This window comes from Moschus berezovskii, chromosome 1 (assembly GCF_049115385.1).
Source record: "Moschus berezovskii isolate FMDL1 chromosome 1, NW_MosBer_1.0, whole genome shotgun sequence".
Lineage (NCBI taxonomy): Eukaryota > Metazoa > Chordata > Mammalia > Artiodactyla > Moschidae > Moschus > Moschus berezovskii.
The window spans coordinates 6,857,686-6,929,774 of record NC_142460.1 but is presented as its reverse complement, the minus strand read 5'-3'; the positions used below and the strand labels follow the sequence as shown (position 1 = coordinate 6,929,774).

Sequence of the window (72,089 nt, the reverse complement as noted above, 5' to 3'; positions counted from 1 at the left end):
GAAGAACCGGCAGCCCTGGGGTTCCGGATGACCACTTTCCAAAAGAATCAGGGAGAGTCTGGCGACCCCATGCCTGTCCTCACAAGAGGCGGGCAGAGAGACCAAACGCGGCCCGCCTGCTCTCTCAAATCCATCCTTACCTGCTTTTATGCACATGCTGGGCAACGGCAAGCCACTCCAGTGTTCTTGCCTGGAGAATCCCAGGGACAGGGGAGCCTGGTGGGCTGCCATCTATGGGGTCACACGACTGAAGCGACTTAGCAGCAGCAGCAGCAGCAGGGCATCGCCAGCCGCTGCTCTGAACCTCTGTTCCCACTTGCCACAGTTCTGAGAACAACAAAATTAGTTCTTTTGTAATTTTTGTCAACTAGAGGAAAGCATCGAGGCAACTGTGTTCACTTGCTATTGCTACTGTAGCAATTTACCAGAAAGTGGCTTAAAATGAGACACAATTTGTTATGGTTCTGGAGGTCAGAGATGAGTCTGGTTGGGCTAAAATCCAGGTATCAGCAGGCCTGTTCTCCTTTCCGAAGGCTCTAAGGGAGTATCCATTTCCTTGCCTTTTCCAGCCTCTGCCTTTCCTTCTGTCTGCATTCTTAGCTCATGGTCCCTTCTTGCAACATCAAAGCGGGCAATGGCTAGTAGAGTCTCTGACATGTCACATCCTTCTGACACTGACCCTCTGCCTCTGTCTTCTACATTTAAGGACCCTTGTGATTTACATGGTGTCCACCCAGATAATCCACACAAATCTTGTTATAAATTCAGCTTGTTAGCAGCCTTAACTGACCCTTGCATGTGATATAACATATTCACAGATCCTGAAAACTAGGACAAGGGCATGTTTGGTAGGAAATAATTTTGCCTGTTATAGCAACATATGCCACCCAAGTCTTCAGTGAAACAGTGACTGGAAGTGACTTAGAATTACATCTTTGGGGAGAAGGACCTAAACCAAAGTCACTCCACCCCAGCCTGTCACCTCAGTGATGGCCAAGGAAATTCAGAATGAAACTACATCAGTCCTAGAGACTGGGGATGGATTTTTCTGGAAGTCCTGTAGTCTTAGGGACCAAAATCAGAGGTGCTAGTATTCTCCTTCTCCAAATAATTACTCTGGCCAAACTCCTTTAAACCATGTCTCTAGTTTCTAGCTGTGCTTGGCAGGGGTACAACTGAAGGTCTCTGACTCCTCCACCCTTGCTCAAATGTTAAAGCCCCACACAGAGCAAGTACTGCTAACCTGGAGAATCAAGCATCCTTCTTGACATAGCATGAACTGCATCGTGGACGATTCATATATGAATGCAGGAATGAACTGTGCTGACCTCAGGGGACTTGAACATGGACCTGGACTCTCACGGAGGCAGTTTCCAGCCTGCATAGTGTTCAGCATTTCCAACCAGGGATCCCAAAGAACAGGGTGGAGCTGGCTGGGTAGGAGGGAGGCCAAATTTAAGAAACAGTTTTCAGTTCATCAAGCATGATCTCCCACTGGGAAAAGGGACATGTCCTTGGAGTTTAGGGAATCCAAGCCGAGTCAATGTCTGTCTCTGGATAAAACAACTCAAGTGTGGTATATTAGCACAGGGGAGGGGGCGTGGATTTGAGGGTGCGTGGTGTCACTTCTGGGCTTCCCAAGTGGCACTAGAGGTAAAGAGACTAAGAGATGCAGGTTCGATCCTGGGGTCGGGAAGATCCTCAGGAAGGTCGGAGGAGGGCATGGCACCCCACTCCAGTATTCTTGCCTGGAGAATCCCATGGACAGAGGAGCCTGGCGGGCTACAGTGCATGGGGTCGCAAAGAGTCAGACACGACTGAAGTCACTTAGCACAAATGCACAGAGTATCACTGCTCTGAAAGAGGTCCCCAAGGAGACTCGGCCCAACAAATTGCTGACCCTCTTTGGGGTCACAGAGCCTCGTCAACAGTACATGTGTGTCACCCAGGTCTCCTCCCTCCGCAACATGAGGCCTCCTCCCCGGGCCCCCAAGCCACCCTGTGAGCCAACATTTTTTTAAATAATCATTTCCTACATAAAATCAACAAGGGGAAAAATTCCTCTTCAAGCACACGTCTAGATGATTCCATTTCTCTTTGACAGAGAATTATCAGTGACGGCCCCATGGCTCCTGAGCCTGCAGAGATTGTGAACCTCTGATTAATGGGGTAAGACAGATTGTTGATATTCATGGAATTCAATATTCTAACCTCAGACCCGTGTTTACAGCACATTGGCTAGCAACTTTGAAAAAACCACTGCCTTTTTTTTTTCTGTTTGGTTATTAGGAGAGAGCTCTAGAGCAAGGAAACCAGGCCAAGATGTCTGGTTGGGTAGTCTAAACCAGACCATATATTTTGTGTAGTGATTTAGAATTTAAAATCCACATAGACGTAGAAAACAAACTTACGGTCACCAAAGGGGCAGGGAAAAAATTAGGAATTTGGGATTAACAGATACATATTACTATATATAAATAGATTAAATAACAAGGTCCTACTGTTTAGCACAGGGAACTATATTCAATATTCAATATCTTGTAATAACCTATAATGGAAAAGAACATGAAAACTTAAATGTAAACAGAATCACTTTGCTGTACACCTGTAACATAAACCAGCTATGCTTCAATTTAAAAATAAATTTAAAATAAATACAAAAAATTAAAATGCAAATAATGCCTGAAGACACACAATATTTTTCCTGTTGTATGTGCAACCAGGCCTGATAAAACCCTTCAAACGTGCCCTGTGATTAACTTTTCAAATCAGTGTGGCCTTTTACTGGCTCTAACAAGCAAGAGAGAATGTAACCCATGTATCCCAGGCTGCAATCATTTTTTCCCCCTTACTTCTCTTATTAAAATAAAAAAAAAGGGGGAGTAAAATACAGAGCTCTTCATGAAATCCAGCTCCCCTGAAGAATGATAACATTTCATTCTGCATTTGTGCAGCCCTCAAGTTCATGGCTAGATGGAGGTGACCACTTTGATTCCCATCATCTTGTTATGGCTTCCAGACCATGCAGTGTTATTATTTGTCCCATTTTGCAGAGGAGCTAAATGAAGAACAGAATGAATACCTCACCCCAAATTACCCGTGAAGCCAGGGTTATTAGCGTTCCCAGGCCAGTGGGCTCGCCACAAAACTACACTGCTTGAGGGATGGGCACGGCAGGGGGACCAGCCAGCTCGCCAGCCTGCACGATTCCTGTTTGCTTACCAGGTGGAGAGGAGCCAGGTGTAATTTGTTCATGCTAGAAGAATGGGCAGTCCATCATTTGAATATCTTGAGATAAGAGAGAAAACATTTCTTTAGAGGTTACTGAAAATTACTTTTTTAAAACCAAAACTGATGAATAAATTTAAAACACAAGGTGACACGTGGGTTGGAAGCTATCCACTATGGAGAACTGGTGAGGTTTATGATAGGGAGGAAAAATGGGTCATTTTCCACAGGAATGCTTCCAGAAGAAGTTTTGTTATGTGTTTAGACCAGAGAGTGGAAATAGGTTTAGAATTCAGCTGAAGGACGCGTATGTGCGTGCTAAATTGCTTCAGTCATGTCCGATTCTTTGTGACCCTACGGACTCCTCTGACCCGCCAGGCTCCTCTGTCCATGGGATTCTCCAGGCAAGAATACTGGAGTGGGTTGCCATTTCTTTCTCCAGGAGATCTTCCCAACCAAGGGATCGAACTATGTCTTCTGCATTGCAGGAGCATTCTTTACCACTGAGCTTCCTGGGAGGGGGCAGCAGGTGAGGATGAAATCAAACAAGTCAAATTATATCTTCGGACATTGCTTAAATTAGTGCCACTCAGAGTGGGCCTTCTGACTGGGGTGGATTCTCAAAACTGTTGACTGCCAGCATAGGATGATAAAAGTGTTGAAACGGAGGGTAGACGTTCAGAAGTTTCTGGTAGCCACTTGAGAGGATAATTTCATGTTTACAGAAATCAATCACAAAAAAAAATTTGGCTTGTACTATGTATGTCTTCTTAAACTTTATTTTCCAGTCATCCATTTCTATTAGATGTTATGAAAGGATCTGCAACTTGTTAGAAGTTAAAAACAAACCATAAAAGCATCCCCTTACCACAGATAGTTAGAGAAGCACTGAATAATGGATGGGACTAGTTTGGAAATCAGACGAACAGTATTTTTTCCCTTCAGTCCCATGAATAGAGACGTGTAGAGGAAGATCGGATTCATTCCGGAAAAAAAATAAAGAAGCGTCACGGCAAAGTTTCCTCCTCGTCTGAATTGTAATGAGAATGAATATCTTCCCACTTTTACCCCCACTGCATTTCTCGGGGCTTCCTTTTGGCCCCAGGACACGTGGCGCCTTCACGGAACACAGCTGCAGAGGGGCTCAGGGGGACGTCCTGGCCTCTTTGTCCTCCTGGAGAGCACTCCCTACCCCCAGGGTTCGTGAACCCCCCAAGGGGTACCTCCTAAGAAGTAACGAGTGTGAGGCTCTGAGACAGACAGGCTGCCAAGTTTGGCTTTGATGACGTGAGAGCCAGCCCAGTTGGAGAAGAATGTTCGAGTACAATCTGGTATCCCAGCAAAGTACAGTTTCACAGATCAAACCAAGTTCTGGGTTCAGGAAGCTTATGTCCCAGGGTGCCATGATCGTGGTGTTGGACTTATCAATGGGGATCACCTTAAAGACAAATGTCGGAAAGATAGGGCTCTTACAGAGAACTCCACATTTTACCAGAGCTGTCCGCTCCAGAGCAGTATTCTTGAATGTCAAGAATGCTCCACTTTCAGATAGATCTACCCACCTTAAAATTCCCTTAAAGTGTGACCTCCCCAAACACTTACAAGTGGTACCGTTGCTGTGGTTTAGTCACTAAAGTCATGTTTGACTCTTTGCGACCCCATGAACTATATAGCCCAACAGATTTCTCTGTGTGTGGGATTTCCTAGGCAAGAATACTGGAGTGGGTTGCCATTTCCTTCTCCAGGGGATCTTCCTGACCCAGGGATCAAACCCATGTCTCCTGCATTGCCAGGTGGATCCTTTACCACTGAGCCACCAGGGAGGGCCATACAAATAGTACATGGGGGATAATTAACTTCATTATCCCAGAGGTGAGGGACAGATTGCACATAAACACAGAGGAAGAGCCTCTTCAACTGAAAATCACCTGGAAACAAAATGCAAAAATCTGTGTAAGCCAAAGGGCCTACATTTACTGAGCCTTTTTTTTCAGGAGGATGCTGGGTAAAGAGGATTCTTCGTAACTGGTATCTCTCATCACATGATGTGGTTCTAAGTGCTTTTCTTTAGTCATTTACATGCTAAGTCGCTTCAATCATGTCCAACTCTTTGCCACCCCATGGACTGTAGCCCACCAGGCTCCTCTGTCCATGGGATTCTCCAGGCAAGAATATTGGAGTGGGTTGCCATGCCTTCCTCCATGGGATCTTCCCGACCCAGGGATCAAACCTGTGTCTCTTATGTCTCCTGCATTGGCAGGCGGTTTCCTTACCACTAACGCCAGCTGGGGACTGGTCATTTGGAACATCTCTCCACATGGAAGAAAAAGCCCACAGAGACTGGAGTTGGAATTTGCCAAACATCTCACACCTGGCAAGGACAGAGCTAGACTTCCAACCCAGACAGCTGGACTCAAAAGCTAATTGCCCCGTCGTCTGATGACCATGAGACCTCAAGCAAAGGGATTGGATGGAGCAGACTGCCAAGCCCACGGTTTGCCCAGGACTGCAAGCACCCTTCGGAGAAGGCAATGGCAAGCCACTCCAGTACTCTTGCCTAGAAAATCCCATGGATGGAGGAGCCTGGTAGGCTGTAGTCTGTGGGGTCGCTAAGGGTCAGACGCGACTGACTGACCTCACTTTTACTTTTCACTTTCACACATTGGAGAAGGAAATGGCAACCCACTCCAGTGTTCTTGCCTGGAGAATCCCAGAGACGGGGGAGCCTGTTGGGCTTCCGTCTATGGGGTCACACAGAGTCGGACACGACTGAAGTGACTTAGCAGCAGCAGCAGCAGCAGCAAGCACCCTTGCTGCTCCTCTGTAGCTATGTAGACCTCGCCTCTGATGACCTGGGAGGTGAGTCTGATTCAAAGGGAAGATTTTCTTACCTAGAAAGTAGGCTGTTTTAATTAGAATGTCCTGGAGAACACACCTTGCCAATTGAGGACTCCAGAGAAGCAATCACTGAGCCCCTTTGCTCTGAGAGCTGCAAAGTAGAGGATGAGAGGGTTCCCCGAGGTAAGCCGCCCACACCTGCCAGCTGATAAACCAGGCGGCCGCACAGCATCAGGAAGCAAAGTAATCAAATTACTCTCCATTGATTGGGCAGCTCAGAGCCCTGCAACATGCCCCCGGAGGAGCTTGGCGACGTGAGGCTGACATTTGCGGAATAACTTCTCTGGGGGATGAACCTAGAGATGAGGGGTAGGACATGATCAGAGAAATCTCTTTGAATTCCTTATCCTAGGGCAGGGCCGCCAACCTCAGATCTGCTGTGCAAAGTGACCAGTGAGTGTGCATGCACACGTGTACACACACACACCCCAACCTGCAGAAAAGCAAGGGAAACCTGGCTGCGTGTGTCCACACTGGCAGCCTCAGAAGCTTCTGTTAGAGCTGAAAATGCCAGGAGGGCCCTAGAGGTCTTTGGAGATCGTCACACACACCAGTGGAGCTGCCTTCGCTCGGGGACTAAGAGAAACCTCCTGGAGCCCGTGGAACAGTAATGAGCTGGCTTTGAAGGCGGCTGGAAAAGTTCCTCACAAACTGCACATATATCCATCACCCCAGCCAGCCCCAGCGGGCTCCCGCCCTGCTCTGGTTTTACAAAACATTGGAAACGTTTGAACGCTGGAGAAAACTTACGACCTTGGAACACGTTGCCTGTTTTCTTACAACTTAATGAGACTAAATCGTTGATAAGTTCTGTTTGGAAGCCCAAGAGTGCAACCCCACCCCCATCCTGGGCTGGGCTGGGGGAGCCCCGAGCCCGCTCTCCTCAACAGAATCCTGCGAGCGGGGCTCTTGAGGGTCATTGGCCCCATCCCCCTCCTCTAGCTTGAATTCTCCAGTGATTTCTGGCAAAGCCGCAGTGGTTTGAGCCCGTTGTGTCTTGGCAATTTATTTGAACCCCCTCCTAATATATTCGAAACGCTAGGAAAGCAGCCTTCTCTCTGTTAGGCAGAGTTGGGGTGGGTGTTCTAGAAAAGCGATCCTGTTAGAATCGCAGAGTCGGGCAAAGCTGGAGAGGTTCCTTCATTCACTTGACCAACGTCCGCTGATTGTTCATGGCCTGCCAGGCTCCTGGCTGGCTCGGGGAACCCCAGGGGAGGTAAGAGAGGGTGACCTTTGCTCTCAAGGCACTCACAGTGAGCTGCGATGCCCAATAAACACAGACACAATCCTATACACATCGAGGAGCTTGGGGAAGGTATTTGTGTCTGTGCCTTGGGGGAGGCTCCCAATCAGAGAAGGCTATGGGGGGCCAGGAGGTGGTGAAGGACAGGGAGGTCTGGCGTGCTACAGTCCCTGGGGTCCCAGAGAGTCGGACATGACTGAGCGACTGAACGACAACAACGTTATGGGCAGACAGGTATCTCCCAGGCTGCCGCAGGCCCCTCAGTCCTATGAAGGCCAGGGCAGAGTATAATCAGGATTTATTAAGTGCTTCCTCGATGAAAAGAGATCTGAGAGGGAAAACGGCTCTGCTGCCCTCAAGGAACTTAATAGATAATTGAGGTAGCCAGACATCATTGGCCTGTCCTGCTGGAAATTCCGGAATTCGGCGAGTGAAAGCCCGGAAGGCCAGTTCTTACTTCAGGTCTCAGCTGTGTGACTCTGGGCAAGTTTCTTGACCTCTCTGTGCTACACTTGCGCCGTGTGTGGAATAGCAAGAAGGCCCAAATCTCTTTCCCGTGAATGCTGTGAGAAATAACTGGTGGAACACTCAGCACCGGGCAGGCCCAGGCCACACCAAGCACTTACTCTGCGCAGCCGCTTCTCCTAATATTATCACGGTGGCCTTTTATCCACACCCCTATTTGCCCCAGTGTTAGTCCCTCCATCAGGTCCGACTCTGTGACCCCATGGACTGCAGCCCGCCAGGCTCTTCTGCCCATGGGAATCTCCAGGCAAGAACCCTGGAGGGGGTAGCCATGCCCTCCTCCAGGGGAATCTTCCCGACCCAGGGATCCAACCCAGGTCTTTGGCACTGCAGGCAGATTCTTTACTGTCTGAGCCACCAGGGGAGCCCAAGGCACCTCTAACCCTGCATCGCCATTCTGCAGGCCCGCTTCGGCCTGGGAGGCAGGGTCTGTGGGGCAGGAGTGCAGGGCCCAGGCCTGCCCCAGAAGCAATCAGTCTTCGCAGAAGGGAGGTTGGTCTCTACTGGAGGAGGTAGAGGACAGGTGGTTTCAGTTTTGGAGCCAGGAGGGCTTTGGCAGGAAAGGTGTGTCTGGCCACGTTTCCTCGCTGCTTTCAGACGCAATAGCCTCAACAGGACGGGGGTAAGAATACATTCCGCCAAGTGCTATTGGCTGTAGCTGGGCCCTGCAGGGGTTGGCCAATGAGACCAGTGTGTCCCCATGCCCTATGGTGGGGGGAGGTTGACTGACCACAAGGGAAGGGGTGCCATCACTCACAGTTGTCCCAAGCCTGCCTTCTCCTAAGGTGTCACAAGGATTCTGGGGAAGGTGGTACTGGAATAAGAAGAAGAGGCTCTGGGATGCTGGGCTAGGCTTTCGGGGTTCTCCCAGTGTTGGCCCTGGGGGTGCTTCCAAGCAGAAAAGCACTGGAAGGTGCCCCCTGCATGTGCCCAGGAGCAAGGGCTGAGCCACAGACCCACGGGGCATCTATCCCACTAGAGGGGACCCCACCTCGCAGGAGCTGCCAACCCACATCACGTTGGAACGCAGCCACTTGGCATTTTCACCCTCGGCTTCCTGTCACCCCTGAGCGTCTTCAAGAAAGCAGGAGGCCGGGGAAGGAAGACGTGAGACCACAGTGGGTTCTGCCAGTCCCCCACAGGTCAGCTGGAAGGGGGCCCTCTCGGCCACACGAACTTGAGACGATGCAACGCCTCCCTCTCAACACAGCAGAGCATGTGCCCATCCAGCCGATGAGGGAAGCGCTCCCGCTGGTCCATGGGCCCTGGGCCAGGCTTGGCGTATCTCATGTCAACTGGCCCTGGGGCAGCGAGACAACTGAGTGATTCTTCTTAAAGCTGACACAGGACAGGTGGGCCTCTGTGCCCCCAAATCCCAGGAGGTAAAAAGGACATGCCTTGGGAACAGCATCAGTCCCAGAATCAGTCAGAAGCCCCCGTAGCAGGAGGCGGTCCAGCTGAGAGTGGAGAAGGGGAGCAAGAAGACTGCCTTCCAGGGGGAAGACCATGGCTCCAGGATGGCGGGCACCCCGGTACAGGCATTTCAAGAGACGCAGGGGGCCTTTCCTGGTCAGGAAGGAGCTTTGTTTGCCTCCTTCTGTGATTCGAATTTACTCTCTAAGTCAATAAAGACTAGTTCAGCCAGAAGTAGGGTTGATTTTTTTTTGACTCAGGCATGAGTCTTTGTCCAGTTCGATCATGGCCACTTCTAGAAGGTCAGAGCAAGGGCCGCTGGGGCATCGATTTCCGGCAGATGTCATTTGTGACCCTTTCCGGTGGCTGGATTCTGCAGCAGGTCAACTGGGTGTGGCCACGGACGTGACCCAGAGCCCCGGGTGCCCACAAGACCAGGTTGACATACCGTCAGTTCGCTTTCCCCGTGGGACCTCTCTCAATGATAACAGCAATTCAGAAACTCCATCTGAGGCTGCTAGCATGCTTTCATCTTTACACTTGCCAGTTCAGTTCAGTTCAGTTGCTCAAAGTGTCTGACTCTTTGTGACCTCATGGACTGCAGCACGCCAGACCTCCCTGTCCATCACCAACTCCTGGAACTTGCTCAAACTCATGTCCATTGAGTCGGTGATGCCATCCAGACATCTCACCCTCTGTCATCCCCTTCTGCTCCTGCCTTCAATCTTTCCCAGCATCAAGGTCTTTTCAATGAGACCCTTGCCAAAGTCATTCCAATTTTTATTATTATTAAGGTAACACTGGATGCTTTGGTGCTCAGAAAGGCAACTACTAGTCTCCATATCTTTTTTATGACTTGGGATGATTTTCCTTCTGAGCGTGTTTCAGAGGTACCTTCTCGTTTTCCCGTATTTTGGCTCATGCCAGCAGTCCGCTTCCCAGAATCCCTCATGACTCAGTGCCAACTTCCAGGAACGTAATCAGTTGCAAATGTTTCAGGGTGGGTGACTGATGCGTGCGGTAACTTTATCACTTCTCCTGTTTTTCACTGTGAGCGAACTGTAGAAATCTCACAGGAGGCAACCTCCTTCCCTTCTCCCCCACCCGCCCGCCCCGTCCCGCCACCCCCAACAGTCCTCTAAAAATGCTGCAAGTAGCAGCCAAGAAGGACGACTTGTCTGCAGCCAGGAAGGCGGGACGGATGGGGTCAGGCTCAACGCTCATCTAGGTCAACAGCACAGGCCTGGTGGTTGGTGCAAGCCGCCGTCTGTTTCAGCGATCTCCAACAGCACGGGGGAGTCTGCTCTTCCATGAGAATGCGTGTCCCCACCCCCCGGTGTGTGGTCCCACCTGGCTCATCCCGGGTTTCCAGAGAGCTGGTTATGACAAAGTTGGCTCAGGAGTACCCCCCACCCCGCAGCCTAGGTTGTGTCACAGACCCAGAGCAGAAGAGTGGCTTTCTCGACGGCTCTGACCATCTCCACCCTGTAACGCGTCCCTCTAGTCCAAGAGCCATTTGTAGTGTCCTGCCCTGTGCCAGGCACCCTGCCCGGAGCCCGGAGCCAGCCTGGGGGCTACAGAGAGAAATCAGATGAGAAAAGTGGACCCTTAGAAGGAGTGCTAAGAGCAAAGGTGGGCTGGGAACGGAGCTCCAGGGGTCAGCTCTCGTGAGGATGAGGTTCAGGGACAAAACCTGTCTGAGGGTAAACAGCGTGTCTGCCTGGACATCTCCCTGAGGCCCAGACCCCCACCCTCCTCCCGGCAGGAAAGTCCACGGGGAGGTCGGCCAGGCCATCGGCTCTCTGTGTCCATTTCCGGGGGCCGCTGCAAACAAGTACGACAGACCAGACGGCTTAAACCGCACGAAGTTACTATCTGACGGATCTGGAGGCCAGAGATCTGAGATCACAGTGTCAGCAGTGTTGGTTGCTTCTGGAGGCTGTGATGGGGAATCCAGCCTCTCCAGGAGCTCCTGGGGGCTGCCGTGACCCTCGGCTTCGGCCTGCAGTCGCATCGCTCCCATCTCTGCCCCCGTCTTCCCGTGGCCTTCTCCCCTCCGTGTGCCTGTGTCTCCCTGCATCTCTATACAGCCCCCTCCTAAAGACATCAGTCCCATGGGATTAGGGGCCCATCCGAATCCAGTATGACCTCGTCTTAATGAAGTGTATCCGCAAAGATACTAATTTTCAAAGAAGGTCACATTCTGGGGCTCTGGGTGGACGTGAACGTTGGGGACTGGAGCTGGGAGGCCAGAGCTGAAGTATTAAGTTGAGAACATGCAGATGACATCCTGCTGACCGAGGACACCCAAGCCACCCGCCCAGTGTCCACAGGCCACTTCGTCAGCATCTGAGCTCCAGCCCTGGGGAAGTGAAGATACAGGGTCATTTAGACTCAAGGTGCAGTTGCAGTGCACTCACACAGAGGAAGTAAAGTTACAAGATTTGTCACTTACAGATCCCAGCAAAGGAGGCACACAGAGAGCCGCAGGAAGGGCCATCGTCCCTCCCAGGTCATGGCGGGCGGGGGATGGAGAGCAGGACAGCAGGTGCCGATGACCTCTCAGGTGCTTGGGGTGGAGTTTGTCTAGTTTTCTCAGGCTGAGCCTTGAGTGGTTACTTTATTTGCTTATTTTTCTTGCTGTTGTTCACTGGCTAAGTCATGTCCAACTCTTTGCGACCCCATGGACTACAGCATGCCAGGCTTCCCTGTCCATCACCAACTCCCGGAGCTTGTTCAAAATCATGTCCATCGAGTTGGTGATGCCATCCAACCATCTCATCCTCTGTCATCCCCTTCTCTTCCCGTCTTCAATCTTTCCCAGCATCAGGGTCTTTTCCAGTGAGTCAGTTCTTCGCATCAGGTGGCCAAAGTATTGGAGCTTTAGCATCAGTCCTTCCAATGAATATTCAGGGCTTATTTCCTTTAGGATGGGCTGGTTGGATCTCCTTGCTGTCCAAGAGACTCTTGAGAGTCTTCTCCAGCACCACAATTCAAAAAGTATAAATTCTTTGGCGCTAAGCCTTTTGTGTGGTCCAACTCTCACATCCATACATGACTACTGGAAAAACCACAGCTTTGGCTATACGGACCTTTGTCGGCAAAGTGATGTCTTTGCTTTTTAAGATGTTGTCTAGGTTCGTCATAACTTTCCTTCCAAGAAGTAAGCATCTTACATACAATTTTATGGCTACAGTCACTGTCCACAGTGATTTTGGAGCCCAGGAAAAGAAAATCTGTCACTGCTTTTACTTTTTCCCCTATTTTCCGTGAAGTGATGGGACCAGATGCCATGATCTTAACTTTTTAATGTTGATTATTTTTGTTGATTATGCATTTTGATTGGAGTATAATTGCTTTACAATGCTGTGTTAGTCTCTGCTGTACAATAAAGTGAGTCAGCTGTAAGTACACATATATCCTCTCCCTTTTGAGCCTCCCTCCCACCTCCCCTCTTCCATCCCACCCCATAAGTCATCACAGAGCATCAGGCTGAGCTCTGTGCTCTGTACAGCAGTTTCCCTAAGTGGTTATTTTAAAAGGTGTCCTGGGAAAAGCAATGTGAGAGGGAACTGGGGGTGAGACTCCTAACCTCAGGTCCTGATCTAAATGTCCAGTCTTGGGGTGAGCTGGCATGCTGTAAAACATGCAGGGAGCAACTCAGAGAAGCTGTTTTCTCATCACAGTGGTCCCTGCCCAGCCCTCCATGGTCTCCATACGGAGTGATGCTGGGGGCACGCCCATCTCACTTAGCAGGAGCCACTGCTGGCGTAAGGAAGATGCAGAGAGAGAGCAGACAGGTCACTAAGGACCAGGGAAGGCCGGCGGCGAGGACCAAGGCCAGTAGGATGGGGTCAGGAAGGACCAGGGAAGTGGTGGCCGATGGCCTGGAGCCCTAGCTGGAGACGAGATGGGGAGGTGGGGCCAGCTGTGTGTAAAAGGTGGAAATGGATGAGGAATGGGCACCAAATGCCAAGAACCCAACTCCTCAGACACCATGTGAGAAACCCCAGCCGAGAGAAAATCTGGCCACACACCTAGATCTCTCTTGACAGGATGACTGTCAGCACACCACTCACTTTCAGTTCAGTTCAGTTCAGTGCAGTCGCTCAGTCATGTCCGACTCTCTGTGACCCCATGAATCACAGCACACCAGGCCTCCCTGTCCATCACCAACCCCCAGAGTTCACTCAAACTCATGTCCACAGAGTCGGTGATGCCATCCAGCCATCTCATTCTCTGTCGTCCCCTTCTCCTCCCGCCCCCAACCTTTCCCAGCATCAGAGTCTTTTCCAGTGAGTCAACTCGTCACGGGCACCTCAAAATTTCCCTCAACTTGTAATTGCTAAAAGTCCGCCCTGAAGGGATTTGACATAGACTGGCTAGAAAATGAAGTTTACGGAGGATCTAAATCCCAGACCACCTGACCTGCCTCTTGAGAAACCTGTGTGCAGGTCAGGAAGCAACAGTCAGAAGTGGACATGGAACAACCGACTGGTTCCAAATAGGAAAAGGAGTGCGTCAAGGCTGTATATTGTCACCTTGCTTATTTAACTTATATGCAGAGTACATCATGAGAAACGCTGGGCTGGAAGAAGCACAGGCTGGAATCAAGATTGCTGGGAGAAATATCAATAATCTCACATATGCAGATGACACTACCCTTATGGCAGAAAGTGAAAAGGAACTCAAAAGCCTCTTGATGAAGGTGAAAGAGGAGAGTGAAAAGGTTGGCTTGAAGCTCAACATTCGGAAAACAAAGATCATGGCATCTGGTCCCATCACTTCATGGGAAATAGATGGAAAAACAGTGGAAACAGTGTCAGACTTTGTTTTTTTGGGCTCCAAAATCACTGCAGATGCTGATTGCAGCCATGAAATTAAAAGACGCTTACTACTTGGAAGGAAAGTTATGGCCAACCTTGATAATATATTAAAAAGCAGAGACATTACTTTGCCAACAAAGTTCCGTCTAGTCAAGGCTATGGTTTTTCCCATGGTCATGTATGGATGTGAGAGTTGGACTGTGAAGAAAGCTGATCGCCGAAGAATTGATGCTTTTGAACTGTGGTGTTGGAGAAGACTCTTGAGAGTCCCTTGGACTGCAAGAAGATCCAATAAGTCCATTCTAAGGGAGATCGATCCTGGGTGTTCATTGGAAGGACTGATGCTAAAGCTGAAACTCCAATACTTTGGCCACCTCATGTGACGAGTTGACTCACTGGAAAAGACTCTGATGCTGGGAGGGATTGGGTGTGGGAGGAGACGGGGACGACAGAGAATGAGATGGTTGGATGGCATCACCGACTCTGTGGACATGAGTTTGAGTGAACTCCGGGAGTTGGTGATGGACAGGGAGGCCTGGCGTGCTGTGATTCATGGGGTCGCGGAGAGTCGGACACGACTGAGCGACTGAACTGAACTGAACTGAACACCAGTGAAGAGGTTATTCAACATTTTGGGTCTCAGTTCAGTTCAGTCTCTCAGTCATGTCTGATTCTTTGCGACCCCATGAATCACGGCATGCCAGGCCTCCCTGTCCATCACCAACTCCCGGAGTTCACCCAAACTCATGTCTATCGAGTCGGTGATGCCATCCAGCCATCTCATTCTCTGTCATCCCCTTCTCCTCCTGTCCCCAATCCATCCCAGCATCAGAGTCTTCCAGTGAGTCAACTCTTCATATGAGGTGGCCAAAGTATTGGAGTTTCAGCTTTAGCATCAGTCCTTCCAATGAACACCCAGGACTGATCTCCTTTAGGATGGACTGGTTGGATCTCCTTGCAGTCCAAGGGACTCTCAAGAGTCTTCTCCAGCACCACAGTTCAAAAGCATCAATTTTTCGGCGATCAGCTTTCTTCACAGTCCAACTCTCACATCCATACATAACCACAGGTAAAAACCATAGCCTTGACTAGATGGACCTTTGTTGGCAAAGTAATGTCTCTGTTTTTTAATATGCTATCTAGGTTGGTCATAACTTTCCTTCCAAGGAGCAAGCGTCTTTTAATTTCATGGCTGCAGTCACCATCTGCAGTGGTATTAAACTGTTGTTGTTGCCATGATGATGGCCAAGCCCCTCTCCCCCAGCTGTCTTGGGGTCACTTGTAAAAACCCTCAATATATTCTCAAAAGAAAAGTACTTTCAAATCGCTAAAATTTAAATATAGGTTGGGACTGCCTAGTGCTTTGGGGGCATCTAGGAAGGCAATATTTTTAAGTGAATCAGAATACAGGATCGTCCTTATTAAGGTAAACTTCATTCATTCTCTTGGCCATTCCACAGACAACGCATTCACACCTGCCCAGCAATGCTCTGGATGCTGGAGACAGAGCCATGAGCAGCGCAGGTTAGGGTCTCATAGTGCAGTTCTGGAGGGAGGCAGTTGTGAGAAAATTAGCAACTTGGGCTTTGTGGGTGGGCCATCAGTGTTCAGGGCAACGATTACACATGGCAGGGAGGGACTGTGTGTGCGGTGAGGCTGTGGGAAGCTGGCTGACACTTAAGTGATGACCTGAAGGAGGAGAGGAAGTTCTCTGATTCGAGTTCATCCTTGGCTTCTGCATCCTTACCTGGCACAGGTGACTTCCTCCAACGCCACAGGAGCCTAGAGTCCACACTTAAAAGCAGCTGCATGGTTGACCAGAGTCTCTGAGGACAGTCTCTCTGACCTCTTCCCAGCCTCTGTCTGGTGCAGCCCCCAGACGCGATTCCTGTCCGCCGGCCCTTCTCTGGGAAACAGCCCAGGGGAGGTTCTGTCTCTGTCGGAAGTGGGTGATGGCAGAACGTCCTCCAAGTCCTCTGCGGGGGTCTCCTAGGGAGGCCCGCACACCTGTCAGGGCGTCTCTGCATCTCCCGGGCAGCTCGTCTTACCCCGGGAACCCACACGTTACTTCTCCTCATCAATTCACTTTTGAACACTAAATACATCTTTCTCACTTTACAGCATTTTCTTACACATCTACCACTCCTGGCTTCAAGAAGAAATCTTGGTAGCTGAGCATGTGTGCGCGCGTGCGTGTGTGAGTGTGTTTAATGAACACCTGAAGGAACAGAATAATCTTGCTTGCAGCAAACCCCCTTTCTTTCAGTCTTCACTTCTGCCGGTAGAAATGGCGGCAGAATGGACAAGTTTCTTTCTAAAAAGTCATTGAAAATTGACCTTCTAGGCATGATGACATGTGATAACGTGAGAAGCCCATTCTGTAGACATTTGCCGAGCACTGTGATCACTGAGGCATTGTGCATGATTTGAGGACTGAAAGGAAGCAGGAAAAAAAGCCCACAGTCTGATTCTCAAGGACTCACAACTGTGTTGGGCACCAGACATAAAGGTCACCATCACCGTTGCTAAGCAACTGGAATATGCCCAGGGCATCATGGGAGCCCAGGGAAGTGGCATTCAACACAATCTGGGGTCCCCGTAGCCAGGAAGGGCAGAACCACTTTGCTTCTCTCCAAGGATCAGCTAGAAAGGGGGTCCTTCATTTTCCCCAGGTCATCCTGAAGAATCTCTTAGCTCTTCCCGCCCTGGGCTCCCCGATCTATGGACCAACCTGAGAGGGTCACTAACTCACCACTTGAGCATCACGAGGCCTCACTCCATCGGCACCAGGTGGGAAAGAAGAGAAATAGAAGACACTGACTTGTGGTCAGGAAACAATCCAGGTGAGCTCTCTGGAGGAGACCTGGCCTGACCACGCCCAGGCCCCCACCCCTAGTGAAGTCACAGGAGACTCCAGGACATGAGTCCCCTTCTCCCACAGCTGGGAGGCACCTCCATCCCTCTTAGCTTACCTGCTCTGCCAGGAGTGCTTGACAAGGTCTTGGTGGTCACACCCTGGGGCAACGCCATTTCTGTTACTCACTGGGTCACTTGGTGAACAGGTACTTGAGTCCCAAGCATGTGCCAGGTGCTGAGCTGGGATCCAGACCCAGACTCTGCCTCCATGGGGCTTAGAGACCAGCCGGGAGTCAGACATCTACCACATAATTGCACAAACTGTCTGAAGACGCATCTCTCCAAGTGCTGGGAGAGAGAGACTGCACATCCTATAAGAAGGGGATCTGACTTGCTAGGGGAGTGGAGGGCTTCCTGGAGGAGGTGAACAAGAGTAGATAGTCGCTGGGGTGGGGGTAGGAACAGTGTGTCTGGGAGAAGGAAGAGCATGTGCAAAGGCTTCTTGGTGGAGAGGAGCTTGTCAAATATGAGAGACCCGCAGAGGCCTGGGAGCTGGAGCTGTGAAGGCAGGAGCCTGGAGGAAGAGGAAGATGGAGAGGTGGGAGGGCCTGCAATCCCCACCCCACCCCCACCCCTAAGCACAGCTGCTCGCTAAAACTGCTGGAGAGCTGCTCTCTTTGAAAGGAGCAAAGAGCTCACCTCTCTCCCATCACCACTTACAGCTCATCGCAGGCATGTCCTCCGGAAGATCTGGTCAAGGGAGGGGGACTCCCCAGGGGTGTGAGGCCGTGAGCCAGCAGCGGCGGGGACTCATCTTTGGGACTCAAGGTTGCTCTCTGCCCATACTGCTGCCAGGCAAGGCTTCAGGGCACCTCCACCCCTCCGTGCCTGCCAGAGACCCATTCCCTGAGTTGAGGGCTCATTAGTGTCAGAGGCTTGGCATGGGGACCATCTCATTTAACTTCACTCCCCTGCAATTGATCCGTCATGCGGGGCCCAGACGGCCGCCCCTTCCACGTGTTTCTGATTCACTTAATGGCCCAGGCCTCTGCCGAGCCATCCTCGGAGTCTGACAGTTCTCTGGAAAGCCCTTTCAGAAGGTTCCTTCCGGTCTCCTTACACGACCATTTTAACAGGTTTTTTTTTTTAAATAAGAATTTTGTGTTTTCTGATCCTTTAAAAACCGTCAGGTAGTCCACATTATGCACACATAACTACTTCAAATAAGTAAGACACATGTACAGTATAAAATAGAAAAACCACGAACAGGTACACAGGAAAAAGCAAGCCTTAGAGAAACCAAACTTAGAGTCACCAAAGGGGAAAGGCGGAAGGGAGGGATACACTGGGAATTTAGAATTAACAGATACACACAGTTACATAAAAGAGATTAAAAACAAACAAGGACCAATAGCACAAGGAACCATATTCAATATCTTGTAACAACCTATAGTTGGAGAAGGAAATGGCAACCCACTTCAGGACTCCTGCCTGGGAAATCCCATGCACAGAGGAGCCTGGTGGGCTACAGTCCATGGGGTCACAAAGAGTCAGACACGACTCAGCAGCTAAACTACCACCAAACTAATAACCTATAATGGAAAAGAATCTTGTGTATATGACTGAGTTACTCTGTTCTACGTCTGAAACACAAATCAGCTCTACTTTAATTGTTTAAAAAGCTTAAAAGGTTGGGTGGGGCCAAGTGGCAGGGTCCAGAGCTTCCACCGCCATACTGTTGTCTTTCAGTCACTAAGTCGTGTCCGACTCTTCGCCACCCCATGGACTGCAACATCTAGGCCTCCCGTCCTTCACCAGCTCCCGGAGCTTGCTCAGACTCACGTCTATTGAGTCGGTGATGCCATCCAACCGTCTCACCCTCTGTCATCCCCTTCTCCTCCTGCCCCCAATCCCTCCCAGCATGAGGGTCTTTTCCAGCAAGTCAGCTCTCACATCGGGTGCCAAAGTATTGGAGTTTCAGCTTCAATATCTGTCCTTCCAATGATTGTTCAGTATTGATCCCCTTTAGGATGGACTGGTTGGGTCTCCTTGCAGTCCAAGAAACTCTCAAGAGTCTTCTCCAGCACCACAGTTCAAAAGCATGAATTCTTCGGCACTCAGCCTTCTTTATGGTCCAACTCTCACATCTATATATGACTACTAGAAAAACCATAGATTTGACTATATACACCTTTGTTGGCAAAATGATGTCTCTGCTTTTTAATAGACTGTCTAGGTTTGTCATAGTTTTTCTTCCAAGGAGCAAGTGTCTTTTAATTTTGTGACTGTAGGCACCATCTGCAGTGATTTTGGAGCCCAAGAAAATGAAATGCAACACCGTTTCCATTGTTTCCCCATTTATTTGCATGAAATGATGGGACTGGATGCCATAATCTTCATTTTTTGAATGTTGAGTTTTAAGCCAGCTTTTTCACTCTCCTCTTTCACCTTCATCAAGAGGCGCTTTAGTTTCTCTTCACTTTCTGCCATTAAAGTGGTATCATCTGCCCATATGAGGTTGTTGATATTTCTCCCAACCATCTTGAATCCAGCTTGTGAGTCATCCAGCCCAGCATTTTGTATAAATGTACTCTGCATATAAGTTAAATAAGCAGAGTGACAATATACAGCCTTGACAGTATTCCTTCCTCAGTTTTGAACCAGTCCATTGTTTTATGTCCAGTTCTAATGGTTGCTTGTTGTCCTCCATACAGGTTTCTCAGGAGGTAGGTAAGCTGGTCTGGATATTCCCATCTCTTCAAGAATTTTCCAGTTTGTGGTGGAAAATTTGACATAGTCAAAGGCTTTAGTGTAGTCAATGAAGCAGAAGTAGATTTCTTTTTTTAATTCCCTTGCTTTTTCTATGATCCAACAGATGTTGTCAATTTGATCTCTGATTCCTCTGCCTTTTCTAAATCCAGCTTGAACATCTGGAAGTTCATGGTTCAGGTACTGCTGAAGCCTGGCTTGGAGAATTTTGAGCATGATCTTGCTAGCATGTGAAATGAGTGCAATTGTGCGGTAGTTTGAACATTCTTTGGCTTTGTCTTTCTTCAGGACTGGAATGAAAACTGACCTTTTCCAGTTCTGTGGCCACTGCTGAGTTTTCCAAATTTGCTGGCATGTTGAGTGCAGCACTTTCACAGTGTCATCGTTTAGGGTTTGAAATAGCTCAGCTGGCATTCCATCACCTCCGCTAGCTCTGTAGTGATGCTTCCTAAGGCCCACTGGACTTCACACTCTAAGATGTCTGGCTCTCGGCGAGTGATCACACCATTAGGTCATTAAGAGCTTTTTTGTACAGTTGTGTATTCTGGTCAGCTCTTCTTGATCTCTTCTGCTTCTGTTAAGTCCTTGCTGGTTTTGTCCTTTATTGTGCCCATCTTTGCATGAAATGCTCTCTTGGTATCTCCAGTTCTCTTAAAGAGATCTCTAGTCTTTCCCATTCTATTGTTTTCCTCTGTTTCTTAGCATTGATCACTGAGAAAGGCTTTCTTATGTCTCCTTGCTATTCTCTGATACTCTGAATTCAGATGGGTCTATCTTTCCTTTTTCCTTTGCCTTTCTCTTGTCTTTTCTTTTCTCAGCTGTTTGTAAGGCCTCCTCAGACAACCACTTTGCCTTCTTTCATTTCTTTTTCTTGGGGATGGTTTTGGTCACCACCTTCTGTACATGGCCAGTGCCATGGCCTGGGTTCAATTCCTTGTTGGGGAACTGAGATCCTGAAAACTGTGTGGCATGACCAAAAAAACAGCTTACAGTTCTATTAGTAAAGTTAAAAAAAAAAAGCAAAGCAAATCTTTATCCTGCCCCATTCTCCATCCACCCAGCTCCCCAACTCCCCAGACACAACCACTGTGAACCAGTCTCTCACTGGTGTTCTAGCGTATGTACCATGAATTTGCCATAAGCCACCAAACCCTATAGTACTCATCAATAGAATAGTTTTCAACTTGAAAATACAGTTTTCAACTTTACTCAAACTCAACTTCCTAGGAATATTCTAGCTTGAAAAATAATTTTCATTTAAGGTAAAGTTTCTCAACCTCGGTACTATTGGCAGTTAGGGCCGGATCACTCTGCCTTGGGTGTCGTCCTATTCATCCCCAACTCTACATGTTGATGTCACTAGCCCAGTAGTGACACTGACCTCCACCCAGTCGTGACAATCAAAGATGTCCCCAGATATTTCCAAATGTTCTTGAAAGGGGACGGGGTAGGGGAGGGAGGGGCAAAAATCACCTCCATAGAAGAATCACTGACTTACTGTGATGATTTAGAATGTACTCTCCACCTAGGATTTGAGGGACTTACAAGAGATTCCAAACTCCAATAAGAGTAAAATCAGATATTAAAGATTGACTGTAAATTGAAAATTAGTGAAGCCTGGTGATGGATATCGGAGAAGGCGATGGCACCCCACTCCAGTACTCTTGCCTGGAAAATCCCATGGATGGAGGAGCCTGGTAGGCTGCAGTTCATGGGGTCATGAAGAGTCAGACACAACTGAGCGATTTCACTTTCACTTTTCACTTTCATGCATTGGAGAAGGAAATGGCAACCCACTCCAGTGTTCTTGCCTGGAGAATCCCAGGGATGGGGGAGCCTGGTGGGCTGCTGTCTATGGGGTCGCACAGAGTCAGACACGACTGAAGCGACTTAGCAGCAGCAGCAGCAGGTGATGGATATATGAGCGTTCATTATAGTACACTTGCTGTTCCTGTGTGTTTGAAATTTTTCGTAACAAAAATGGTTAAGTGCATATTTTAAGGAAAGAGGGGAGACAAAGACAGAAATTAGAAAATGAACATAAAGTACAAAGTCCTAAGTAAGAGTTTGTCCACTTGAATCTGGAAGTCATGCAGTCAAGCCCAAGATGTAACATTATCAGTTAGAAACTCCAGAGTCGAGGGATAAAAAAAGATAAATCAGTTGCTCAGAAGAAGCACAACTCTTTGCTAACAACCAAACCAGCAAAAATTGTTAGGGGACAATGGCGCTGACTCAAAGACTCAGCAGACACACAGCTTTTCTCGAGCACCCCTGGAAACACTCCATCAAACTGCAGGATGGGACCTGAGAATTTGTTTTCTTACTACTTTAGAAGTGGGCCAATGAGATAAGACTCATGTGGGATTTAGTAAAGTAATTCTGAAAGGAATGAAAACAATGTACACAGGTCTCTAAAGACTGGAATTAAGCCAAAAGTAAACTTCAAGAGGAACTAAAAGTTGGACGGCCTCAGAAATACTATTTTTCTCCAAACTTTTAGTAAGTCCGAGGTAATAACCCCTGACTTTCCTGGAAGGGAATCCCATTTAGACCCCCACTGGACCCCATCTTGCAGCTGGAGGCAGGGTTTAAGGGCTTGGTAAAACCGATCATCCTCAGTGAAGTGGGACATGTCAGAGAGTTTGAGGTGCCCCCCACTCATCTCTCCTCCTCTCAACCTCCCAACAGCCATCAGACATCTCCTGGGGATGGTCCAGCAAAAACATGCTTGGTCTTTCAAACTCTGAAACTTCAAGTTATTATCATGTTAACCTGCTCATTGCCATGATAGCAACATCGCAATGAAGTGCCAACAGAACCTCCATCTTTTGTAAATGCAATTTCCCCTTGAGATATGCTCAAATACAGAATAGAGGCAGATGCAAATGTATTTTTTGAAAATACTTTGTGCTATTTGTTTTCAGCTCCAGGCGTCAGTGCTGTCATATGATATCTGTCTTTGTCTGACCGACTTCACTCACAATGACAATCTCTACATCCAGGCATGTTGCTACAAATGACACTATTTCATTCTTTTCATGGCTGAGTAATATTCCGTACCACATCTTCTTTACCCATTCCTCCATCAATGAATACCTAGATTGCTTCCAGGTCCTGGTTATTGTAAATAGCACTGCAATGAACATTGGGATGCATGTATGTTGTTGAATTATGATTTCCTCCAGACATATGCCCAGGAGTGGGGTTGCAGGATCACATAGTAGCTCTATTTACAAAACAGAAACAGAGTCACAGATGCAGAAAACAAAGTTATGGATACCAAGCAGGGAAACTGGGAGACTGGGAATTGATATATACACACTGCTGCTACTGCTGCTAAGTCACTTCAGTCGTGTCCGACTCTGTGCGACCCCATAGATGGAAGCCCACCAGGCTCCCCCGTCCCTGGGATTCTCCAGGCAAGAACACTGGAGTGGGTTGCCATTTCCTTCTCCAATGTGTGAAAGTGAAAAGTGAAAGTGAAGTCGCTCAGTCGTGTCCGACCCTTAGCGACCCCACGGACTACAGCCCACCAGGCTCCTCCATCCATGGGATTTTCTAGGCAATAGTACTGGAGTGGCTTGCCATTGCCTTCTCTGATATACACACTACTATATATAAAATAGATAACCAACAAGGACCTACTCTATAGCACAAGGAACTCTTTGCAATACTCTCTAGTGACCTACATGGGAAAAGACTCTAAAAAAGTGTAGATATATGAGTATGTATGACTGAGTCACTTTGCTCTACAACAGAAATGAACACAATATTTTAAATCAATTATACTCCAGTGAAAAAATTTTAAAAATACTTCAGTCTATTTTTTCTGCATATTTCAGAGAGGAAAAAATGAAGCTTCAATGACCCCAAATCCTTGAAGCCTTGGGCAACCTTGAGAGAACTGCAGGCTCAAGGTGAAAGTGAAGTCGCTCAGTCGTGTCCGACTCTGTGACCACATGGACTGTAACCTACCAGGCTCCTCCATCCATAGGATTTTCCAGGCAAGAGTACCGGAGTGGATTGCCACTTCCTTCTTCAGGGGATCTTCCCAACCCAGGGATCGAACTCGGGCCTCCCGCGTTGCAGGCAGATACTTTACCATCTGAGCCACAAATGCTAGTCAAAGAGCCCATCTATTTAGGGAACTTGCAGTCCTTTGCATTTTGCTGGGTTATTGAAGGTGATATATTTGATGGTTGTCTTTGATCTTCTGTGAGGTAAGGGTCCTTCTCTGGTCCAAACATACTGCATTTACTCCTGATGTGAAAGTTAAAGTGTTAGTCGCTCAGTCGTGTCCGACTCTTTGCGAGTCCGTGGACTTTCACCATGGACTTTAGTCGAGGCTCCTCTGTCCATGGGATTCTCCAGGCAAGAATACTGGAGTCAGGCTGCCATTTCCTTCTCCAGGGGATCTTCCCAACCCAGGGATCGAACCTGGGTCTCCTGCATTGCAGACAGATTCTTTACCATCTGAGCCATCAGAGAAGCCCCTTACTCCTCATGCCAGGGAACAATACCGAATTTCTGATGAGGAATCATCGGTAACAAGCAGCCCCCAAAAGACTTGGGGACCCAAAGACCGAAGGCTCTTTACCTAATCCAAGAATGGTTCCCTGAATCTAGCTGTTACCTTGAATCTATCCATTCAACCTTAAGACTCCAAGCCTCTTTAAAATACGGCATTTGAATCTCCACTTGTTAGAAATCAATTACCAAGCCTCCAAAACCTGAAGCAACTCCCATCGCTTGAGTTTACGTGGAGAAAGGGCAAAAGGTGCTGAAGAAGGAGAGTGTGTCATGGCCAGGCCTGCCTCCTTCCTTTCTCTCTCTGAATAGGTTTAAGAAATACCTCAAACCCCTAGGGCCCCCTGAATGGGTTTGAGGTTGCAGAGTCATTTATTTTTCAATTATGGAAAGCCACGCAAGCTTTTTCGCTTGATATCCGCAAACACCATGTCTCTGGCCCGATATTTACAATCCCTCCAGCAAGCAAAATGCAATTGGCACACACCCCGGTAGCCAGGATTAATAGCGGAGAGCATTGTGGTTTTGTTATTAAGTTACTCTTGGCAATTAGTAAATTTATTGTCCTAATCGTTTTCACATGGCTGCTCCACCGCACATGTCTTACTTCAAGGATGTCCTTACAGTCTTGCCCCTGTCATCATATTTCAACGTGATCACTGCCCATCTCCGCAGACTGTCCAATCCCATCAAAAGCTGATTTGCAGTCAGGTCAGAGGGAAGGAGGAGTAAGAGTTCATTGCAAAGTCCATGGCATATTTGGATAAAACCTGGAGAAATTTTGTTTTGGCTTATTGGGCATCTGTGACTGCACTTCCGGGTGGTGGGGCTGGGGAGGGGCTGGGCCATCTGTGGTTGATGCTTGGGCATTGGTGCTCAGTCAGTCAGTCGTGTCGGACTCTGCAACTCACATGGACTGTGGTCCGCCAGGCTCCTCTGTCCGTGAGATTTCCCAGGCAAGAATACTGGAGTGGGTAGCCATGTCCTCCTCCAGGGGATCTTCCCCACCCGGTTGAACCCAGGTCTTCCACATTGTGGGGAGATTCTTTACCATCTGAGCCACCAGGGAAGCCCCAGTGAATGCACAGGGAAGTCCAAGTTCTCCCCAGCTTTAAATTTGTTAGTCTTTCTAAATCACAACTCCTGGTCACTCTTAATCCTCCAGTGGAATCAGTCAGATGGTGGGGGCAGGGGTGACTTCCTGGGGCCTGGGAGAAAGAAAGAAATGAAGTCGCTCAGTCATGTCTGACTCTTTGCAACCCATGGACTGTAGCCTACCAGGCTCCTCCGTCCATGGGATTTTCCAGGCAAGAATACTGGAGTGGGTTACCATTTCCTTCTCCAGAGGATCTTTCCGACCCAGAGATTGAACCTGGGTTTCCCTCATTGTAGGCAGATGCTTTAGCATCTGAGCCACCAGGGAAGTACTTAGTTCTAACATTGAGGACTAAGATTCTGCCCAGAATCCAGCCTTAGCTGCCCTGTGGGTGGGTCGCGGTGCTTGGGAGTCTTGGCTGATCCTGGTTCTGGACTCAGGAACTTGATTCCCTGGCTCCTCTGACTCAGGGAAAGGCCATTGTCCCTGGTGCTACCCATCTCATGAATAGGAGTGGATAGCGGCAAGAGGGGCCCAGGGCGAGGATCTGACCCGGGTTGTTGTCCTGCCTGTCTCCCACTGGTTCCTGGAGGGCACCTGCCACCCACTAGGCTGGTAGGCAGCACCCTTGTAATGCAAACTTGGTTGGCAGGAGCCAGGAGCTCATGTGACCACTGTCTTCTTGAGTGTCACCCACTGGGTGCCCTGGCTGCTAGCATCACAGCCACAGCTCGGTATAGCAGGCAGAGTTGGTGACACTCGCTGCCTGTCTGCTGGCGATTTAGGTCCCAGTTATCATGCATTTTCTTGCCCTCTTTCAGTTCAGTTCAGTTCAGTTGCTCAGTCGTGTCCGACTCTCCGCGACCCCATGAATCACAGCACGCCAGGCCTCCCTGGCCATCACCAACTCCTGGAGTTACTCAAACTCATGTCCACAGAGTCAGTGATGCCATCCAGCCATCTCATTCTCTGTCGTCCCCTTCTCCTCCCACCCCCGACCTTTGCTAGCATCAGAGTCTTTTCCAGTGAGTCAACTCGTCGCATGAGGTGGCCAAAGTATTGCAGTTTCAGCTTTAGCATCAGTCCTTCCAATGAACACCCAGGATTGATCTCCTTTAGAATGGACTTGTTGGATCTCCTTGCAGTCCAAGGGACTCTCAAGAGTCTTCTCCAACACCACAGTTCAAAAGCATCAATTCTTCGGTGATCAGCTTTCTTCACAGTCCAACTCTCACATCCATACATGACCACGGGAAAAACCATAGCCTTGACTAGATGGACCTTTGTTGGCAAAGTAATGTCTCTGCCCTCTTTAGGAATCCAATAAAAATAGACAAGAACAAGAGAAATATCATGTAATGTGGAGGAGGGGGGCTTTACTTTCCAAAATGCTTTCATGCCTATTAGGTTATTTTTGGCCCCATCATACATCTGGGAAGGAGTGGGAAACATACATATAAACTTTGGTGCAGCATTTCAGAGTGGGGCCCTAAAGACAACTGTCTGGGTTCAAGGTTTGACCACCCACTAGTTATTAAGTGGCCTTGGGAGGCACTGCCTCAATTTCCTCTTTTGTAAAAGGGGTACAGAAAGATCCGTGTCATTAGGTTTTTGTGACAATCACATAAAGCAAAAATGCTAAAGCACTTATACTGTAGTAAGTCCTATTAGCAAATAATAATATAGTTGTTAAATGACAGTGTCAATCTAAGAATAGCCAGAGAGAAGCATCTTTTCAGCACTCTTAAATAACTTCCCATCACTCTCCTTGCCCTTTCTGGATAATTGCTCTTTCCATCCCCCACCCTCTTCCCCTCCCCACCCCGCCCCCACCAACTGTGTTATTTCTTTATTGTCTGTCTGTCTCCCCTCCCCACCAAATGCAGGCTCCATGAAAAGCAGCGACTTGTTTCGTTCCGGGCTGTATCCTCTCCCGACTCCCAACGCAACCCTGGAGCCTAGGAGATGCTCAGTGAATTATCTCTTGCGGGAAAAAACATGAATGAAGAAAAGTCAGAGAATAGAGGAGCAGCTGGTGGCTCTCTGAGCGCCTCAGTTTGGAAACTGGGGCTCCCTCCACCCCAGAAGGCAGCCCCAGTCCCTCGGCCCTCCCTTGCGATGGCGGGAGGTGCGTTTTCACCCCCACCCCCGGCCCCGGCCCCCGCCGCCAGGTTCAGTTCAGTTCAGTTCAGTTCAGTCGCTCAGTCGTGTCCGACTCTCCGCGACCCCATGAATCACAGCACGCCAGGCCTCCCTGTCCATCACCAACTCCCGGAGTTCACTCAAACTCATGTCCACAGAATCGGTGATGCCATCCAGCCATCTCATTCTCCGTCGTCCCCTTCTCCTCCCGCCCCCAACCTTTCCCAGCATCAGAGTCTTTTCCAGTGAGTCAACTCGTCGCATGAGGTGGCCAAAGTACTGGAGTTTCAGCTTTAGCATCAGTCCCTCCAATGAACATCCAGGATTGATCTCCTTTAGAATGGACTGGTTGGATCTCCTTGCAGTATAAGGGACTCTCAAGAGTCTTCTCCAACACCACAGTTCAAAAGCATCGATTCTTCGGCGATCAGCTTTCTTCACAGTCCAACTCTCACATCCATACATGACCACGGGAAAAACCATTGCCTTGACTAGACGGACCTTGGTCGGCAAAGTAATGTCTCTGCTTTTTAATATACTATCAAGGTTGGTCATAACTTTCCTTCCAAGGAGCAAGCGTCTTTTAATTTCATGGCTGCAATCAGCATCTGCAGTGATTTTGGAGCCCAAAGCCGCCAGGTTACGCTCATTAATCCTCCGAGCTGTGCGCACACCTTTAAACCTGAAATGCAGTATGCAAATGTGTTCCCAGTAAAAGGCCGTGCACTTGCCGAGCTGCCAAGGGCGTCTTGGAAAGGCAGCCGTGTTCCAGAGGTGGCGGCAGCGACGGCAGGCCGCCCACCGGGCGCGCGGCTGCGCTGGACGGACCGGCGGTAATTCCACCCCGCCGCCTGCATTGGTCAATTATTCATCCCGCGCCGCCCGCGTGCCCGGCCACCCGCGGGCCACTGGGGGCCCTCGCTCTGGGGCTGCCCGGGACTCAGGGTCGCTTCCCAGGAGGGAGCGGGGCGCCCTGGACCCCAGCTGCAGACCCCTGCAGGGCCATGAGCCGGGCAAAGCTCTCCGGGAAGGGTGAGTTCGCGGTGCCGGGGCGGGCATTCAGCCGGGGGTTGGGGGTGGGGGCGTCTCTCTCCCGTCCTCAGGACATTTAGAGCGGACTCTGGTTCAGGCTGGCCCCAAGGAGCTCACAGGGCCCCAGGGTCCCCTGAGAAGAAGGCTGTGATGTAAGAGGGGGCTCCCTGGCTGTCTCAGGGGCGTCAGCTAAGCAGAGTCGAAAGGGAGTTCAGGAGTGTTTATTTCCCGGGTGACACGGAGGAGGTCTGGAAACTGTTACCTGATGCTTGCTCTCCCAAAGCAAGTCAAGGCAGAATTTTCCTGGCCAGAGTTGGGGAGGGGGCGAGGGGAGCGGCTGGGAGCATGGGACGTTTATCAAAACGTCTTAGAGGGACTTCCCTGGCTGGTCCAGTGGTTCAAGAACTTGCCTGCCAGTGCGGAGTACACCGGTTCGATCCCTGGTCTGGGAAGATTCCACATGCCTGGGAGCAGCTAAGCCGCCCGTTGGCCACAACTGCTGAAGCCCTTGAACCCTAGAGCCGGTGCTTTGCACCCAGAGAAACCACCCCACCCCAGTGAGAAGCCTGTGCAGGTCAACTGGAGTCTCCCCGACCTGCCACAACTAGAGAAACCAAGTTTCTAGTTGGTTTCTTCTTGGGCAGCAACCAAGACCCAGCAACGCCAAGTAAAGTTTGTTTTAAAAAGTCTTAGAAAGTCTACAACTAACTCTCAAAAGGTCCACGTACATATACACACCTTCAGAGAAAGAGAGACTCAGAAAAGACCCACATCCTAAGACAAAAGAAACTGTGGTTAAATCAGTGGATACCAAGATCACAATGGCTATTAAAAACAAAACCTAGGACCTGTGCCCTTGACCAGTGCCTCCTATGGGTCCATTCTGCTGGGCATTTGGACTGTCTTTTTTAGGTTTTATATAGAAGGCTTTTGTATTAAACTGTTATTGACAAAACCTTTTGCCGTATTGATCACTGGCCCCTAGACAAGCTATGTTGTATAAAAAAATGCTGTCAAAGTTGAGAGTAAGCATAGCTTTATTTCTCCACCTAAACCAACATGCTTTCTGTTATTAGACAATGATAACTACAAAACTCGAGACTTCCCTGGTGGCTCAGACGATAAAGCGTCTGCCTACAATGCGGGAGACCCAGGTTCAATTCCTGGGTCAGGAAGATACCCTGGAGAAGGAAATGGCAATCCACTCTAGTATACTTGCCTGGAAAAATCCCATGAACAGAGGAGTCTGGTAGCTACAGTCCACGGGGTCGCAAAGAGTTGGACTAGACTGAGCGACTGAACAACATTGTATTTTTATGCATACATATAAACACACAATCTTGTTTCATGGCTTACATTCATCACTAGATCTTAGACACCGTAAATACAGGAGCCTCATCTGATTTATTCACAAGGGCACGTTCTCATCTGGCAGAGTGTCTAGCACATAGTAGGTACTGAGCAAATGCTCTTGGACAGATGAATGCATGATTCAGAGCTCATTCTCAGCATTCCTTAAACTGATGGCTAGCAGCAGAGCCTCTCCAGTCGACAGTTTGGAGTGGGATCAGTGTAAGATGTCAGCTCTGAATCCATGGTGAAAAGCTTGGGTCAGAGAGTTTCATGGGTCAGCACCCTCCCCATGGGCGGGGGGAGCACTGCAAATGGAAGGGACAACTGAGACTTTTGCAGCCTTGGAAGTGGTGCTGGTGGTCAGGTGACAGGGGCTTCCTCCTGCTTCTATATCTGCCCATATTTGGGTTTGAGTGATCTCCACAATTCTAGGCAGAGCTCCATGAATGTTCTGCTACTGGCTGGGTTGCCTATGTGGAATAATTCTGTCCATGCAGACTATGGAGATAAATAGATTTTAATAGAAGTGACTTGTTTGGAACTGTCGCGTCCTGATTCTGATGCTTGTGTCTTGTTGGACCACCCGAGCGCCCCACGACCTGTCCTTCATGCTGTGGCAAGGGTGAAACTGTGGTGGTGGCTGTTTTCCTTTTCTCTTGCTAAGTTTATGACTGTTCCTTGAACCCTGTTAATGTTTGCCCTAACTGTTTATGTTTGGGGTACACTCAGCTTTCTAGAAAATGATTTGTCATCAGGTTTAAAACATCTTTGATTGAATCTGGAAGTGGACTTCTGCACACCTCTGCCCAACCTACTGTGAAAAATTTCAAACACACAGTAAAGATCTGGGAATTAGTACAATGAACAACTGTCTGCCTGGATCCAGCAGTTGTTTGCATTTTGCTGTATTTGTTCTCTCTCCGAGTAATACACACACACAGACACACACATATGTTTTTGTTTCATTTTCTTGTTTAAAACTGAATTGTAAACAGTCATGACACTTCACAATAAATATCTCACTCTTTGAAAAACTTTCTCCTATATAGCCACTATACCATTAGCACACCTGTAAAAATTAACATCCACTGCTATCCAAGTCGGTGGCCACCTGATGTGAAGAGCCGACTCATTGCAAAAGGCCCTGATGCTAGGAAAGATTGAAGGCGGGAGGAGAAGGGGATGACAGAGGATGAGATGGTTGGATGGCATCATCGACTCGATGGACATGGGTTTGAGCAGGTTCTGGGAGATAGTGAAGGACAGGGGAGCCTGGAGTGCTGTAGCCCATGGCGTCACGGAGAGTGGGACACGACTGGGTGACTGAACAACAGCAACTATCCAATTCATATTTAAATTTTCCCAGTTTCATCAAAAATGTCTTTCATAGCTGTGTGGTTTTCTCTTGAACCAGGATCCAATCAAAGGTCAGCATGTTGGTGTTGTGTATCTTTGTCTCTTCCAATCTAGAGCGGTCTCTCAGCCTCTTCTGCTACGGCTTTGGTGTTTGAACTGACCGGTCTAGTGATTGTGTAGAAAGCCATGTTCTGGATTTATCCTGGCTGTGGATTTGTTTTTGCTTAAGCAATGTTAACAACCTTGTTTAATGTATCAAGCTGGGCCTCTGCCAGTAGACAATTTCCTCAAGATACGGTGCTATGCAGGTTTATTTATAAACTGTCTCTTCCTAGAAAGAATTTAAGCCCATTTACAATGAAATAGTCTGTTAAATAAAAAAGAAAATGTTTTTAACATGTAGAAAGATGGTGGAGGAGAAGGAGGGAGCAAATATATCATAAATGTATGTTAGTGTTGTTATTGTGATGAGACGTGAGATTTGAGTTTAGAGCTGCCAAAGCGCAAATGAAAAAAAAAATTTTAAATCATCCTCAGGAAATAGTCTTACACTCATTGATAAAAAATAATCTGCCTCATAGATCCTTAGACAAATGACATTAAGCAAAGTCATGAGCAGCTTCTTTAACAGCTTCATAAAATGATTCAGGGACATTCTTCGTGGAGCTGCTTCTACAGAAGGTCAGTGTCAGGGATGTAACATTAAAATGTAATGCAGTGAAGTCATTTTTCTTTTTTTTGGCTGCCCTGAGTGACATACGGGATCTTAGTGCCCCGACCAGGAATCGAACCTGTGCCCCTTGCATCGGGCGCTTACATTCTTTTTTTTTTTTTTTATTTTACAATATTATATTGGTTGGTTTTGCCATACATTGATATGAATTTGCCCCGGGTTTACATAAGTTCCCCCTCCTGAACCCCCCTCCCACCTCCCTCCTCCCTTTATCCTCCCTCTGGGTCATCCCCACATGCCAGCCCCGAGCATCCTATAACATGCATCGACCCTGAACTAGTGATTCGTTTCACATATGACAACATACGTGTTTCAATGCCATTCTCCCAAATCATCCCACCCTCACCCTCTCCCATAGAGTCCCAAAGACTGTTCTATACATCTGTGTCTCTTTTGCTGTCTCGTATACAGGGTTATCATTTGCATCTTTCTAAATTCCATATATATGTGTTAGAATACTGTATTGGTGTTTTTCTTTCTGGCTTACTTCACTCTGTATAATAGGCTCCAGTTTCATCCACCTCATTAGAACTGATTCAAATGTATTCTTTTTAATGGCTGAATAATACTCCATTGTGTATATGTACCAAAGCTTTCTTATCCATTCGTCTGCAGATGGACATCTAGGTTGCTTCCATGTCCTGGCTATTATAAACAGTGCTGCAATGAACATTGGAGTACATGTGTCTCTTTCAATTCTGGTTTCTTCGGTGTGTATGCGCTTACATTCTTAACCACTGGACCACCGGGGAAGTCCCAAGTCATTTAAAAAAATAATAATTTTATTTATTTTTGGCTGTGCTGGGTCTTCATTGCTGCACGGGGTTTCTTGTTGCGGTGAGCAGGGGCCACTCTCTGGTTGTGGTGCGTGGGCTTCTCATTGTGGAGGCTTCTCTTGCTACCGAGCACGGGCCCTGGAGCACAGACTCAATAGTTGTGGCACACGGGCTTTGTCGGAGAAGGAAATGGCAACCCACTCCAGTGTTCTTGCCTAGAGAATCCTGTGGACAGAGGAGCCTGGTGGGCTGCTGTCCATAGGGTCGCACAGAGTCGGACAGGACTGAAGCGACTTAGCAGCAGCAGCAGCAACGGGCTTAGTTGCTCCACCACTTGTGGGATCTTCCCCCATCAGGAATCAAATCCACGTCTCCTGCATTGGCAGGTGGATTCTTCACATGTGAGCCACCAGGGAAGCCCCCCCCGCCAAGTCATTTTTTAAGTAAGTTGACTTGAGCATCTAACCTGATACAGGAGAGAGCCGGCAGACCTTGGGTGGGTGGGCTGCCTGGCCCTGCCTCTTGTCCGCATTTCCCCACTGTCTCTGCTGGCCACCCCGGGAAGTGTCCTCAGGACCAGGCGGGTATTGGCTGCATGCTTGATCCCAGCTGGACCCCGAGGACAGAAACCAAGCAAGTGCCAGGCTGGCCTTCTGGGATGAAGCAGAAAGCCAAGCTATGTGTTCCCCAAGAAGGGCAGCCCCGATCTGACAACCTGTGCCCAGAAGTGGCCGCAGCTGACTTTACAACCTCTGTCAAGATTTTCTGATATGTACTTTTTTCTTTCTGTGTTAAGGGTCAAACCAGAACTCTGAACAGCACAGCTGTGCTTCTTCCCTCCCTCCCCAGGAAAATGTTTAGAGAAGGTATAATAGTGAGGATGGGTTCTTCGTTCTCTGTGAGGAGGGAAGTCTGGGTCCCTTGGGGCCATCCTGCCTTCGCCTCCAGGCAGGCCACCAGGATGAGTGAGCTGCATGATTTAGTTTGTCTGTTTGAACTTTGGAAAGCAGTCTGCCAGAAAACAAAATGCCAGAAAACAAAATGCATGCCATCTCAGAGGATAATTTTGCAATTATGTGTTATATATGACGTCGTAAAAATTGTGGGCAATAGAGAAAAAAATCCCCCATGATTCTGCCACTTCTGAATAATCAGTCTGCTCAGAGAAAGACCCTCTGCTCCCTGTCACTGCACCTGTTAATTCCCTTGTGATTATACATGTATTTATATTTCAGTGTTTATGTGTAAGCACATATAAATTTGTATTCCTTTAAAACCTTTAAAAAGATTCTGTATATTTCCAATCATAATTTGTATTCAATTTTGTACATAGCTTTCTCTCTTAATTTTGTGTCATGTGCCCTTTTCCATTACCATTTTGTCGTTACAGATGTGTTTTTTACAAATACGGTAGATAAGTGATTTTCCATTGAATGGATATCCTGCCATTTAATTAACTGCTGCTCTGTTTTTGGATAGTCTATAGTTTCACCCTTCCTTTGCATCTTACATAAATCACACTTCTGTGGCTCTAATTATATAGTAAGATCATGGCTTCCTGCTACACTTCCTGGCTTCGGATGGTTCCGTTCTGCCGTCCTGGGGGGCGGGGTGGGAAATATTGGCCTTCCCTCTCGCTGGGACTGGGCGAGATGGAGCCAGTGCGTCTGAAGTCGCGTCCCATTACTGCCATGTAAGTGTCGGGGGACAGGCAAGGTCATGAGCCGTGGCGTGAAGGAACCCAGAGCTGGTGGCATCGTGAAGAAGGGACACTGTTGCTGGCAATGGCAGGTGAATCAGAGGCTGCCTGCTTCTGGTGGGGGGCTTTGGGCAGGTGTGGCCAGGCCTGCACGTGGCCAGAAAGGAGGCTGGGGGTCGTCTTGCTGGGAGAGCTCTGGGATTGCGTCACCCCTGTCTCTCTCTAACACATTTGCACTTAATGCACAATGTGTGTTCAAATGTGAGGGTGACCTCAAAGATCTCCGGGTATCACACCGGAAGATGTGGTCCTGCGAACTGTCCGGAAGGCATATGTTTTCATCGTCCTGTACCTGTCAGAACATGTTCAAGTTCATGATTCTCGCTCTGGGTCCCCCGAGGGGTTGTCCTGTGTTTCTATCATAACGCGTTTCAGCTTCAGCGGTTGACCTGGTGTCATATTCCTACATCACTCCCATGCCTCCCCCAGGGCTCTCAGATTCCTAAAAAGTAGCGATCGTGTCTTTAGAGGATGCATTTTCATCCCTATAGCTTCCAATCATACACTATAATTAAATGATGTAATTAAATTTCCATTAATAAAACAGAAAAACTTTCGGGAAGGAACACTCCACCCCACTAAGCGGAATGGCCCCTCCCTCTGCGTTCACCTCTGGTCGTGGGCTGCGCGTCAGGTTTCACTAATTTATTACCACAGTATCAGTGCTGTCCTGGTTTCTTTTGCTCTTTGTCTCCAGTTTTTTCTGATCATCAGTACTTTCCCATGATGGCTCAGCGTCTATGGAACCATCATTTTTAAAGACTGTGATACTCCAGAGACGGCGGGCCTTACTGAACTCTCCCCCGCAGGTTGGACACAGAGCTGAGTCCACAGTTGTAAGCGGTGAGCGTCTTCAAAGACAACCTTGATTCCTGGGGTTGAGTGTGGCGTTCCCCATCTCGACAGCCTGGAACCTAAGAGGTGAGCAGCACTGGGAGTGTCCCGACAGCCGGGCAAAGAGCAGACCCCTCCCCGACCCTCTGTCCAGCTGGCCTCAGGAGTCCCAGCTTCCTTCTTCCCACACTTGCTTGGGAAAGATGCCACCAGATGTCCAGTGCTGCTTGAGATAAACCCCGCTCCATTACCAAGCATCCCACTCAATGTGTTCTCTGGACAGTTTGTTGCTATGCCCGGGGATTTTAGACCACGCTGAATTTACTTGTTTTATGGCTCGGAATTTCAGGAGCAGCAGCACAGATTGTAACTGTGCGAGTCTCTCGGAGCTGGTAAAATAAACCTTCATCAAACAGGGGTGTCCTGACTCGGGGTTCCCTAGCCCTGAATACTTTGTGTCAGTCACCGACGCAGATGGGGCAGTTGAGTCATCGAGCAGCCTGGTAACCTGATATGGTCCGAGAGCCAGCTGTGAATATTTAAGGGGGGGAGAACCCCTTTTTATTTCTAGACAAATATATTTCTGATCATAACTTAAATATTTTCTTTAGTCCAAATACCGACTTCTCTTTCTCACCAAAATCTCTAGAGAAGTCCTCGTGTTTTTCAACCCCACCAAACGCAAGGCTTAGATTAGAAGCTCACTTTTGAAATCAGTTTGAAGCACGTATTTTTAAGGCTAACATTCTAGCTCACAGATAAAAGTCCTCCCCCACCCCTGCTGACCCAATCTTGTTGTCAGTGAAGTAATATTTTCTGAGGGTTCAGAAAATCCCTGGGGCTGGAATGGGGACACTGAATTTAGCTTATGTGAAGGTCACATGGTGGTTTCTGGGCAGAAGTTAACCTGTTCCACTCCCAACCCAACTTAGACTATATTAACACTCAAGCTTTGTAACTGAGCACCCCTTTTCATAGAAAATGGCTCTTGTGGCTGAGCAAATGAATTTTAGTGGAAAAAAACAGCATTTTAATGTCGTTTTCATAGCTGCCTGGAAAACTTAAAGGCAACAGTGACTTTCCCATGAATTGTTTTACATACTTCTTCCTGTGCTTATAACTAAAGAGACCCCAAGAAACCTGTATTTCCTCATTTGTAAAAGAAGGGAATTAGACTCTGTGAACTCTGTACCTTTTAAGGATCAGTAATTCTGTTTTTTTTTTTTAGAATCCATTTAGAAATACCTAGCATAGATGGACATAGTGTAATATCCTTAATATCCTTAAGTGCCATGTGTTATAATGAAAAGTAAACAGATTATTGATTTAATTTTTAAAATATATTCTAATTATGTAGGTAATACAGAATGCATTCTCCTAATTACAAAGAAAACAAACGTTACAGAAGAAAATGGCAGTCCACTCAGACCTGCTCACCCCTAATCCTAATTCCTTCCTGCTCCTTCTAGAGACTGTTACTGGTTTGGGATGCACACGTAACAGAGCTGTTTGAAAAATGCATTTACAGACACAGGCTCTCATATATGCCCCTAAAATACATACAGTATTGTTTTCAGCGTCTCTTTTTTCTGTAACTTGGTTCACATCTTGGTTTTCCACTCAACAGTCTGTCTTAGGGATCCATGTTCATTTGAATTAATTTAGCCCTAATTCCTTTATATGGGTTGTTGGGAGGTTTGCTCTGGTTTCCTGTCTCCCCCACTCCAGACTGTCTTCCTTGACTCCATTGGGAGCATCTAAGAAAGCATGGGGACTTTTCTGGTGGTCCAGTGGTTAAGACTTCACCTGCCACTCGGGGTGGGGGTCAGATCCCTGGTCAGAGAGCTAAGATTTCACATGCCTTGTGGCCAAAAATACAAAACATAAAGCAGAAACAATATTGCAGGGGCTTCCCTGGTGGCTCAGTGGTAAGGAATCCACCAACCAATGCAGGAGGCACAGGTTTGATCCCTGATCCAGGAAGATCCCACGGAGCAAGTAAGCCTGGGATCCACAACAACTGAGCCCACAGGCCACAGCTGCTGAAGCCCCAGCACCCTAGAGCCGGTGCTTGGCAACAAGAGAAGCCCCTGCAATGAGAAGCCCATGGACCACAATAGTAGCGCCCGCTGATTGCAGTTACAGAAAAGTCCATGCAGCACCCAAAAGCCAGTGCAGCCAAAAATAAATTTTAAAAATTATGTTTTTAAAAAAAGAAGAAAAACTGTTGTAACAAAATTAAAGACTTAAAAATGGTCTCAGTTCAGTTCGGTCGCTCAGTCGTGTCCGACTCTGCGACCCCATGAATCATAGAACGCCAGGCCTCCCATCCATCACCAACTCCTGGAGTTCACTCAAACTCATGTCCATCGAGCTGGTGATGCCATCCAGCCATCTCATGCTCTGTCGTCCCCATCTACTCCCGCCCCCAATCCCTCCCAGCATCAGGGTCTTTTCCAGTGAGTCAACTCATTGCATGAGGTGGCCAAAGTATTGGAGCTTCAGCATTAGAATCAGTACTTCCAGTGAACACCCAGGATTGATCTCCTCTAGAATGGACTGGTTGGATCTCCTTGCAGTCCAAGGGACTCTCAGTCTTCTCCAGCACCACAGTTCAAAAGCATCAATTCTTCGGTGATCAGCTTTCTTCACAGTCCAACTCTCACATCCATACATGACCACGGGAAAAACCATAGCCTTGACTAGATGGACCTTTGTTGGCAAAGAAACGTCTCTGCTTTTTAATATGCTATCTTGGTTGGTCATAACTTTCCTTCCAAGGAGTAAGCGTCTTTTAATTTCCTGGCTGCAATCAGCATCTGCAGTGATTTTGGAGCCCAAAAAAATAAAGTCTGACACTGTTTCCACTATTTCCCCATCTATCTCCCATGAAGGGATGGGAACAGATGCCATGATTTTGTTTTCTGAATGTTGAGCTTCAAGCCAACCTTTTCACTCTCCTCTTTCACTTTCATCAAGAGGCTCTTCAGTTCCTCTTCACTTTCTGCCATAAGGGTGGTATCATCTGCATATCTGAGGTTATTGATATTTCTCCCAGCAATCTTGATTCCAGCTTGTGCTTCTTCCAGTCCAGTGTTTCTCATGATGTACTCTGCATATAAGTCAAATAAGCAGGGTGACAATATACAGCCTTGACGCACTCCTTTTCCTATTTGGAACCAGTCTGTTGTTCCATGTCCAGTTCTAACTGTTGCTTCCTGACCTGCATACAGGTTTCTCAAGAGGCAGGTCAGGTGGTCTGGTATTCCCATCTCTTTCAGAATGTTCCACAGTTTATTGTGATCCACACAGTCAAAGGCTTTGGCATAGTCAATGAAGCAGAAATAGATGTTTTTCTGGAACTCTCTTGCTTTCTCCATGACCCAACGGATGTTGGCAATTTGATCTCTGGTTCCTCTGCCTTTTCTAAAACCTGCTTGAACATCTGGGAGTTCACAGTTCACATATTGCTGAAGCCTGGCTTGGAGAATTTTGAGCATGACTTTCCTAACGTGTGAGATGAGTGCAACTGTGCGGTAGTTTGAACATTCTTTGGCATCGCCTTTCTTTGGGATTGGAATGAAGACTGACCTTTTCCAGTCCTGTGGCCACTGCTGGGTTTTCCAAATTTGCTGGCATATTGAGTGCAGCACTTTCACAGCATCATCTTTCAGGTTTTGAAATAGCTCAATTGGAATTCCATCACCTCCACTAGCTTTGTTCCTAGTGATGCTCTCTAAGGCCCACTTGGCTTCACATTCCAAGATGTCTGGCTCCATGTGAGTGATCACACCATTCTGATTATCTTGGTCATGAAGATCTTTTTTGTATAGTTCTTCTGTGTATTCTTGCCACCTCTTCTTAATATCTTCTGCTTCTGTTAGGTCCCTACCATTTCTGTCTTTTATCGAGCCCATCTTTACATGAAATGGTCCCTTGATATCTCTAATTTTCTTGAAGAGATCTCTTGTTTTTCCTATTCTGTTGTTTTCCTCTATTTCTTTGCATTGATCACTGAGGAAGGCTTTCTTATCTCTCCCTGCTGTTCTTTGGAACTCTGCTTTCAGATGCTTATATCTTTCTTTATCTCCTTTGCTTTTCGCTTCTCTTCTTTTCACAGCTATTTGTAAGGCCTCCTCAGACAGCCATTTTGCTTTTTTGCATTTCTTTTCCATGGGGATGGTCTTGGTTCCTGTCTCCCGTACAATGTCACGAATCTCCATTCATAGTTCATCAGGCACTCTATCAGATCTAGTCCCTTAAATCTATTTCTTACTTCCACTGTATAATCATAAGGGATTTGATTTAGGTCATATCTGGATGGTCTAGTGGTTTACCCTGAAAGCAATTTACATCCAAGAAAAAATAAAATCTTACAAAACAAAACCTCCTCACACTGTTTGAAAGAGCACCCCCTGTCTACCTGTTCATTTTTCATAAGCCCTGTCAGCCATCAGCCATACTGGGGACTCTCCTGGCCTGTCCACCTGTAAGAATTCCTCACTCCTTCTTTCTGTCATCTATGCTTTGTTATCTACACCTACACTTGGATTTTGCTTACCTATGTTTTTATCATCACACGGACTTCCCTTAATTATGAACATAATTAACCTAACCATGGCATCTGGTCCCATCACTTCATGGGAAATAGATGGGGAAACAGTGGAAACAGTGTCAGACTTTATTTTTTGGGGCTCCAAAATCACTGCAGATGCTGATTGCAGTCATGAAATTAAAAGACTCTTGCTCCTTGGAAGGAAAGTTATGACCAACCTAGATAGCATATTAAAAAGCAGAGACGTTTCTTTGCCAACAAAGGTCCATCTAGTCAAGGCTATGGTTTTTCCCGTGGTCATGTATGGATGTGAGAGTTGGACTGTGAAGAAAGCTGATCACCGAAGAATTGATGCTTTTGAACTGTGGTGCTGGAGAAGACTGAGAGTCCCTTGGACTGCAAGGAGATCCAACCAGTCCATTCTAGAGGAGATCAATCCTGGGTGTTCATTGGAAGGACTGATGCTAAAACTGAAGCTCCAATACTTTGGCCACCTCATGTGAAGAGTTGACTCAGTGGAAAAGACTCTGATGCTGGGAGGGATTAGGGGCAGGAGGAGACGGGGACGACAGAGCATGAGATGGCTGGATGGCATCACCGACTTGATGGACACGAGTTTGAGTGAACTCCGGGAGTTGGTGATGGACAGGAAGGCCTGGCGTGCTGTGATTCATGGGGTCGCAAAGAGTCAGACACAACTGAGCGACCAAACTGAACTGAATCCTCTGACTCTTTGTGACCCCATGGACCACAGCCCACCAGGCTCCTCTGCTCATGGGATTTTCCAGTCAAGAATATTGGGGTGGGTATTCCCTCCTCTAGGGGATTTTCCTGACCCAGTGATCGAACCTGGGTCTCTTGCATTGCAGGCAGATTCTTTACCATCTGAGCCACCAGGGAAGCCTAACCCTTGGACAGAGGAACCTGGTGGGCTGCTGTCCAAAGGGTCTCAAAGAGTTGGACACGACTTTGGGATACAACTTCCCAACCCAGGGGTGGAACCTGCATCTCTTGTGTCTCCTGCATTGGCAGGTGGGTTCTTTACCACTAGTGCCACCTGGCAAGAATACTCGAGTGGGTTGCCGTTATCTTCTCCAATGGATCATCTTGACCCTGGGATTGAACCTGTGTCTCCTGCATTGGCAGATGGGTTCTTTACCACTGAGCCACCAGGGAAGCCTTCTGGCACACAGTAGGTGCTGATAAAGGTGGATTGGCCTGCCAGAGGTGGAGTACGTGAGCTCGTGGGCAGAGACTGCCTCATCAGTTGAGGGAGGGAGAAGGCGAGATTGCCAGAGACTCCTCCCTGAGTGGGGATGGTCCCCTCAGAGACCCCCACTCTCTCTCATTAGGGAGACTCGAGGCAGCTTCTTCACTTGCAGAACAATCTGTGGCTGAAATGGAATCCACAAACCAGTCCCCACAGTACTTTTGCTCCTGTTCAAAATAAACCCCACTCTATCTATGAGGGGTTTTATTTTTATTAAAAATATATATATTCCACATCCCTCCCAAACCTGCCTTTGAGCAAAAACTTGATTGTAGCTGTTCAATCGCTCCATTGTGTCTGACTCTGCGACCCCATGGACTGCAGCACACTAGGCTTCCCTGTCCATCACCATCTCCTGCAGTTTGCTCAATCTCATGTCCATCGAGTCAGTGATGCCATCCAACCATCTCATCCTCTGTTGTCCCGTCCTCCTCCTGCCTTCAGTCTTTCCCAGCATCAGGGTCTTTTCCAGTGAGTCGGCTCTTTGCATCAGGTGGCCAAAGTATTGGAGCTTCAGCTTCAGCATCAGTCCTTCCAATGAATAGTCAGGGTTGATTTCCTTTAGGATGCACTAGTTGGATCTCCTTGCAGTCCAAGGGACTCTCAAGAGTCTTCTCCAACACCACAGTTCAAAAGCATCAATTCTTTGGTGCTCAGCTTTCTTTATAGCCCAACTCTCACATCCATACATGACTACTGGAAAAACCATAGCTTTGACTAAAGGGACCTTTGTCAGCAAAGGTTCTTTGTCTCTGCTTTTTAATATGCTGTCTAGGTTTGTCAAACCCTGGTGCAAAGACTTAAACTGAAACGCAAGGTGCTGAATAAACTAATAGTGGTAGTGCAAATCTTTTAAATCTTCCTATCAAAACCCACCTCCCTGGAAGTTGTGCCCCCCGGTACCTAAGAGGCTGGGTCCATGGGAAGGGTCCAGTTAGCGGGCGTTCCTCTGACACTAACATGGTGTCAGAGTGTACAGCAGTGTCTTCTCTGCATAAGATGTGTCAAATGTCTGTGCCTTCTGGGCATGTGTGTGCTCAGTCGTGTCCAGCTCTTTGCAACCCCAGGGATTGTAGCCCGCCAGGCTCCTCTGTCCATGGGATTCTCTGAGCAAGAGTACTTGGAATGGGTTGCATTTTCCTTCTCCAGGGGATCTTCCCGACCTAGGGATGAAATCCACATCTCTTGCATTGCAGGAGGATTCTGTACCACTGAGCCGCCTGGGAAGTCAGGTAGCACTAATTTTTTAGACTAAAAAATATAAATAAGAAATGTGAGAAATAGTATGGGAAAATGTCTAGATCTCATGTAGCAGGTGAATGCTATTTTTTACATCAACAAATGCAAATAAAAGATAAGGGGAAATCTTTTTAAAAATCCTCCTAGCTCTTTATTCCTCAGAACCTCCTGCAAGTTACCAAGGAAGACTGTGATTACAGGGTCATATATGTGGAATAAGATTTGAATTTTTCAAATGATGGGAATAAGATGAGGAAACAAAGCGAGCTGTGCATTCTGAGTTAGAAACCACTTAATAGACAGAAGTACAGATTGGGGAGGGTTTTTTTTTTTTCCATTTAAGAAAACCCTTTGTATGAAAAGATACATCCTTTCAAACATGATTTGTGTGTCTTGTCTGGAGCTTTCTGCTCAGATTATTTCTAATTCTAGTGAGGGGAAAGCATTTCTTTCTAGCCAAAACAGCCGTCTGGATGAATACAAATGAGCTTGTAAAAGGCTTGAGTTACTAACGGCGTATAAACTCTGGGCAGGTGACCTTCTTCGTTTGAGCTTTGTTGCTGAAGACTGTTCTAAGCTTAGGCCTGGCTTATGTTCTGCTGGCCTCAGTGGATGGAGGGCTATGGCCAGGTGAGGCTCACTCCAGAGCAGATTCTGCCTGTGATAGAGATGAGGGAGAGGAGGAGAGCAAAAGCTGTTTCCAGAACCTTCCGCCATCTCCACCAAGCGGATTATTTCACTGAGCAAAATCGATTTGCCAGCAGCCAACCTGGGTCCCAGGATGAATCACGCATCTCTGGGATAGGGCACGGACAGATGCTCCCGCAAGGATGGTCAGTGCGGGGGACCCACATTCTTTAGGATCAACAGAAGGGGAACGAATCCCGGCTAGCTCCTTCGTCTCAGGAGGTGCTAGTGGTAAAGGATCTGCCCGCGATGTGGGAGACCGGGGTTCGATCCCTGGGTCGGGAAGATCCCCTGCTGGAGGGCATGGCAACCCACTCCAGTATTCTTGCCTGGGAAATCTCATGGATAGAGGAGCCTGGTGGGCCACAATCTATAGGGTCACAAAGAGTTGGACACAATGGAGCGCACGCGCGCTCACACACACACACCAGTGAGAACCAGCCAAGATGAGACCTGCAGCCCAGTGGGAAGAACAGAAACTTGGAAGTAACTAGGTTGCCTTCTTTCTAAGAAGGGGAATGCTAGCCTGTTTAAGAAAGAAGAGTTGCCTAGCACTTGGCTTCACCAATGCACAGAGGTTAAAATTCTGAAGTCATTTTTGTGGGTTCAAATCCCAGTCAGCTATGGACCCAGGCAGGTTAGTTCCCTCTCCAGCCTCCCTGCCTTAACTGGAAAATGGTGGTAATAATAGTGCTGGCCCCAAAGGGCAACAGTGATGATTATGACTAAAGTGTGGAATTCTCTTACCACACTGCTTGGCACATGTTAAAGATGGAAGAAACGTTACCTTTAATTGTACATTCTTTATTAACAAGTCTGCCATTATTACTTACTCATCTTTAGCCATAATTAGAGGGTGTGATAGCTAAAATAAATTTACCTCCTAGGGTGAGGTGAGAGAAATTGAAAACCAAGCCTGATCTTACAGTATTGACAACATTGTGTCAAACTGTGAAGAGTAACAACTAATACTTTAAAAAGCAAAAAAAAAAAAAAATTTGCTGACACATTTGAGTTAGTCCACATGATAAAGTTGGACTGTTTTTCCACTAATTCTTCTCAGGTGGCTCAGTCAGTAAAGAATCGCCTGCAATGCAGGAGACCCAGGTTTGATCCCTGGATCTGGAAGATCCCCTGGAGAAGGAAATGGCAACCCACTCCAGTATCCTTTCCTGGGAAATTCCATGGACTGAGGAGCCTGGTAAGCTACAGTCCATGGAGTCACAAAGCACTGGACACAACTTAGCGACTAAACTACCACCAGCACTGATTTTTGCTACCTCAGCTCTGCATCAGACTGGTGTCTAAAAAAGAGACGTCCCAGTATTGTGACCAAATCCAGGCATCTGAGGACGCCTTCTAAAACCTGAGCTTAATAGTTTTAAGCAGCAGAAATAAGTTCCCCTCCCCACCCAGTAACAGGAAAATAAGCAATGAGGGGAAAAAAAGAAATTAGGAAATTAAGTCGAGATGTCCTGGTGAATGCCTGAACGGTGACGATTCCTTACTCCTGCCAAACATGGGGAACTGTTGTTTCTCCTGTTTTCTCCCTAGAGGGGGACGGAATTATTGCATGATAAGTCATTTATCTTCGGTGCAGGTACGACGAGGATCTAACCGCATATTACCCAAAATGGGGAATTCACGTCACATTATTTTCCATCAGTGAGTAATAGACGGGAAATGGGAAATGTCACTACAAGGCTGGCTGGCCATCTGGCCAGAGCCTCTCGATGAACACAGCAGCTGATCTACATGGAAACATTAAGGCAACAAAGTCTGAATCTGTTTTGCTTCTCCAGGGACCGTCAGTTCATGCATGGGAGGAAGGCAATAAAGTCCAATTATTCTGGACGGGGCTACACAAGGCCTATGAAAATTATCTCAGGTTGGGTAACTCTAAAGCTAAGTATTTTTTAAAGTAGCCATCAGTCACTCCAAGTAACAAAATCAAACAAACTGATCAATCTCTGAGGAGCTACCCATTAATCAAAAGATGGTGGTGAGATGTTGGCAATTTTTCATGATTCCACGTGTAATATTTTACATCTGACATGCTGACAGGGTGGTCCAAATAGATGGAATTATCACGTCCAAAAAGAACAGTTTGGTTTCGTATGTTGGGCTACCTATGCACTGACCATTTAACATGGATCCTCAAGTTTCCCCTTTTCAAGTGTTTGCTTTCCTTTTATTTGGGGTGCACGGCACCTGTAGGTGTCAGTGACAATGATAAAAAGCTCTTCGTAGGGAGCATGACCAAAACTTTGGGGAAATCCAGTGCTTTGCCAGTGGTCCCCAGAGCCAAGGTTCTGTCCATCAATGTCCCATGTCTCCGGAGGTCAGCATGTTGTCCCCACCAAGCACAGAAGCAGCCTGACTGCTTATGACTTCAGTAGTCAGATGGATTGTACTACTTAGTAGGTGATGGTAAAGCCTAGAGGAGAGGTCAGTTATCATCACACTGGAGTGAAGTCTGTCTCAGGTACGACTGCTCAATCAACCTCACGAGTGTGGTTGCCCGGCTGGACTTAAAGTGGATATGAATGAGCACACCTAAAAAAAAAATTATAAAATCCTTCATATGTTTTTATTTTTTCTACACCACTGAAAACACAAACATCCCAATGGGTCCCTGTGGACTTTCAGATCAGTGAGTCTTTAGCCAAATCAGTCCATTTTTCCAGGGCTATGCTTCATCATCAGTGAAATGAGAGTGAACATTAGAAAGGGAGCAGCAGGTTAGGACCTGTGGGGCAGATCCGGCCCTCTGCTTGTTTATGTCAATAAAGTTTTATTGAAACACAGTCATGCCCTTCACTTCAAGCCCTTCTGCTTTCATACTGCAAGGGCAGAGTCAAGTGGTTGTAACAGAGGCTGTATGGCCAGCAAAGCCTAAAGTATGTACCATCTTGCCCATTAGAGTAAGAGTTTGTGGGCCCCTGACCAGGTGATCCCCATAAAGGTTCCTTCCAACCCTGAACTCTGTGATTCTGGGAAGAAGGAAAGAATAGGACACCGGTGGGTACCTAAGTGGAAGGGACGGCACAGGGGAGAGGAAAGGTTAGAAGGGGAGGCTGAATGGGCCGAAATAAATGTTCCTTTTCCCTTGTGATGTTGCTTTGGCCCAGCCCATGGTGGAACTCTGTGTGTGTGTGTGTGTGTGTGTGTGATCAGAGAAGGGCCCCAGCTCATACTTAAAAGATATGACAACCCTTTAGTGTTACTCAGTCATGTCCAACTCTGAGACTCCATGGGCTGTAGCCTGCCAGTCTCCTCTGTCCTTGGAATACTCCAGGCAAGAATGCAGGAGTGGGTTGCCATTTCCATTTCCTTCTCCAGGGGATCTTCCCGACGTGGGAATCAAACCCGGGTCTTCCGCATGGCAGGCAGAGTCTCTACCATCTGAGCCATCAGGAAAGCCAGTTTCCAATAAGGCAATGGGTGATGCCAGGGGCTCCCCACACGTCCCGAAGATCTGCCCCTCTGCACACAGGACAGTGGGTAGCAGGGGATCATGCTGGGGACCTTGTGGATGACACTTCCCCAGCAGGGCCTGATTCCATCCCGACGGTATCTGCTCTCTTCTGCTGTGCTCCGGGCACCCCACGTGTGTCTGCCACATGGTCCCCACCCTTCCCAGACTGTCACTCGCCTGCTCAGGAAGTCGCCCTTCGAAGCCTCTGCCAAGTTTCCGAAGCCCTCCTCTGTTTAGCCTTCTGCCAGCTCCTCTGTTATCACCCATTTTCCCTGGCTTGGCCCGGGGGCTCCTCACCATCCTCTGACCACCCCAGCACCCCCACCCCAACCACTGTGCTGCTCTTCCAGTGCCAGAACCTCCTTTCTCCCTGCCCTTAGCTTTGATGTCTGCATCCCTCAAGGCTCAGCTCAGTGTTCACCTCCTCCAGGAAGACCACCACTCTCTCCTGCCCCCTTCCCAACCCCTCTGGCATATTTCAGCAGACCAGCAGCTACTGGGTCTGTGTACTTCGGATCCGTCTCTACACACAACTACATGCCCTTGACGTCAGGATCTCTGTCTCTTATTTCTCTTGAGGTCACGGGATCGGACCTTGATAGGAGTCATTGCTTCAGTGATTCTCAACCGGTTTGGACAGCCCTGCTGAGGAGGGCCATGGCCTCTACTGTCCTTGGGAGATAACTGATCAACTGGCATATTTCACTGAGCTCATGCTTGTGGGTAGAGGGTCTGCTCAGCGGTATGAGGTCTGTGGAGCATCTTCCAAGGGCAGCAGGAGGTGAAGAAGGCTCTCAAAGGGCCCAGAACTCCAAGGGCATGAGTCAGGGCCGCCCAGTAGTGCAGGGAGAGCCAAAGCAGAAAGCACCCTGCATCTGTGCCTTGCATCCCCAGCATGCGCGGGGGTGACCTGAGAAAAGAGAACCATCTCTGGACCCCCCCAGGTCCCAGTCCTACCTCCCCCATGCGTCATGGCCTGATCAGATGTCTCCACACAGCTCCTGTTTCCCATCCTACCAAGTGCCTACCCGCCCCGCCAGAAAGCGGCTAGTGACTGTGTGTGAATGTGACAACTTGAACACCAACTGCCTGCATTCGCCCCAGTGGGCCCAGGTCCAGCAGATTCTAGGTATGTGATCCCGGCTATCGCGTGGCATCAGGCAGACCGTGCCCCTGGTTTCTGGGCCTCCACCGTGGTCATGTGATGCCTTGCCCAGAGGGAGGGGGCATCTAGTTCTCAGTGTCACCAGCTCCCCTGTTTCCCTTGTGCGGGTGGAAATTCAAGGCAGAGGTGAGCTGCCAGCAGCTTGCACTGCTGGGAGGAGTGGGATGGAGTGACAGGGGGATCCTTGTGTTGCGGAGGGCAGTCAGGCCCTGGTGTTGAGGTCACATGCCTCCCCACCTGTCCTGTTACTGCTCCATGGAGTCTTCCGGGGAACCGAGGGTTTGGAGCATCTCAAAGCAGGCGGTCAGGCGGTGGAGACGGCCCTTACTCTTTATCGTGTGAAAGGGTGCCTAATCCACTTTCCACCAAACTGGGAACCTAGATTCTTTTTCTTTCTTTTTTTGTTTTGGCCACGCCACTAGGTTTGCAGGATCTTAGTGGCGGCTCAGTGGTAAAGAATCCCCCTGCCAATGCAGGAGATGCGGGTTCGATCCCTGGGTCAGGAAGGTCCGATGAAGAAGGAAGTGGCAACCCACTCCAGTGTTCTTGCCACAGACTGAGGAGCCTGGCCGGCTGCAGTCCATAGTGTTTCAAAGAGTCAGACAGACTTAGCAACTAAATGAACACACAGTTCCCAGACCAGGGATTGAACCTAAGCCCCCTGCAGTGGAAGTGAGAAGTCCTAACCGCTGGACTGCCAAGGACATCCTTAGATTATTTTCTAAATCATTGAAGTTTTGATCCTGAGTGCAATCCTTTTATTTGCAAAAGTTTGGTTGAACACAGACCATCTAAACCAGGGGTCTCCAATCTCCAGGTCACGGATGGATACCTCCCATCAGATCAATGATAGTGTTAGATTAAAGTGCACGATATATGTAATGAGCTTGAATCATCCCCAAACTGTCCCCCACCCTATGAAATAGTCTTCCACAAAATCAGTCCCTGGTCCCCAGAATGTCAGGGACCGCGGATTCTAAACAATGTAGCTTAAGAATGTTCCTTCTGGTGTGCACACACACATCTTAACACACACCATCACTCTGTGCCCAGATGAGGTTTCAGGAGATGGATCTGTGATCTCTAAAAGCTGGTTTCCTGCAAGATGTGCAGGAAACCAACCTGTTATTTGAAGCTGTGTTTGCTCTGTACAAAGGCAAAGACAAGAAATATGGGGGGTGCCAGAGATGGTCACCCTTGTGTGGGGAGCACACTGGGTCTGCTTAGGCTCGTGCCTTTCTCCCTGGAGCTGGGAGGGTGGAAGCCTCGTGCGAGGAGAAGGTGCACTCACGACCATGAGTGACTCGGGACAGATCGGGGGAGTGGAGGACGACTGTCCACGCCGAGCACCCTGGTTGGTCTCAGGCTGGGTCTGCAGTTGACATGGGGTCTGCCCACACCATCTGAGTGTGACACATGTCATCTCCCCCTTCCCCTTACCAAATGCCTCTGCTCCCAGGAAAGACCATGCACGGACACCAGGGGTGTGTGCCCAGCGGTGCCGGGGCTGTAGAGGCAGGGTCCTGGCTGCTCATGACCTAGTCACTGAGCCAGACATACTGTTTGTTGGGGACCCAGTGGATGATTGAAACATAACCTCGGAGTCAAAACTACACTCTTCTCAGACTTACCTTGAGCACAAAAAGGTCGAAGTTTGCCAAAGAGAGAAACGTCAGTACTCGCCTTCCCACTGGGAGCTGTGGTCTGTAATTTACACGTGGAACCCCCAGGCACAGAAGCATCCTCGCAGCACTGTTCTCAGGTTACCCTCCCCCGTGCGTCTGCATCCTGTCCTCTGGAAGGGACCATACATCACAGCATCCTCCGGATGCTGTCACCTGGAGCTGCTGAAATCCGGGGCCGCAGGGCGGGGGAGGGGGCGGGGGAGTCCCGGGCTTTGCCGGCCTTGGGGCAGGGATGTTCTCAGACCCCCACCCCCCACCCCAAGCTGGGGAGCTCTCGGTGTCTCCCAGAGTTAATAAGTGAGGCCAGGAAGTGTGCATGTGCCAAGCCAAGTGCACCGTTCGGTTTGAGCCACTCCACTGTGGTCCTGATGCGCTTTATTTCTAGACAGGCTCTTCACCCACCAGGGCGATCACACGTAGTCTCAGATAGCGTGGGGTCTGAAACTGGGAAAGGAAGGCCAGGTGGGTTGAGTGTGGGGTGTGGCTGCCTTGATTACATTGGACATGAAAAGAAGATGACTTGTATAATGAGCGTAGGTGCCACTGAGCCATTATCTTACGTTGGGACACATTTATCCACAAAAGGAACGCAGAGATCTTGCTGGGAGGTGTGGCCTTTATTTTTAACCTTAAGTCATGAATGAATTTCCTATAATAGCTTGATGCTTCCCTGATGGCTCAGATGGTAAAGAATCTGCCCGCGATGCAGGAGACCCGGATTCAATCCCTGGATTGGGAAGATCCCCCGGAGAAAGGGGATGGCAACCCACTCCAGTATTCTTGCCTGGAGAACTCCATGGACAGGGGAGCCCAGAGGGCTACAGTCCATGGGGCGGCAGAGAGTCAGACATGACTGACCGACTAGGAATCTGAAAGAATCCAAATAACTTGATGGGGATATTTTTAGCTGGCATTTTGCCATTGATAGAGCATCTTGAAGCCTAAGAGCCGTAATGAAACACTAAATATTCTCCAGCATGATTCTTTAAATCTTTTTTTAATTGTGGTAAAAGTCACATAATATAAAACATACTGTTCACACCCTGTCTAACTGTGTGGTTCAGAGGCACTAAGTGCATTCACATGGTTGTGCAGCTCTCACCGTCACCCGTCTCCTGACCTTGTCCCCTTCCTGAACTGAAACTGCCCCCATTAAGCACTTAAGTCCTCATTCCCCTCACCGCCCCCCACCCCCACCCCTGGCACCCGTCAGTGTCCTTTCTGACTGTGAATCTGACCATTCTAGCTACCTCGTTTAAGTGGAGTCAGGCAGTGCTTGTCTGGCCCTACCGTAGCCTGGAATGCAGTTTTAAGCTTAGCTGAATACACCAGCGTGCTTTTTTAGCAGAGAAATCATGACAGGGTTGCCAGTTCCCCGGAGAAGTGAGGGGCCGGGAACAGGGATGACAGATGCATGCCACAGTGCCCCGCCCCCGCTGCCCCCATCAGCCCGCCCGAGGCCCCAGCCCAGCGCTATGGGCATCAGGACCTAAACACTCTCTCCAGCCTGCATCCCAGCCCCCGCCCGATTCCCCCTCCAGCAGTGACCTCCAGCTCTGGGCCTCACTGAGTTGCTCTCAAGACATCTGCCCACACAGATGCACCTCTGATGCGTGGAAGATTATTTCCTTGCCTCCCACCCCCAAATTCCAAGCCATGTACAGGACTTTCTCGGAATTTTCAGGACTTTCAGGATTTTCTCGGAATGTTGTGAAAATCTGTGTCTTGGCCATGGGAGCGTTCAGAAGTCGAGGTTTGTGTGGCTCTGGTTACAAGATGGTATGTCTGAAGCTATGTTGTTGTTTAGTTGCTAAGTCGTGTCAACTCTTTCGCAACCCCACAGACCATACCCCCTCCAGACTCCTCTGCGTGGGATTTTCCAGGCAAGATGACTGGAGTGGGTTGCCATTTCCTCCTCCAAGGGCATCTTCCCGACCCAGGGATCGAACCTGCATCTCCTGCTTTGGCAGGTGGATTCTTTACCATTGAGCCACCTGAAAAACATCTGAAACTATAGTCCTGCCCTGAATAGATATTTGGCAGGCCACCACACTCTCTTCTCCTGGGTATCTGTGAGCTGGGGAAAGATGGAAACCACCTTTAGAAAAGGTTCCCACCAATTCTCCCTTCCTTCTCTTTCTCCCTTCCTTCTCTTTCTCCCTCTCCATCCTTCACCAAGTGGGTACCAGAAGGGGACATATGAAACCTCAGCTTCTCCCACGGAATGGCTTAAATGCTGCCAGGAACCCAGTGGATTGCCTGGTGGTTTAAGGAGACGCTGATCTTTACAAAGCAGCCTCCACTTTCAGACGTTCTGTGGTCACAGCCAAGTTTTTAAATCTTTGCTACTCAGCACCTATCCTCCCAAACGGTGGATTATTTTTTTCCCTTCCTTTTTGAAATGACAGCTTTTTGAGAAAGTCTGGCCTTCCCCCAAACCACTGCCATTTTGGGCCTTCTGCTCGGCGCAGCTTGGAAATTGAAGTGAGCAGCTGCTAGGTCACAGCGTCTGATGGTCCGCGATCCCATGAGAGTCGCTCTGCAAAGCTGTGAGCCTCATCTACGGGGAGAACTAAAAAGAGGATGGTATTCTGAGAGACATACCGGCTTCCTCCTGCCAAACGTCTAAGGAAAACGCACACGGTGTTTTCCATTTCCTGCCTGGGTGCCACAGGAGACCCCCTGGGATGGTACCACATGAGCTGAAAAGACCTTGGAAAGAGATGTTTTACTTGGGGTCGTTGTGGCTTCTGGGGGACTGTTAGGACGTGTGGAGTCTCCTACTGTTGAGAGTTGAATTCTGTCCCTGCCTTTCCAAGAGAGGTTCACGTCTTCATCCCTCAAACCTGCAAATGTGACCTTGTGTGGCAACAGGGTCTTTGACGATATGGTTGAGATAAGGTCATGCTGGAGGACGTGCATGCAGGCTCAGTGCAATTTCATCTCATTGTTAAAATTTTTTGAAATTTTGAAATTTGAAAAAGAGGTGAAATTTGAAAGGCACGGGACTGGCTAGACTGAAAGCCACTTTCAGAACCCAAACTGAAAAATTGGGGTAATTGCATTCATCAAAAACGGAACCCACAGGTTGTACATCTGTGTGTGTGTGTGTTGTGTATGTGTGTGTTGTGTGTGTGTGTGTATATGTTGTCTGTATGCATAAACAGATTTATTTTAAGGAATTGCTTGTCTCACATGACTGGAGGCTCGGCATGTCCCACATCTGCAGGCTAGACCAAAGGCTGGAGACTCAGGGAGGATTTGGTGTTCCAATCCAAAGGCCATCTGCTGGCAAAATTTCCTTCTCGCTCAGGGAGGCCCTACTAAGGCTTTCCACTGATTAAGATCGACCTCTCGCTATGCAGAGCAATCTGCTTTACTCAAAGTCCATCAATTTCCATGTTCATTTCATCCCAATACACCCCCCACAGACACATCCAGAGGAACATTTGACCAATTTTCTGGGCTCCATGGCCCAATCAAGTCGATACATAAAGTTAATCATCACCATAATTGTCTGGTTACTGTTTCTCAATGGATGTGCCATTGATGTTTGGAGCAGAACAGTTCTCCACTGTGCCGGGGTGCCCCAGCCACTGTGGGATGTTTGACAGCCTTAGTCCCTGTCCACTCACACCCTTGATGTCCCCAAATGGTAACAACTAAAGTTATGCCCACGCATTGCTAACATCCCCTCAGGATGTCTCCTGTCCAGGCTGGAGGACACTGATTCAGATGGGCTTATGCAATAATGTTGCAGAAATGTTGGCAACATCAAGATGAATGGCAGACTTCTCAGTTCTTGATGTTCAGACCTCACATGGATACAGCTGTTGCCTAATCCAGGAATTGGTGAAATTTTTCTGTAAAGGGCCAGATAGCAGCTATTTTAGGCTTTGGGACTACATGGTCTTCATCAGAACTACTCAACTCTGCACTGGTACAGCAAAAGCAGCCATGAACAATACATAAATAAAAATGTTCCTATAAAAGTTTAAGGACATGATTTGAATATAATTTTTCATGTGTCATGAAATATTATTCTTATCTTGACTTTTCCCCAGCCGTTTAAAATGTGAAAACCATTCTTAGCTTGCAGGCAGTCTGAATGTAACTCTCTCTTACTTTTATCCCCCATGAACTCAGTGTGTTCAGCTAATAATTGAATGAAGACTTCAATAAATGTTCATTGAATTGAATGAAACAGAAATTGATCAAAAACAGTGCTTTTCAAACTTCATTTTTATCAGCAGAAACTTTTTGGAGTTTGAATCTTAGAGAAACCCCAGTGTTTGAAACAAATGTAGTATGTTATTAGTAAAATTTTATTTTTTGAGTTCAAATGGATAACATTTGTATATTTTGATGGATATAAAAATCAAGGGGGAATTCCAGATGGCTGTGTCAAGATGCTCTTTGAGTAAACTGTCCAGATGCTTGAAAAAGGAGAGAGAGGGAAGTTTCTGTTTCAAAGCTGAACCCCTGATGATATCTAATGGTGGTTTATATTCTTATTCATAAATATAAAAGTTAGACAAGAAGCATCAAAAGCTTCAAATAAATGACAGATGTAATCTCGTGGTTGGGCATGTCACAAGGTGTTCTTATACAGTGGGCTCCTATGGCTGTGACAAGCAGGTCATAGCTATGCTCCCATAATTTTATGTAACTGGATAAAGGCAAGTCTGAATTTGTAAAAGATTCGTAGCCCCTGACACATTTGCAATAAATGCAAATCCCCCAGAGAAATGCTGGAAGAAGCTTGATTCCCAGGAGAGCTTAAAGGAAGCCCAATTTAACACACAGGTGTTCTCTAACGTCTGCGCAATTCATGTATATCTGACTATCTGGAAGTTTATGACATTTCCATTATAGTTTTTTTTTTACCAGTTAAGAATTTTGTAAATATTTTTTCAATTGTGGTAAAACATATGTAACATAAAACTTAGCATTTCAACCATTTTTAAGTGTGGAATTCAGTGACATTAAGTACATTCATATTGTGTAACCATCACCACTATCCATTTCCAGACTTTTTCATCATCCCAAACAGAAACTCTGCACCCACGAAACAATAGCCTCCTATTCCTCCCTCCCTCCAGCCCTTGGCAATCATGACCCTACTCTCTATCTCTGTGAATTTGACAGTTCTGGGTACTTTATACACATGGAGTCATATTTGTCCTTTTGTGACTGGCTTTACTTCCCTTGGCATCATGTTTTCAAGCTTCATCCATATGGTTGCGTGTATCAGAACTTTCTTCCTCTTTCAGTTCAGTTCAGTTCAGTCGCTCAGTCGTGTCCGACTCTCCGCGACCCCATGAATCACAGCACGCCAGGCCTCCCTGTCCATCACCAACTCCCGGAGTTCACTCAAACTCATGTCCACAGAATCGGTGATGCCATCCAGCCATCTCATTCTCCGTCGTCCCCTTCTCCTCCCGCCCCCAACCTTTCCCAGCATCAGAGTCTTTTCCAGTGAGTCAACTCGTCTTCCTCTTTAAGCCTGAATAATGTTCCATTGTATGGATGCAGCACATTGTGTTTATCCGTTCGTCTAGAGGTGGACACTTGGCTCATTTCCCCCTTTTGGCTATTGTGAATAATGCTGCCCAAAGCATAGTCGTTTGTGTCTGTTTCTGTCTGTGCTTTCAAGTCTTTGGGATATAGTAATATACCTAGGCATGGAATTGCTAGATCTTGTATTTCATTTTTTTGAGGTATGTCTGTACTATTCTCCACAGAGGCTACACTATTTTACATTTCCACCAGTAGGGCCCAAGCGTTCCAATTTCTCCACGTTCCCACCAACACTTGCTTCCTGTTTTTTTGTTTTTGTCTTGTTTCCCACGTGAATCAGGAACGTGTTTAAAGGAGACTTGTTGTACATTCGTAGCCCCTGAAGCCCTTTCATGTTCCTTTAGGTTCCACAGGTTAGTTCAAAAGCCAGTGCTGGGTTTTTTTGACCCTCTTTCAGAGTTTGTGATCTAAGAATAAACCTTCCTTGAGTTCACTCCAAGAATTGAGTGGGATGATTGATTTCAAGCTGGAGGTGAGACCAGGAAACGAAACAGATCTCCAGGCGAGGGCTGGTGTTCACAGCCCACGTGAAAACCAGCCACCCACCTCTTAAGATCAGGTGAAGCGAGAAACCGCCTGGTCCTGCTCGCTCTCCCTTCCCGGTCTCTCTCCCTAAGCCTCTCTGTCTCTGAGAGAGGCTACTGACGTGTAGAAGCTGGAGCTTCGCACTCCAAGGGAAGGAAAGATTCCCTCCAAATAGCCCAGCATTGTGATGGCTCTTTTGAGCCATCTCATAACCCCCTGCCCCACACCTGCAGCCCCACTTGCCACCAGGATGCCAGAAGAATGAGTGCCCCTGTCTTAGGAGGAGTTCCCTGCCTCCCCAAAGCTCCCTCTCTCCTTCCAGCCACCAGGCTCCTGATGTCTTCTCCATTCTGGAAAATGTTCCATAGTCCTAGGGCTCAAAGATGCCCCAAGTCCCAAGCAGACAGGGCTCCTGCTGACTGCTATGTCAGTAAGGATGCATTGGGCTGCAAGTAACAGATAATCCCACCTCAACAAAAAGAACAGTGTGCCCTCTCACTAAGCAGAGGTCCAGAGGTAGAACAGCTCTGGGGTATGTTCATTCAGTGGCTCCATGAGGTCTTCAAAGACCCCAGTGCTCCCATCTTTCTAGCCACATTCTCAGAGGACAGCTTCGTCCCCAGGGTAGCTCCTCAAGGCACAGAATGGCTGCTGCACCACCAGCTTTCTCATCCAGGACACTATGATATCCACCAGAAGGGAGAAGATGTGCTTTCTCCTCTTCATTCCTCCCTTTACAAGCAAGGAAGCTTTACCAGGCAGCCTCCCATTGACCATGATTACATCACATGGTTAAGCTCAAGGAATCACTGCAGAGGGACGGGACCACAATGATTACCTTTGGTTTAATCACCTATCATGAACTTGCTTTGTATTTTTCACTCTTTCCCTTTTTTTAGGTAAGAAATACACAGATATTTTTTGTTCTGAATAATTTATTCAATACAGAAGTGTGTTGAGTAAAAATATGAAAAGTGTCCTTTACAGCCTTCCCAGTCTCACTTTCCTCCTGAGAAGGAAATTGTCTCAATTTTGGTGTCCTCTTCCCGTTTCCTTTATCCATTTGCATACACATGGATGGTCATATATACTTAGGCACTTTGCTTTAATATTTACGTAGATGGTATTTTGTTCAGTTGCTGACCTTTTTCCACTTAGCATTCAGTACTTTTAGATTTACTTCATTCACTTCAGTGGGAGAATATTATCCCATAGGGCGGGTATTCCACTGCTTTGCATTTTGACTAGGTTTTCAATCTTGAGTCTTATCCCCATAGCTAGATTGTAAACATCCTGAAGGCACATTTTTCTGTCTCCTAGCACTTGATACAGTATCTTCTTACAAAGTGAAAGTCAATTAATAGCTACTGATGGGAAGATTCTTTCTCTTGCTACACAAGAGATGTTTTAGCACTTCTGTTTGAGGTGGAGGCTTTTTCAGAGTGAGTAGAAGGGACACAGCTCCATAATCTATCAGTTTGTCACTTTTTTGTCTATCGACAGTGACAAGTCCATCTACCGGCCAGGGAGAGTTGATCCTTTTCCACTTTCCTTTGGCAATGTTTCCTGGGTTCATTGCAGTTTCCCCAGCAGGTTGTCAATTCAGAGCACTTGGGCTCCTTGCAACATTCGGCTCACATAGGAGCACTGGGGCAGAGTTATTAACAGCCCGCACTTCCTGGAGAACTGTTTCAAGGGCTACTAATGGTGTTCACAGACAGTTGGACTGGAGCAGTTATCCATATGCCTAGACATACACTCTTAATAACCTTTTCCAGGTTTCTTGAGGCAGTCACAACTACATAAAATTGGTTACAACTGAACCTATTCTAGACCCTTTGGTGGGGAGAAATTACTTCAATATGAGGCTATCACCTCAAAACAGACCAACCAAATTTAGGACTGGATGAACTTCTCTGAGCAATCACTCTTGAAGCAGATGTTGGCATTCAGACATGCTGATAGCGTCAATGAATATCATCTCAGACTTTGGTGGGGCTTCCGTACTTCTGAATCTGCCCAGCTTCCTGTAGTAGCTGGACGAATTACCATTGTGAAGGAGCAAAGAAGAGAAACACATGTCTCCCAGATGTGCTCTTGCATTAGGGAGCACTCTCAAAATTTGGACCTTAACAGGAAATCTGGAATGATGAAAGGAAATCAACAATAGAAATGAGACTGAAATTAGTTTACGTCCCTCAGTTGATAACACAGAAGGGGAAACTTTTGGATCAATCATTTTAATTACTATTGATTATGAAAACTCTGATCTCTACCACTAAGAAGTCTACAATTGAATTGGGGAAAGAGAGCATCCACATATGAAATACTGGACAATAATACAAGTTAATATATGGGATCGAGACTAAGTAAATGCCTATTTGGGTTTGGAGGGATAGCAAGGCTCTGCTTCCAAAGAGAGCTGGCAATCTGCCTGGATACACTGACAGTACCATGCTTGACCAGGCCTACCTACGCAGTTTTCAGAAAAGCAGTTTTTTCTGGGGACCCAGCCTGGATTTCTTTGCCAACCTGGATGCCTGTATATGTCTTCAGTTGCTGACGCTGAAAGGTTCCCACCCTGCCTCCCACTGTCTTCCTACCACCTCCCTTACCTTGAAATAGCCATAGCCATCAAAGACCTTTCTGCCCTTTTCTCTTTGCCCACACCTCCTATCTCATCCTCATTTGTTGAGAAAAACATTGCTGGCAGATAGAGGAGACAGGATCAGGAGAAAACCTAGATTCCCCTTGTTAAAAGGGATTAAGAGGGTTCCTAATAAGTGGGTCAGAGCCTGATTGGGGGGTGTTGGCTGAGGGGAGCCCTGCAGGCTGCACCCCGTGCCCAGGCACTAGGGTCCCTGATACCCCTTGTGGGTGTTCTGTAGACAAATATTTCTGCAGGCCAACATTGGATTACGTGACTGCGGACCTTGGGATTCAAAAGGGAAGGATGAAACCATCACAGCAACTTGGGTTTTCATTCAAGGGGAGTTTTTCCTCTACAGAACGTTGTAACTGGTAATTAAAGGTGGGCAACACAGTCCTGGAGAAATGGGTTTTCCTCCTCTCCAAACCTGTCTTTCCAAGAGAAACAGGCATAAGCAGGGCCACCGGGTCCACCCTCCTAACCGGAGCCAGCTGCCCCTGATGGTTTATGGTCTGGTCCGCTTCAGTTTCTCATGTGTTACCTTTCTAGGGGCTGCGAGGCCCAGCCATCTGGACCCAGGCCAAGAAGTCAAGAACTGCTGAAGTCCAGGCCTCCACGCTTGCACTGACACAAGCGACCACCCAGCCCTGCCAACCCATATGGCTCTGTTTTCCTGATGTATGAGGTGGGTAGAATGCTTTCCCCCTAAAAGAGGACTCCAAGGGATTAATTAGTTAAAATCTGTAAACATGTATCATTATAATTAGTATTCCAGTTTCTAGTTAAACCAAACTGGCCAAAAGGAAAGAAAATACCAGCCCTACCTCTGAGGGCAGCTACCTTTGCTTTTCTGGTATTTCCAGTCTGACCAGTGGGAGAATGTCCTGGGAAGTTGTATTTGCTGGGTCTGAGCCTGTAGCTGTGTTCACCACGTTTGAGGATGAGGAGGCCAAGAATCCAATTGTGCCCCAGACCCATCTGGGCTCTGCTTGTTCAGACCACTGGCTCTAGCAAAGGCTGGACATCCCGCATTTGACCCAGATGCAGTATGTCTACTGTAGGGCCCTGTGTCTTCATGTTCTTTGGGGATGGACAGGTTGTAGAGGCCACTGTAAAGAGATTTTTGGTCTCTGAGGTGTTAATCTAAAAGCAGCGCCTCTGAGGTAGTGACTGCTGAACAATCCTGCATGGTAGGGCAACCCTCCCCTCCACAGCGACTCGGCCCCGACCGTTCTTTTTCATGGGAGACCCTCAATGGACCTCAGCCAGCTCAGCATGGCTCCCTTTTTCTGAGTCTAAATAAATCCACCCCATTCCCACTCCTGCTTTCAAGTGGTAAACACCACCCCCAAACGTCTACCCTGCTAACAAGACCAAACAAAGGAAGGCCTCAGACCTCTCTCCCCGTGAACTTCCGGGGTCAGCACAGCCTCCTCCCAAGATGGCCAACACCGGAAGTGCCTTCACCCACAGAGCGGGGGCTCGGCCTGCTCCATCAAGGAAGTTAGGGCCTAAAGCAGGAAGCACGGTAGCCATGCACAGGGCTCAAGATAGCAGTTTGCCACTGTTTAACTGGGTGGTTTGAAACGATCTGTTCAATATTTACTTAGAGGAAAGGCTGAGTCCTCTAAATAAAGGAAGGGCCCAATAGGAGAAGAAGCTGTCAGGAGGGAGCCTCAGCCTGTCCCCCACTGCCAGGAAATTCATTTCTGGCCCCACATTTGCAGCAACCCCTCCCCCCAACCTCAGCAAAACAGAAGCCTCATGGTTAAGGTCACCCACCTACCTCAAAAGACACTGTCCCGCTCAGGCCCCTCAGAACCCCTCATTCCAGGCCCTATTCATGCGATCCTTCCCTCTCCCACCCCACCATTTCCCCTAAAGGCAGGTCTGGAAGACCATTGTCTCTCTGTCTTGCTACTGTTTTCAGTGAGGCTGCAGCTTAGGGTCAGCCCACCCTGACTGAAAGGAAAGGAAGTTTCCTTCCAAGAACACCGGGAGGCCTGAGTGCTCTGGTGTGTCTGTAAGGGGTGGCTCTGCGTCTGCCCACTCTTTGCCCCCCACTCCAGGCAACCCAGGCCCCCCCAGCATATGTGGGATAAGCCATGACGTGGGCAGTGCACACAGAAGTTAGGAAGGATTGCTCTTTGGGCCTTTAGAAGTTTAATTCTGGTTTCTGCTTGGACAGGCCCCTCACGTGCCCCTGGTCATCGCTCCTGGGCGCACAGGGATGCTTGTGGCACCGGCTGCAGTTGCAGAGGACTTCTGTCCCTGGGGGCTCGCTGATCTTCACCCTCTGCTTCCTCCACCGTTTCCATGAGGGCAACTTGAGCTGCCTGGAAACTGACTTTCTGACATCCAGCCTACTATTCTTTTGTCCTTTGAGGCAAGTCCGAACACCTTTTACTCAAAACTATGGCTGGAACTTGAAATAAGTGGTAGAAAGAAAGGCCAAAGCAGAATAAGCAGTGTACTTTTCAGCACACACTGAATTCGGAAAAGCTCTGAAAATACTCATTAGCCAGGAGTTGTGTATCATGCCATCTGCTGAGTCGAAGGCCCCGAAGGAGACAGGGGCTTCCTTCGCAGGTCTCATCCTTAGAACGCAGATTGTGGTAGGGGGCGTGGGAGAGTGTAGTAATTACATTTAACTTTTAAGGTAAGTATTTCTGAGACCAGGGTTATCAGAATGAATCAGCATCATGTGGGGTAGAATTAACAAGAAATGTGTGTGTCCCATTTGCAAATAGTAACAACACTGCTGGGAGCGGAGACACCCCCTCTGTGAAGTGGGACCAGGCAATCATTTTTTGTTTGTTTGTTTTTGTAGGGTTTTTTCAGATAACTGACCCCAATCCTTTTCCATTTCCACACAGTTATTAAGTAATCAAGCAGTTGTCTCTGGATTTTGTCACCTGGTGGTGGCCATCATGCCTGGGAGCCTTGGGTCCCCTGCTGCGTTGTCCTCTGGGTTTTATATTGCCTGACACTAAAAACATTCACCAGCCATGGGTGAAAGCCATCCAGGAGTTGTGGTTTCTTCTTTGTCCATGTTGGTCAATTTCTCTTGACCTTCAGGGTGTGACTACTTTATGCACATATCTTTGGCTGACATGGTTGTTGCCATTTCATACAGTTCTTTTTATTTTGCAGTAGGCATTTTGTTCCATATTAAATTAATACTTATTTTTACTTAAAAAATCACATAGAAGAGCATGGTATTAGAAGTGAAAGTGCTTCTTACAAGTCTCCACCCTTAGCTCCACTTCCCAGAGGTGACCCCTGTGGACAGATACAGGCTTGAGAGGATTCTCTGCATGATCAGAGTGCATGTGCTGCTTTGTACACAAATAGGATCACACTGGACCCACTGGATTTCAGCTTCCTTCCTTTGCTTACAATCGTGTCTTGGAATTCTGCACATTAGAACTTTGAGAAGCATTTCATCTTTCACTGAGGGTGTCTTAATTTGGCTTACAGGTGCCATCAGTTAGCTGTTCTTTTATTGACAACATTTAGCTTTTATCTAGTTTTTTTCTTTTTTTTCCTGACAAAGCGTCAATGAGTATTGGGTATTATGTGTCTTTGCTTGCTTTAAGAGTTTGACTATAAGATGAATTTCAATAGCTGGGTTAAAGAGTAGTCACAATTTACATGTTGATAATTATAACCAAATTATTTTCCAGAAAAGATACAGACAGTATGATAATGCAACAGGGCAGTTTCTAGAGAAGCAAAATGGCCAATTCAGTCATCTGTAAATGGATGTTGACAGTGCATTAAGCTTCCCTTCCATCAAAGCCAGCTGATTTGGGCTGGATTAAGCCAGGAAGCAAGTGAGCTATGGACTTCTCTCCATGCTTCTCTTCTGAAGCTAAATATGTAAGATTTGGGCTATTCTAAGTGGTTTTGTATTTTCTTTTCATTGCAGTCCCTGAGTCCCAGGGACTGGGACTGCTGTATGTTCATTGGGCAAGGGGACGGGCTCAGAGTGATGACGTGGGGTCTCTGAGCCTTTGTAGAGCTACAGGGACGTGGATTCTGGGTTGAGCTGCCAACTGCAGGCTCAGAGGTGGGGGGGCCCCCAAGGTGTGCTGTTTTGGGATTTCTTTTCACTTCTCTGGTCATCCTATCCTTCACAACCCAAGTGCCCCTGTCCTTCAGCCCTTTTCTACCTGTATTGTCCGCTAGAAAATTACTAAGGGGGTTAATAAAGTCATGCTTCTGGGATCTCCTCCTTCAGCGGCTCAGGGTGGGTTTCTGAGTGCTTCCCTGGCTATCTGAGGTGAAGGACTACTGTATTCTTTTTATTTTAAATTTCCAATCTGTTATAGATCAATAATTTTGCAAAATACTAAAAAAAAAGAAAAAGAATTATGAGAAGAGTGACATGAAAAATAAAGACATACAAAATACAAACCCAATTTCTTTTTCTGCTTAACATACCTAATATTACTTTGCTATTTTGCTGTAAAAGTGTTTTGAAATGCTTCCTCCAAATTTCTGCTCTCATCTCACTGGAGATGGGGAACAGTTTGAGTCACGCTGCTTGAAGTTGGTCTCCAGAAGCTTCTTTGGGCTTCTAAGTCCTCTTATCATTTTATTGGAAGACTGATTCTCATCCCAGTTTTCAGTGTGGAGGCCCTGGGTCAATCCCCAGGGTTAACATTACATTTGGGTCTAAGCTCAAGGCTCTCCCAACCGACCCTAGTGCCCTCCCCTCCCTCCAGCTTTTCCTGTGTGGGAAGCAGTAATTCATGTGTGCAACGTTCCATCATCTGCTGTCTACCAACCAAAAGACATCATAGTCTTTTGTTCATGTTTTACTTTTAATTTGATTTAAGTCAGACGTTTTCCTATCAGCATTACCTCCCCTTCTCTATAACCCACTGCAGATGAGACAGAATGTGAAATCTGAGGATGTGGAGAAAAGGGAGGTGATAATCTTTTCTATCAAGCCTTTAAAACTTTTCAATTCACTTTTTAAATAATTTTACACTTTGTGGGATACTTAGGATAGATGTTAATAGAAGGAAATTATGAGCAACAATCTCTCAAAATATGAGATTTTAAAAGTCCTTTGTCTTTAAAAGTGGCTTCTGTTCTGTTCTGTTCTGTTCCGTCGCTCAGTCGTGTCCGACTCTATGCGACCCCATGGACTGTAGCCTACCAGGCTTCTCCGTCCATGGGATTCTCCAGGCAAGAATACTGGAGTGGGTTACCGTTTCCTTCTCCAAAAAGTGGCTTACTGTTTCAATTTTAAATAGAGAAAATTGGTTTTCAGATTTCGTTTTGGAATCTGAAGTAGCAGATCACAGCGGCATCTAGTGGACATTAGTGGTATAACATGTGAAGTAGACAAGGCAATAAAATTGACAATAATTTTTGAGTGCTGTACTGTATTTCATTAATTCTAACACTCAGATTTTTTTTCCCATTTTAAGCATTTTTGAAGCTGAGTTGTGGCTTCTAATATATGGCACGTCATAGTGTAATTAAATTTTTTTCTTTCTCAGTGATACTTTGCCTTAACAATTGATAAGTTTTGTCAAAATATGATTTTTCATATGAAACTTTGTAGGATGATCATTCAGTAATTTTCTCAGTAAATAGTATTGAACATCTACTTTGTATCTGTTGTTTATTGACTTTGCATGTATTATATTCATTACATATATTTTAATTACATTATATTCAAAACTCCTACTTGTAATGCATAATGCAGATCTTTCCCCTTTATGATACATCAATGCATTGATATTAGTCAGGACTAATACCATGAATTTAAAAATCCATTATTGCTTAGGCTCAGTAGTTCTTAATGCTAGCTGCATTTAGAATTACCTGCAGAACTCTCTAAACTATAACCAGCCAAACAGCACTTCTCAGAGATCTTATCTAATTGGTCTAAGGGTGAAGCCCACACAATAGGAACTTGTAAAAGGTTCTGAAGCTTTTAAATTCTAACATGAAGGCTGGGCTGAGAATTTCTTCCTCCTTTTAAGTCAGATGCTTTTGAGATTATATACATTTTTTAATAGTTGAGAAATATTAAGTATTTTGTTTAATAGTAAGCAATTTATTTCTTATAACCATCATAATTATGAATGCCAAGAAACTCGACTTTAAAGCAATAGTGGACAATGCTACAACCATAATATTTAAGAAAAATTCATTCCTAAAGATATCATCATTTAGAATATCATTAAATAATGTACAACTTGCATTTGATTCTTACACACTGACTCACACAGTATTATTTGAAGTGAATACCGCCATGAGATCTGGAATGCTGAATAAGTGTAAAACAGTAGCTATAAAATTTTTACAAGACTTCACAGTAATATATCTTTAATACACCATAACCCTCTCAAGGAATGTCTACCGAGGGAAAAAAAAATCTAAGATATCATTTCCTTGGAATACTCTTTTCTTGACTGAGAGTGAACTCTGCTAATTCCAGGACTGACTCTGAAGCATACTACCAGGAGGGCATAACTGCCCTTGACCTTCTGGCTGATGCAGGAGTAGAACGTGAAACTCCGTCAGGCCACGGCAGAGATGAGAACCGTGTTTCATGGGAGACTGCTTAGAGAAGAAAGGACCTCGGTCGTTTCTGGGCCCTGTTGTTGTGTCTGGCTCTGCACACAAGGCTTCCCTGCCCTTCGTCATCTCCTGGAGTTTATTCAGGTTCATGTCCATTGAGTCAGTGGTGCCGTCTAAACCGTCTCATCCTCTGCCACCCTCTTCTCATTTTGCCCTCAGTCTTTCCCAGCATCAGGGTCTTTTCCAGTGAGTCACCTCTTTGTATCAGGTGGCCAAACTATTGGAACTTCAGCCTCAGCATCAATCCCTCCAACGAATAGTCAGGATTTATTTCCTTTAGGGTTGACTGGTTGGATCTCCTTGATGTCCAAGGGAATCCCAAGAGTCTTCTCCAGCACCACAATTTGAAAGCATCAATTCCTCGGTGCTCAGACCTCTTTATGGTCTGGCTCCCACACCTGTACCTGACTACTGGAAAAATCATAGCTTTGATTATATGACCCTTGTCGGCAAAGTGATGTCTCTGCTTTTTAATACATTGTCTAAGTTTGGCATAGCTTTCCTTCCAGGAAGCAAGTGTCTTTTAATTTCATGGCTGCAGTCGCCGTCAACAGTGATTTTGAAACCCAGGAAAATAAAATCTGTCACTGTTTCCATTTTTTCTGGACCCTACCAATTGCTTACTTTATAATCTTGTGCAAATTACCAAACTCATCAAATCTCTTATTCCCTAATATGCAAACCTAGGGAATAACACCAACTTCAGCTTTTGCAGATAGACTAGCAGTTACTATTGTTCATGGTGGTTTCTTCTTAACTGCTTTTAGCTCATGGCAGTAAGTCAAAAGATGATGTTTTCCAGAATAGTCAAGCAGCATAGTACCATTAACCCCTTCCAGCCCACTTCATCCAGCCTCTGGGAACTGAGATCAGTGTCTAAATAATATCTTAGCTTCTTTGGGGTTCCTTAAATTCAATCAGTAACTGGGAGTTTTTAATTCACAGTACTCTTTTTTCCTATCCTTGAGTGTAGAGAGAATCATGGGTCCTTGAATGAAGGCCAGGCTATTGATAAGAGAGAGAAGTCTCCAATGATCAAAGTGACCTTGTGGGTTTGGGACAGGAGAGCTGTGTCCATGTCTCTGCCATAGAAACTATGGAACAGAAGAGTGAGAAGGAGGTCTTCAAGTAGGAAATTTGGGAGACTGTGGATCTGTTCCCTAAAGCCCACAACTTCTGGTTTAGTTTCACCCAGCCCCTAACATCCCAGATTCCATCCAGCATGCCTTTGATTGGATCAGAGGGTGGCAGCCACATCCCAAGGGTCTTGCTTATGTTCCAGTTGGATTTTAAACTCTTTCTACCCTCGTGGCTCAGCTGGTAAAGAATCCACCTGCGATGCGGGAGACCTGGGTTCAATTCCTGGGTTGGGAAGATCCCCTGGAGAAGGGAAAGGCTACCCACTTGAGTATTCTGGCCTGGAGAATTCCATGGACTGCATAGTCCATGGGGTCACAAAGAGTCGGAGACGACTGAGCGACTTCACTTTCACTTTCTACCACCCACACTAGTGAATCTCAATCATGCTTTTCATTTTTGTGAAATAGAAATGTGATATGGCTAGAAATTCCCCTTAACAGTGTATTTTAATGCCCTGCAGACATGTCATGGGAAACCCACACCTTTCCCCAGTTTTCATTTTGCTAATATAAAATGGGCTGATACACTTAATGCAAATAAGAACTAGACTTAGGTGAAATTTTTCAGGCCTTGGTAAACCATTGTTCATCCCTCCACTTTTAAAAAACTTTTTATTGGAGTGTAGTTGATTTACAAAGTCGCGTTGGTTTCAGGTGTACAGCAAAGTGAATCAGTTATACATGTACATATTTATATACCCCCTCTTCTTTAGATTATTTTCCCATGTAGATCATCACAGAGTGTTGAGTAATGTTCCCTGTGCTATACAGTAGGTCTTTATTAGTTATTGATTTTATATACAGCAGTATGTATGTGTCTCGTTTGTTCCTTCTTTAAGGCAAGGAAAGAAGCTTTCGGCGGGAGTAGATCATCGCCAGTGGCAAGCCCCCCTGTCGCTCAGATGGGGTGATTCCTGGCACTGCTCCCTCCCCATTTATCAGCTGGGTTACCTTGGGTCACTCACTTAACCTCTCTGAGTTTGCTTTCTCATCATTAAGTGGGATCTAATAATAACACCCTCTGCATGGAGTTTTGTGTGGATTAAAGGATCCGATGTAAATGGACTCGCTGGCACAGCCCTGGCAGTTATCATCCAAATGTAAGGCAGCCTCTGTTTGCAACTTGAGAGTGGATATCAAGAAGGACCCGCAATTTGCTGTCGAAAGCTAGTTGAATCTTTTGAAAGATAAGAAAACATGTAAACAAAATAGGAGCTAACAATGGAACACATCTCTCTCCTGGGAGAGAATTCCTTCAGAGCCTGTTGTTGGGCAGTGGGCAGCTGTTATCATCCCATGGTCCCGAGGCATCACAGGGCTGCACAGGCCAGGGGCTGCAAGGCTGGCTCCCACCCTGACCTCAGGTTATCCCCAGGCCAAGAAGCCGGCATGGGGACACGCCCTCCAGCCCACCCCATGTTTCATTTCGTTTATCTGCCCCATGATTTCTGTTAGAACCAGTGTTTGACTCCTGGATCAGGGGCCAAGTGCTAACTTGCAATAAATAGACTAGAAAGGGGGACCTTTGCAGCCAAGCCAAGGCAAACACCACTCTGAAAACCTATCCTGAGTTGCCCTGAGGTGTTTCCAAAAGCAAAGCAAACATTAGCTCTGAACAGCATGCTCTAATTCTCTGCCTGGGGTTGGGGAGAAGGGGACCAGCAGGGGAAGACAGGTACACTCTGTTTTCGATGGGGCTCAGCACTGCCCACGGGTCACTCCAAAGACCCTCCAGATTCTCTTCCTGGACCCCTGATTTTGTGAGAATGTCACTCGACCTCAGGAGCGAACACTGGTCCTTGAAGCGATGGGTCACCTAGGAAGCAATGAATCACTTTTGGCTTTGCCCAGCTGGCTCTATGAGCTGTAATAAGTCTCTTGTTTATCTTCAGCTCTGCTAGAACATCTAGAATCAGTATGTATCATCCACGTGTCTGGATCCGTGACTCTCAGCTTTACCACTCATAAGAATCACCAGGACAGGAGCCAGCGCTGACATCACTGCTCAGTTCCCCAGACTTGCCTCCTAAAATTCTGAATCAGCAGGTCTGGGTCAGGGGCCTGGAATTTCCCTTTTAACAAGCGACTCTGCAGGCTCTGAAACAGGCAGACCTAAGGCCCACCTTTAGAAACGCTAAACACATCCCATAAAACAATTAAAGTCTAATCCCCCATCCTGTTGTGTTAACATCCCAAACTGACTCAACCCCTAAGAACTAATTCTCCGTGGCAACCCAGGCTCATAAAGCAAAATGGCTCCATGCGTGCAAGTTTTAAGTGAAAACTGATTGAGCCTTCTGGGGTCCTGGGTAGTGCAGGGGGACTGAAGCACAGATGGGTCATGGTCTTGACCTTCAGAAAGCCCAAAGTCTAGCTGGGGAGATGGCTCGTCAGCGAAGCACCAGCAAACTAGAGAGGCCCCGAGCAGTTCAGGGAAGGAGTGACTTCCGGCATCGGTTCCGGAACCGGAAACAAAGGGTATGGGAGGGGCTGAGACAGCTCAGGAAGCCAGCAGGGAACCCCGTGCAATGGAGCAAGCCTGGACTGAGGGTCCACCACCCGAGGGACGGAAGCTGTACGAGGAGGATTGGGGTGGTTCCTGCCGGTGGCAGGAGCGAGTGGGGAGAAATAGGAGAGAAGCCTGACCAGGGTCGGTGGGCTTAGAGCAGAGAAGGGTGAGGCCTGGGAGGTGGGGGTGACTGGCAACGACATCAACAGTAGGGAGGCACAGGTCCATCAGAGGGTGAGGAGACAGGTTGAAAATCCCGGTGCGGGAATTTAGAAAACAAAGATAATGGCATCTGGTCCCATCACTTCATGGGAAATAGATGGGGAAACAGTGGAAACAGTGTCAGACTTTATTTTTCGGGGCTCCAAAATCACTGCAGATGCTGATTGCAGCCATGAAATTAATGGAAGGAAAGTTATGACCAACCTAGATAGCATATTAAAAAGCAGAGACATTACTTTGCCAACAAAGGTCCGTCTAGTCAAGGCTATCATTTTTCCCGTGGTTATGTATGGATGTGAGAGTTGGACTGTGAAGAAAGCTGAGCGCTGAAGAATTGATGCTTTTGAACTGTGGTGCTGGAGAAGACTCTTGAGAGTCCCTTGGACTGCAAGGAGATCCAACCAGTCCATTCTAGAGGAGATCAATCCTGGGTGTTCATTGGAAGGACTGATGCTAAAGCTGAATACTTTGGCCACCTCATGTGAAGAGTTGACTCACTGGAAAAGACTCTGATGCTGGGAGGGATTGGGGGCGGGAGGAGATGGGGACGACAGAGAATGAGATAGCTAGATGGCATCACCGACTCTGTGGACATGAGTTTGAGTGAACTCCGGGAGTTGGTGATGGACAGGGAGGCCTGGCGTGCTGTGATTCATGGGGTTGCAAAGAGTCGGACACGACTGAGTGACTGAACTGAACTGAAACACAGAGGAACCAGAGATCAAATTGCCAATATCTGCTGGATCATCAAAAAAGCAAGAGAGTTCCAGAAAAACATCTATTTCTGCTTTATTGACTATGCCAAAGCCTTTGACTGTGTGGATCACAATAAACTGTGGAAAATTCTGAAAGAGATAGGAATACCAGACCACCTGACTTTCTGTGATTAATGGGGTGGCAAGGAGTTGGACGTTTGTTCGTTCGTTCCGTTGCTCAGTCGTGTCCGACTCTTGGTGGCTCAGAGGATAAAGCGTCTGCCTCCAATGCGGGAGACCCGGGTTCGATCCCTGGGTCGGGAAGATTCCCTGGAGAAGGAAATGGTAACCCACTCCAGTATTCTTGCCTGGAGAAGCCCATGGACGGAGAAGCCTGGTAGACTACAGTCCACGGGGTCACATAGAGTCGGACACGACTGAGCGACGGAACGAACGAACGGACGAAGGAGTTGGACACGACTGAGTGACTGAACTGAACTGAACTGAAACAGGTTAGGGCTTCCCAGGTGGCTCAGTGGTGAAGAATCCACCTGCCAATGCAGGAGACTCGGGTTCCATCCCTGGATCAGAAAGAGGCTCCCCCCAGAGAAGGAAATGACAACCCTCTCCAGTATTCTTGCCTGGAAAAATCCCATGGGTAATGGAGCCTAGCGGGCTACAGTCCATGGAGGTCACAAGGAGTTAGACACGGTCTAGCAACTAAACAACAAAAGCAACCAATCGGTAAAAGATGAATGTATTTCTCAGAGCGTAATATGAGAAGGGCTTCTTCTGGAACAGAAAGGAAAGCTGGTGGGACAGGCAGGGTCAGAGAGCTGGTGGGTGGCAAGGCTGGGACCATCTATGGGTTAACTCTGCGGGATCCCAGAGGTCAAGATCCACGGATTTCAAGTGTCCGTGGAGGGTGGGAGTGGACTGGGTTGAACAATGAGCTCAGGAAAGACAGTAGGGAGCGCCGTTCAATGGAACAAGCATTGCTCCCAAATTCGTGTTCTCCCTAGGCTCTCAGAATGTGACCTTATCTGGAAAGAGGGCCACCGCAGACATAACCAGTCGCTTTAAGGTGAGGTCACACTAAGTTAAGTGGACTTTTCATCCATTCTGACTGGTGTCCTTCTCAGCGGAGCAAAGACGCAGAGACTGGAGTGCAGGCCACCAGCAGAAGCTGGAGAGTTGCATGGAGACAGACTCTCCTTCAGAAGCCACAGGAAGGAGCCAGCCCCGCCCACACCTTGATTTTGGACTTCCAGCCTCCTGAATGGTGAGCGGATACATTTCTGTTGTTGTCAGCCACCCTGCTTGTGCTTATTTGTTAGACAGCTCTGAGAAATGAATACAGGGGCTTTAGGGAAGAAAAGAAGCTGAAGATAGGTCTCTAGGGAGTGAAGGATGGCCAGGTGAGGGCCCAGGGTCAGCTGAGACCAGGATGGAGCCCTGGGGAGCCCAGAGTCACTGCCTCTCCCTGCCTCAGCATCCCTGGAAGACAAGGGGCTGTGTTTTCAGAGGAGGAAGTGGGCAGACGGCAGCCGTCCCACTCTGCACTCCGACATTATCTTCTGATGCCCTCTTCCACATGGCTCCTAAATGGTTATCGCCGTGGCCACATGCTTAGACAAGATTTCTGAGCCACCTCCGGAAATTAAAGGCTCTTTCTGGTCATGAAGTGTGTACCAAATGATTGTTAAGAGCGGGCCTTGTTTTTCCGTGTAGGCACTGCGTCATTTCAAAGAGAAAACACAATGGCCCCCTTTTCCTCACAAGATTATAGTCCTGGACTTCCCCTATAAAATGAAAATTGGAGAAGGCTGAAGGCAGAATGGCCCCATTCACGCGAAAACTCTACCGCCGAGTTCCCCATGAGCTGAGGGCTTCGGGGCCTCCCCAAACCGGTGTGTTATGTCGCTTACTTCTTGAGTCTTGCCGTCCTCGGGGTCATCTCTCTTGTCCTCCCTTTGTAAAATTTCCTACAAGCAGCCACACAAAGGCCGCTCTTCTGTTAGATCAGGGTGGCTTACATGCCCAGAGACGGTGCAAAGTGGGGGGAAAAAAAGTGCCTTATCCAGGAGGATGGGCTGCAAAAAGATGCCTTTGTCTGGATGGCTGACTTGCAAAAAATGTCCCTGCTGAGTGAGTCACATAGAGGAAAATGACCTCCTGGAGCAGAAACGAGTCTCAACTGCCTGGGCCCTGGTTGGATTTCAGCTCCTCCAAGGCCCGTGTTTGCACAGGACTGACACTGCCCAGACAGACACCGCCAGCCAGATCCCAGGGCAGGACCCAGGCTCATTTGATCATCTCTTTATGGAGCTAAAAGACCCTGCTAGGGGGCCGCTCTCATCTTTCAGGGGCTGCCGGACACTTACAGCTGCTTCCTGTGTGTGCATCTTTCCCTGGGTGGTTGGGAGGAAGGCTTTGCTCTCTGTCTTATCATTTTCACATTTCCATCACCAAAAACAGCGCCCAGTCATCACACATCCTCCCAAGGTGTCTGCTGACCACAAGTGCCACGTATCCAATTCAAGATAGATAGCATCACCGACTCGATGGACACAGACTTGCGCGAACTCTGAGAGATAGTGGAGGACAGGGAGGCCCGGCGAGCTGCAGTCCATGGGGTCGCAAAGAGTTGGACTCGACTGAGCGCCTGAACGTCCGGTTCAAGACTGGAAACCTCTTCTCTTGCTCAATGAACCT

At 47.5% G+C, this 72,089-nt stretch overlaps 1 long non-coding RNA gene across 1 annotated transcript; it reads left to right on the top strand.

Moving 5' to 3' along the window:
• Window positions 1–28,402: 28,402 nt before the first annotated feature.
• LOC129549124 (uncharacterized) lies at window positions 28,403–62,457 on the top strand. Its single transcript, XR_008684489.2, has 4 exons — window positions 28,403–28,558; window positions 35,345–35,456; window positions 58,753–58,888; window positions 60,392–62,457. It is a non-coding gene; the product is annotated as an uncharacterized LOC129549124 (long non-coding RNA).
• The last annotated feature ends 9,632 nt before the right edge of the window (window positions 62,458–72,089 follow it).